Genomic DNA, 63,335 nt, shown 5'->3' with positions numbered 1-63,335 from the left:
TGTGATATGTGTTGTAAATATTTTTTTTCCAGTTTGTCAGCCATCTTTTGAGTTTGTTTATGGTGTTTTTTGCCATGCAAAGTTTTAATTTTTATTTAGTCAAATTTATCAATCTTTTCTCTTACTGCCTCTGGATATCCAGGCATAGTTAGAAATCCTTTCCCTGTGTCAAGGTTAGAGGGACTCTCTCTTATTTTCTTTGGCACTGATACAGTTTGACTTTTACGTTTAGATCTCCGAGCCATTTGGACTTTTAATCTTGTGTGTGGTGTGCGGTATGGATCTAGTTGATCTTTCTCCAAATGGCTATCTGTTGTCCCAGCACCATTTGTAGAAAAGTATACCTTTTAAAAGAAATTGCCAAACTTCTAGGCTGGCTGTACCAGTTCACATTCCCACCAGTAATGTACGTACGAATGGCCCAATTTCTCTGCAACATTGTCAGTATTTGGTGTCATCAAATTTTTTATTTTAGCCATTTTGATAGGTGTGCAGTGATATCTCATTGTGCTTTTAATTTGCATTTTCCTAATTACTAATTATATTGAACATCTTGTCGTGTCCTTATTTGCCACCTGTATATCTTCTTTGGTGAAATGTCTGTCTTTTGCCCATTTTCTAATTGATTATTATTATTATTATTTTACTGTTTAGTTTTGAGTGTTTATATATTCTAGACACAAGCCCTTAGTCAAATATGTGGTATGCCAATGTTTTCTTTTGATCTGTAATTTGTCTTATCATCCGGTTAACAGGGTCTTTTGTAGAGAATAAGTTTTAAATTTTGATGAAGTCCAATTTATTAGTTTTTTTTTTTGCAGTTTCTTTTAAAATTAAGAATGCACTCACTCTATGACCCAAGAATTCCACTCTGGCATTTGTTTCAGAGAAATGAAAACTTAAGGTCATGCAAAAACCTGCACACGTATGCTCATAGCAGCGCAGTGTGTAATATCCCCAAACTAGGAGCAACCCAGATGTCCTTCAAACCCACTGTGGTTCATCCAAACCGTGGAGCAAGCTATGATGAATAAGTGGGAATTACACTGAGTGACAGAAGCCAGTCTCGAAGGTGGCCTACTGTATGAGTTCATTTATGCAGCATTGTTGGAATAATGCAGTTGGAAATGGTGCCCAGATTGGTGGTTGTCAGGGGCTAGGGCTCAGGGCAGGGGGGGTTTGGGGGGCTGTGCGGGGGTAACACGAGGAAGCCCCGGGGATGATGTGTGCAATGTGATTGTGGTGGTGGATGGGCAGGTGCATGCAGCGTGCTAGGAACTGCATAGAACCGTCACACAGACACACGCACAAGTCACGCATCGTAACTGGGGCAGTCTGAATGCCAGTTTCATGGTGTTGACATTGTAGTGTGCTGTTATGTAGGATGCCAACGTTGGGAGGGGTGGGTGAAGGCTGCGTGGGACCTCCCTGTACGTTTCTTTGCAAGTGCTTGTGAATCTATAATTATTTCAAAGTAGAGTGTTAAAAAACCAGATACAAACACACACACACAGTCTGCCTCTGCCCCCGTGATTTGAGCGTGTGACGTATGTGTGTTTTCAGACTTTCTCTTCCACTCCACAAGTCTGTTCCTCTATCCATGGTCCAGTACCCACTCTTTTAATTATAAAGGCTTTATGGTATGTTTTAAGATCCGGTAGAGATAGTCCTGCCTCATATTGTTCTTTTCTTTTCCAGTGTTTTCCTTGCTCTTTTTGTATATATATTTTTCCATATGAACTTCAGTATTGTCTAGTTCCATAAACAACCTTGTTGGCATTTTATTGAGATTCCATTAAATCTATAAATTCACTGACAGGGAACTGACATCTTTATGGTGAGTCATTTTATCCAAGAACAGAGGATGTCTCTCCATTGGCTTGTCTTTCAGGAGCGTTTTAGAGTTTTCTTCATTAGGTTTTGCACATTTTTTGTTAGGTTTAGTCCTCTTTGCTGCTATTGTGATTGGGGTTCTCTGTCCTCCACCTGGTTAGTGCTTTGTGTATATGAAGGCTATTGGTTTCTCTATGTTAATTTTATATCCTGCTACCTTACTGAATTATTTTATTTTCTGAGTTAGTTTTTATTGTTGGTTCCTTAGGAGTGTTCTGGAAATACTGACATATCATTTGCAAATAGAGGTAGTTTTATATCTTTTCTAATTCTTGTGCTTCAGTCTGATTTCTCTTGTCCAGTTGCATTGGCTAATACCTCCAGCACAGCACTGAGGAGCAGCAGAGATACCAGACGTCCTTGCCTTGCTCCTGGTCTTAGAGGAAATTCCTCACTGTTTCCCCGTTGAGTGAGACACAGGCTTTAGGACAAGTACATATACGTGTCTTCACGTGGCGTCTTCCCTCTATGTGTGTTGTGAGACACATATATTTCTTACTGTTGAACCGACTTTGCATTCCTGGAATAAACTCCATTGGTTATGGAATGTTATTTTCCTGATGTGGTGCTGAATTCTATTTGCTAATACTTTCCTTACACTGTTGCATCAATATTTATAAGTGATACTGGCCTGTGGTTTTCTTTTTTTGTGCTGTCTCTTAAGATTGAGGTTTCAGTGTTAGATTTGTATCATTAAAAGAACGCGCGTGTTCTCCTCCATTTTCAGTGATCTGGAACAGTTTATGAAATGTTGGAACTATTTGGTCTTTGAAAATTTGGTAGAACTTCCCTGTGAAACCATCTGGGCCTGGTGCTTTTCTTGTGGGGAAGTTCCCTGACAACCTTCTCAATTTCTGCTCCGGAAATTATTCTACTTGTCTTTTACCACTGGTTAGGGCAAGTTTGGTAATAGGCATTTCTCTAGGAATTTAACTCTTTTATCAAGTGTGTCGGTTTCCTAGGACTTCTGTAACAAAGGACCACAAACTGGGTGGCTTAAAACAACAGGAACTTATTGTCACATTTCTGGAGGCTGGAAGTTTCTGGAAGTCAGCAGGGCATGCCCGTCTGAAACTTTTAGGGGGATCTTCCCTTGCCTCTTCCAGCTCCTGGTGGTTTTCTGGCAATCCTTGGTGCTCCTTGGCTTCTGGCTGCACCACTCCTATCCCTGCCTCCATCGTTACATGGTCTTCCTTCTACGTGTGAGTCTGTGTCCAAAGTTCCCTCTTCTTATAAGGACACCAGTCATATTGGATTAGGGGCTCACCCTACTCCAATGACTTAGAGTTAGTTAGGGTGACCTCACCATAACTAATTACATCAGCAACAACTCTCTTTCAAAGTAAGGTCACATTCCTAGCTAGGCACTGGGGGTTAGGACTTCAACGTGTCTTTTGTTTTTAACAGGGGACACAATTTAACATGTAACATCGAGTTTTTCAAATTTATTTGCATAGATGTCTTTGAACTAGTACCATGGTTTTAAACATTTCTTGTGCTCCAATGGTTATTTTCTTCTTGTCACTTCTTATTTTGTGTATTTGAAGTTTCTTTTTTTTTTTTTTTTATGATCAGGTTAGTTAGCAGTTTGCCTATTTTGTTAATTTAAAAAATTAGAATTTTGATTTATTAATCAGATCAAATGCTTTTCTCCTTTCTACCTCATTAATTTCTACTTTTATCTTTATTATTTCATTCCTTGAGCTTTCTTTTGGTTTATTCTGTGGTTCTTTTTCTAGTTATTTGAGCTGGGAATTTTATTTCTTTTTTCATTCTTTCATGTTTATTGATAAAAGTGTTCAGAGTTATGAATTTTCCTTTGATTATGGCTTTAAATCTATCCCACAGGGCCTGATATGTAGTATTTTCACTATCATTATTTTTAAAATAGAGGAAGTAATTTCAGTTTGTATTTCCATTTCACCCAAGAATCGTTTCATGGATTAAAAAAAATATTTCCTGGTGGAAGGGCCTTTTTGTTTTTTATTTTGTTAGCACTTTCTAGTTTTATTGTATTGTGATCAGCGACTGTTGATGGCAGTATTTCTCCTTTATGGAATGTACTGATTCTCTGTGAGCTGATCCACAATCGATGTTTGTGAATGTGCCATGAGTGCTTGAGAAGGAGCATTTGGTGTTGTCCAGGCTCGGAGGTGTGTGTGTGTGTGTGTGTATGTGTAAGTATTAGCTGTCTCCACAAGCTCTGCCTGTTGGTCGTGTGTGTAGGTCTTCCCTATCCTGACGTGGCAGCGTGGAGGTGTGTCCCTCAGACCGCCCTTCTGGAAGGAATCTGTGGCTCGCCTGTGAGGAGAGCAGTGGGCTGAAGGCCTCCAGCTGCAGCCCCTTGGGACCTGCTGAGTGTTTGAGCCCAGGCCACACTCTCCCTGGGCATCCCCGACAAAGGCATGCCAGGTGGGGTACTGGGGCCTGGCCGGTTTTGCCCCATGGGGGGCCCGTCTGGTGTGCAGGCTTGGCTTCAAAACTCCCCACGGCTTGCTGGAGACCGTATCCGTGTGCGTCTCTCCGTCTGAGGCTCTTCCTGTCCCATCCTGCGTCCTCACCTGTATCTTTAACAGGCGCCACCCCTAATAACCCTTCTGACCTGTCTCCTGTCTGCTCCGTGGGGGACCTGAGCGGACCCACCCTCCTTCCGTTCCCGTTCATGCCATCTGTCTCGTTCTGAGTCTCCTGTTAACGTGGGCTGCTCTGACTCCTTGTGCTCCCTGAGTTTCTGCTTCATGAAGGTAGCTGCTGTGTTCTTTGTTGCATATCTGTTTTATTTTTATTGTGAATTGTGTCTTTTTGTCTTAAAAAGTCCTTCTCTGTCATTTTAGTGCATTTTTCTTGAATTCTACTTATCTTGTGTCAGGATCTCCACCTACGTGCTTGGTGAGCCTCTAACTGCATCAATCCCTTTGAGGTTAGAGTTTGAAGCACTGGCTTTCTGGTGTGCGTCTGCATAGCGTGCGGTTGGCTGATGCTCGTGAGGCAGGTTGAGATCTTTTCTTCTCATAGGTGAGTCCAGCCCACGGACGTCTGTTAATCTGACGCCCACGTTTGGTGTCAGCTGTTGCAGTGTCTCATGATCACGTGCGTGTCGTGACATTTGCTGTGTGATGTTGCTCTTTGCTCTTTTCTTCTTGTGGTTTTTGTAAGGGTTTGTGTTTTTATTCTCCTGGTTACCTCTGCACTTGTACTTTTTAAACGCTCTTACTTTCCTGTTTTCTTATTTAAAACAGAAAGGAAAGTTTGTGAGTTTCCCATGGTAACACCCCCCACCTAAGGCCCTGGGCAGCAGCTGACGGGCTTGTTCTGTTTTTCTCTTTCCCTCTTTCTCCTTCTCCTGTTTTTCAGAGTAGCATCATTCCTGTTCTGTCATGACATGTACGTTAGTAAATTAGTTTCCTGCCCTCCTCCTCGACATTAGCCCTTTTGCTGAAGTTGTCCCAGTCATCTTTTGTGTTGGATGAAGTTAATCTTCTAGAAGATTCCTCAGGAAGGGCTTGTGGTTCAGAATTTCCCAAGTTCTTGGATGTCTGAGACTGTTTTCTGTAGCCTTGACACTTGAAGGACCCCTGGGCTGGATATTGATGCATTTTTGTATCTATACTTGTTTATTTGTTCTGAAAGTAAGCACAAGATTTCGGGATTAGAGGAAGACCGGATTATTTGTTTACAGACGATCTCAGCATCCATCCCCTGTGACCCGTTCTCCACTCGGGCAACGTGATAAGAGCAAGACGGAACCTGTGGTTGCGAAAGGGAGCTTTGTACCACAGGAGAGGGACCTAAATCATGAATCTTGGAGCTTATAGAGGAACTGCTCTACAGACATCCCCACCATGCCGCGTAAACACGTTCTCTCTGAGAAGAGAGGGGAGGCCCCTGGTTTACAGCCCTTTGGGATATAATGGAATGGCTCTGGCTTTTAAACCATTTTGAAATCTAGAGCAGACGGAAGGAGATTACCCTGGGATCCTCTCTCCTGGGTGATTCGCCACCTTAACCTTCAGGCTCGTCTCCTTCCCAGCATCCTCCAACCCAGGGTTACCCACGGGGATGGGCTCTCAGCATGTAGACTCAGTCTTTGACTTCTGGAACATGATCTTGGACTGTGGTTTTGAATGTCACTCCCGTCTGTCGTTCTGTCTTCATCTGCAGGGGCTCCGGCAACGCCCACCTGATTCCTTCTTGGCGGGTTCCCCACGCCTGCCATTCCTCGGCCCTTTTTACCCGCTTCGTGACTCCTCTTTCTCTGGGTTGCCTTCCTGCCTTTCTTTACTCAAGTCTGCTCTCTCCTGGGCATCTTGAATTCAGTCTTCACTCCTGAGATGATTTTGTCTGTTCCTTCCATTTCTTTTCTCATTTTTACCAATTCTTTTCATTTCTTCTGCTTTTGTCCATTTGTGTTCTTAGATTTCATATTTCTGATTAAAGATGGGTTTGCATATCCCAAAATGCTTTTGTGAGTATATTTAATTCAGTTTGGAGTATTGTCTCACTGTTTTTTAACGCTTATTTTTTTTTTCCCCCAGGAAGGAGCTTTTTATCATCAAGATGTGTTGATTTTCACGTTCTGATTTTTGTAGGAACTTTGAATAGACGTAATCTTTTTCTGTTCATTCTGTGGATGTGGGTGGTTCTCTTCTCTCAGTGTGGCAAAGTCTTGTTTCTTTAGTGGACTTATTTTTGGCAGTGGGCCAGGGAGGGGTGTGTGTCCTCTAAATTTTTGGTTTCTGTTTTTCTAACAGGACCTGAAATTTCCATCTTTTACTCTTTTTTGCCTTTGACACCTAATTTCTAAAGGGCATGCCTCCCTGTTTTTTGCTTTCGGCTTCTCCTGAAGCTTTGCCTTTCAAAGATTCCACTGTAGGTCCCCGTGTCTCCGAGGTCAGTGCTCGGATCTGTCTGGACGCTGGCTCAGCCTGTTTGCACTTCGGGTGGGTGGTCCGTTTCTGTCGGCTGGGCGGCGATTGCCCCCCTCGCCCTTCCCCGCCCTGCTCCCCCCGCTCCCGGGATTATTCGTGGGCAGCGCTGACTCACTGTGGAGTGTGAGAAATTGCCTGCCGGGATTTCTCTTTTCTTTCCTCACTTACAGCTGTGTTGAAGTGGGGGCGTTCCCTGTCTGGTTGTGGGGAGGGACCGGTTTTCTTGGTTCCTCTTTGCTGTTCTGCACGATTCTGGCGGCTGGACCGGGTGGTGCAGACCCAGGCAGCATCCATTCTCTTTGGTTGACCAGAAATCCTCTTAGCGGAGTTTTGCTGAACATTTATTTGTTGTGAGTGGTTTTAAGATCCTTTTCATGTGCTGAAGAATCAGTTGATTTTATTTTCCGTAATTATTCATCTTGCTCGAAAATTTTCTTCTCCTGACTTGTGGGCCCCTCCCTTATTGATTTTCAGAAGGTCTTTACATATTAGAAACATTGGGATATGCCTTGCAGAAAGTTTTCCCAAGTTTCTAGACTGTGTGTGGACTTGGCGGATGGCGCTGACGGCGTGAGCTCTGACTGCAGGGCCTGTTGTCAGGCCTTGACTTTCACCTGGGGACAGAGGAGATGGGAGAACAGGACCTTCACGTGTGGAGGGCAGGACTCAGGGACACTCGGCTCTCTTCCTGGGGAGTCGAGGGGCAGAGCAATGGGAGGGAGAGGGGAGGAGCAGAGAGCCCCCCCCCCCACTGCAGGAACACAGAGGGGAGAAAGTATGAATGTGGGGGTGGAGCGGGGGCGGGCGGGGGGGGCTCCCGCTAGCTCTGCGGTTCTTCAGCTCCCAAAGATGAAAGGAGGGATGGTGACAAATATAACATGGATGTGTAATCTGCACAGCTCTGCAGAGTGTGGGGCCGTTTGCATAAATATTGTTTGCAAAAAGCAATTAGAGGTTCATTTACATGCAGGGAAGTAGTAATTTGCACTTTTTTCAAGAACCATTTCTTTGCTTCTGTACACAAATTCCATGCCTCGCAACTGGGCAACTGGTCTTCTCATAGGAGGCAGGACGGTTTTTTTATTTTCGGTTCTTCTCTTGGTTTCCTGAGATCTAACCTTTTTCTTTTAATAAAAGAAGTGCCGAATCAAGGGCAGAAGTTCACCAAACTTGCGTTCCCTGTCACTCACCTCTTTACCTCCACCCTAGAGCTGGGTGCTCTCCAGTTGGAGACTTTCCACATTCCTTCTGTGCCGCAGAGGTCTAAGGATAGCGAGTGAGTCATCTGGCCCCTGGGTGGGAGAGAGGGCATCCCCGGGGGCTAGGACCCCGCTAAATCCAATGAGACATGCTCAGGGCGCAGATCCCCCACAGTGCAGGGCATGTTGGGCTGCTTTCCCACCTCTCAGCCTGTGTACACCCTGCTCCCTGCCTCTCCTTCCCGGAGAACACCTGCTCCTTCCACTTCTCCCTGAAGGCTTCCCTCCATACTGTACAGACTCTTGTCTTGGCCTCTTAATGATCAGCGCGTAGATGCAGATGAAGCCTTCTCACCTGGGCCGCGATTGGCCACACTCGCACCCCCACCCACTTGGGTCAGGGGGTGGTGGAGAAGGGTCTGCCTAGACCAGGACCAATGGCTGCGGGGTCTTGGTTTAAGGAGACATGGCATGTCCTGGTGTCTGGTGACCCTGGGGGGTGTGGAGCACCCCTGCCCAGCCCAGACCAAAGTACCCCAACCAGGCGTGGCCTGCCCTCCCCTGCTCTTCCTGAATACTGAGTGAGGTTAAGTCTCAGCCAAAGCTTTAGCTTTCCCCGTGTAAGAGAAAAAAATTTTCACTGAACGCTGTTAAAAATGGTAAGGAAGACTTTATTCAAGATATTGCGATGGGGGAGAGAGACTGGGCTCAACTCTGAATTCACAGGACGAGTGGCATTTATGGCCAGCCGGCAGGGTGAGGGAATGCATGGAAGTCCCCAGGAGGAACTTGCTGAGGGTCAGGGGTGGAGGAAGAGGAGCTTGTCTGGATGTCAAGGGTGGGGGTTCTTGAGAAACCAGCCCAGCAGGATTCTTTCCTGACACTGGACTCGGCAGGCCTAGGATGAGGCTTTTTCAAAAGGAGGGCTGGTGGAAACCTGACTGAAGTTTGCTCAAGGAGGGGTCCTTGTCACCCCCAAGGATTGTGGCAAACAAATGCAGTAGGTGCCCTCATGGGGAGACGCCACCTCAAAGGTAAGCTCACAGTAAGGCGTCACCCAGTTTCCGAGGGAAGTCCCCAGCGTGAGAGATGAGAAACTCCACGAAGGCAAAGGAGCAGTGGAGAGAACCCGAAGCAGGTGCAATTGGTGTCCCCAGAGAGAATGGGGACAGCTAGGTGACTCAGAGAAACAATGAGAGGCCTAGAAATGTAAAACAAATCATCAAGAACAAACCAAAAATGTCTCCAGAGGTGGGCTGAGTGGTAACGGCCGTGCCGTGGGACAGGCGGCGAGCCTGGAGACGGTGCCAAGGGACTGTCCTGGGATGTGGCACAAAGGGGCAGAGTCGGGAAGCCCGAGGAGAAACAGAGTTGTGGAGGACAGATCTAGAAGTCCCTGTGTCTGTCTACTAGGATTCCAGGAGGCGATGGTAAGGGGAAAACAGAGGCGGCAACAGTAAAGGCAGTTTTTATGGACTTTTCTGGAGGTAAATGCAGGCGTCAGCCTCACTGAAAGAGCCCGCTGGGTGCCAAGCAGGATAAATACAAATAAAACCCCAAAACTCGCTCCTTGACACGTCTAAGTGCAATGTGGGTCTTCGACAATGCAGGGAAAATCCCACAGGCTTCCAGAGGTGGAGGTTGGGAGAGGACACTCAGATTATTGAAAAGGAATACGGATCTGACTGACACCTGTTTTCTCAATGAGAGAAGCGACAAGAAAGCAAAGTGTTCCCAGTTCTAAGGTGAAATCCTCAGACAACTGTTATTTAAGTGTGAATAGAAAGTAAAGACATTTAGCTCCCACCATCCACTGACTCTCTGAAAGAATTACTAGAAGACGTGCTCTAGGAGGAAGAAAAGGGGACCCAGGGGCTGCTGGTGGGGGTTATTGTTATTATTATTGTTCAGGCACTCTGCTAAGTGCTGGACGGGGGTTATCTAGTTTAACCTTCCTGGCAATGCTGTGGGTCAGGCCCTGCTACTCACACTTCACGGGTGAGGATGGAGGAACAAAAATGTGAAAGTCAGAGATGTGTCGACTTTAAAATCATGTAACAACCTGGAACTAAAATTCCGTGTGGGAGCAACGTGGGAGGCTTGAGGGAGATGTGAGGAGTGGAGAAAAGGAAAATTACGTGATGAGCCTTGCTGTGTTCAGAGGGGGTCTAGACCCTGACTGATTCCCGACACTGTCAGAAAAATATAAGCTTAAGTCTGTGTTTTCTAAATCTATAGGCAATCAAGAGAAGATTGGAAATAGAATGTAAATATTTCAAAGCTGGTTGAGGAAAAAATGGAATAAGACAAACCTTTTCTCTAAAATATGATGGGAAAGGGGAAAAACAAACTAGTAAAATAGAAAATATAAAGTAAGATTTTATTTTATCAGAAATCACAATAAATGTCAATGGGCTAAACAAATGTGCTAAAAGATAGACCCTCTTAGACTGAATAGAAACAAGTAGCAAATTCTAACTAAAATATTGCTCACAAAAAGCATACTTAAAGTAACTGGGAAGTTAAAAACTAAAAGGCTGAAAAATATCTATCAAAATGGCAACAAAATGTCAGCAGTCCTAGCAATATGTACATCATACAAAATAAAATTCAAGGTAAAATATTTAAAAGAGACAAGGGGGAGTATTTCAAATTGGCAAAAAAGAACAACTTATAAAGAACACATGAGAGTCATAAATTGAAATATAATGAAAAAATATATAAAGAGAAATTTATAAATCCATAATCGTGGTAGGAAATCTCCCCCGGAAATCAGAGAATCAAATAGACTATAAATAAGTCTATATAAGATTTGAGTAATACAATTAAAGTTTGATCTAATAGACATATAGGAATACATACTCAGCAAATAGAACATATGTTTTCTAACACAGTGAGAACATTAAAAAAACTGATTGTGTACTAAGTGACAAAGGGAATTTCAACAAGTTAAAAATTAATATTGTACAAGCCAAGCTCAGTAATCAGAAATCAACAGCAATAAAATCAGAAATAAACAGCGAAACGAAAGTCCTTCAAAATGTATGCAGCTAGAAACACACTGCTAATTATTTTAGCAGCTGTTAAAGAGAACGTAAAAGTGGAAACTGTAAACTATTTGTAACTGAATGACTATGAGAACATTTCATGTCAAAACCTACAGGGTGCGGCCAAAGTGTTACCAAGAGGAAAATGCATAGACTTAAAATTCATTTATGAACATTGAAAATTGATAGATTAAGATTCTTAATTGAAGAAGCTAGAAAAAGAACAAAATAAGCTCTGAGAAATAATGTGTTAATCATAAGGGCAGCCATGGAGTCAAAAAAAAGGAGAGAGACCCAGAGGCTGGTGTTGGCCGTACACTTCCCAGCAAAGTTGAGGGAGAGGGAGCCCCTCCTCTCCCACTTTGGGCCTCAGATGCTTCTAATCACCTGGGAAGATGGATGCTATTGGGGTCTGCAGGCACCAGCTCCTTTTAGCATGAACTCATTATGCAAATGATCTCACTCGCCATCTGATTCCATGCTCTCCAAGATGCTTTCTTTTTTTTTTTTAATAATTTTATTTATTTATTTTTTTCCCACAAAGCCCCAGTAGATAATTGTATGTCATAGCTGCACATCCTTCTAGTTGCTGTATGTGGGACGCGGCCTCAGCATGGCCGGAGAAGCCGTGCATTGGTGCACGCCCGGGATCCGAACTCGGGCCGCCAGCAGCGGAGCGTGCACACTTAACCGCTAAGCCACGGGGCCGGCCCTCCAAGATGCTTTCTGATGATGCCTTCCCAGGTAGGACAGGTGACCGAGCAAATGCACTTCTCATATGGGTGCCTGGTGTTCTAGCCTGCTGAGAGTCACCTCTCAGGGCAAATCAGTACACTGACATTCTGGTTTACTATGGAATCATCTGAATCTAGTCAGAGTGTGGTTACTTGGTCCACTCATGGGGGACCCATAAATGTATTTCTGAGCCTGCAGTGCTGAAGGCCACATCCCCAAATAGCAAGCTCACAAGACCATGAATATCTTCATGTGAAAGCTCACTAGAGCCAAAGTGTGGTTGCAAGGATCTGGTAATCATTCTTTACCCCAACCTCTCCACCCAGCTATCCATCCACCTGCCTGTTCACACGTCCATCAAACCATTCACCCCTACTGCTCTATGGATGCATTTATTCATCCTTCATCCTCCATGCCACTCTCCCATCCACCTGCCCATTCATCCATCCAACCATCCACCCACCCATCCAACCATCCAACCAATCATCCACTCATCCACCCACCCACCCACCTACCCATCCATCCATCCAACCATCTGTGCGTCCACCCATTCATCCAACAACCCATCCAACCATTTGTCCATCCATCCATCATCCACCAACACACCCCCTCACTCTCTGATCCATTTGTCAAACCATCCTACTTATGCATCAATTCATTTTTTTGTCCATTTATCCCCCATCCACCCAGCCACCCTCCATCCATCCACCCTCTCAGCAGCCCGTCCTTCATTTGGCAGTCCTTCCGGAGTGACACACTCATTTCCCTCCCCACACTTGAGAGGAATTTGCTGTGTAGTCCTCAGGTGGAATACAGTGAATGAGATGATGGATGAACAGCGTGTCCTCAGCAATCTTTTAAAGGAAAGCAGTTTTTTTTTTAATTGATGTTTTAATAGTTTTTAACATTGTGAAATTTTGGGTTGTACATTTTTGTTTGTCCATCACCATATATATGCCTCCCTTCACCCCTCGTGCCCACCCCCCACCCCCATTGCCCCTGGTAACCACAATACTGTTTTCTCTGTCCATCTGTTGGTTTATATTCCACATACGAGTGAGATCGTACAGTGTTTGTCTTTCTCCTTCTGGCTTACTTCACTTAACATAATACGCTCCAGGCCCATCCATGTTGTTGCAAATGGGACGATTTTGTCTTTTTTTATGGCTGAGTTGTATTCCATTGTATATATATATACCACATTTTCTTAATCCAATCATCAGTTGAGGGACACTTAGGTTGCTTCCACTTCTTGGCTATGGTGAATAATGCTGCAATGAACATAGGGGTGTATAAGCCTCTTTGGATTGTTGATTTCAGGTTCGTTGGATAGATTCCCAGTAGTGGGATGGCTGGGTCATAGTGCATCTCTATTTTTAATTCTTTGGGGAATCTCCATACCGTTTTCCATAGAGGCTGCACCAATTTGCATTCCCACCAGCTGTGTATGAGGGTTCCTGTTTCTCCACATCCTCTCCAACACTTGTTATTTTTTGTCTTGGTGATTATAGCCATTCTAACGGGTGTGAGGTGATATCTTAGTGTTGTTTTGATTTGCATTTCCCTGGTGATTAGTGATGTTGAACATCTTTTCATGTGTCTATTGGCCATCTGTATATCTTCTTTGGAGAAGTGTCTGTTCATTTCCTCTGCCCATTTTTTGATCAGGTTGTTTGTTTTTTTGTGGTTCAGTTGTGTGAATTCTTTATCTATTATGGAGATCAACCCCTTGTCAGATGTATGTTTTGCAAATATTCTCTCCCAGCTGGTGGGTTGTCTGTTCATCTTGATTCTGGTTTCGTTTGTCTTGTAGAAGCTCTTTAATCTGATAAAGTCCCACTTGTTTATTTTTTCTTTAGTTTCCCTAGTCTGGGTAGGCATGTCATCCGAAAATATTCCTTTATGACCAATGTCAAATAGTGTGTTGCCTATATTTTCTTCTGTGAGTTTTATAGTTTCAGGTCTCACCTTCAGGACTTTGATCCATTTTGAGTTAATTTTTGTGAATGGCGATAGCACATGGTCCACTTTCATTCTTTTGCATGTGGCTGTCCAGTTTTCCCAACACCATTTATTGAAGAGACTTTCCTTTCTCCATTGTATGTTAGCACCTTTGTCGAAAATTAGCTGTCCGTATATGTGTGGTTTTATTTCTGGGCTTTCAATTCTGTTCCATTGATCTGTGTGTCTGTTTTTGTACCAGTACCATGCTGTTTTGATTACTATTGCTTTGTAGTATGTTTTGAAGTCAGAGATTGTGATGCCTCCTGCTTTGTTCTTTTTTCTTAGGATTGCTTTAGCTATTCGGCGTCTTTTGTTGCCCCATATAAATTTTAGTATTCTTTTTTCTATTTCTGTGAAGAATGTCATTGGGATTCTGATTGGGATTGCATTGAATCTGTAGATTGCTTTAGGTAATATAGACATTTTAACTATGTTTATTCTTCCAATCCACGTCCATGGGATATCTTTCCATTTCTTTATGTCATCATAAATTTCTTTCAATAATGTCTTGTAGCTCTCGTTGTATAGGTCATTCACCTCCTTGGTAAGATTTATTCCTAGGTATTTTATTCTTTTTGATGCAATTGTAAATGGTATTATCTTTTTGAGCTCTCTTTCTGTTAGTTCATTATTAGCATACAGAAATGCAACTGATTTTTGTAGATTGATTTTGTACCCTGCAACTTTGCTGTAGTTGTTGCAGTCTTCTTTTTCATATGACTCTTTCTTACGTCTGTCTTCAAGTGCTGAGAAAATGGCATGACACTTAAAGACATTTGATCTCTGGGTTTGTTTTCAGAGTCTCCACTGACCTCTTCTGTCAGCGCTGGCCTCTCTCAGCCTCATTCTTCCTCCAGCAGTGTCTCTCCTTCCCTTCAGCTGGAGGTCTCACAGGCGCCCTCCACAGGCGTGTTCTCATGTCCTACTGCACTACCCCGCCCCGCTGGCTGCGCTGTGCATCCCCCACGCCAGAGGTGGTGCTGGTGGTGGGGTGTCTGATGGGGGTGATCTTTCCAGAGCCTTCTATTTATATCCCTCCTACTTTGAAAAGCCCTCAGGTGCAACTTGACCCTTTATGTATTTCTTGACTCTCTCCCGTCCCAGCCCCACCCCATCCAGCTCTCCTGGATCCTTTCCGACCCCAGTCGAATCAACCTGTCCTCTGTCCCAGCACACCCTATCACATGCCATCTATTGCAGCCCCAGGCCCGGGGTCCCCGGAGAGCAGGACAGTGCTGGGCTCAGGGCTGTAATGGAGCAGGTGCCAGGAACAGTCCACAGAGGGGGCAGGAGGGACCCTCTGTCTCGTGCCCTCAGAGCAGCTCCGAGTCGTGGTCCTGTGCCCGCACACCCCTGGCCTGGAGTATGTAGTTATTATCCCGATGTGCGGATGGAGCAGCACAGGCTCAGTGAGGGGAGGGTTTCCAGCCGAGGCTCGGCTCTCCGACTTTGCCCCCACCATATTCCTGCCTGTCCAGACGCAGCTCTGGCTCTGTTCTGAGGATGCTGGTGGGAGCTGCTGCCGGCCTTCCGGCCCTGAAAGCAGCCTTTGTGGTGACCGCCAGGGTGACCGCCTTTAACTCCCAGAATTTCTTTTCAAATCCGACAGCACTGGATGGCTGTGGGGCAAAGCAAACCCGGACACAGAGGCGGCTGCCGTCTGTCCCCAAGGTGACAGCAGGTGGCCTGCAGCCTCTCTCTGGGCTCCCACACATGTACAAAACATAGCCAGACTTTTTATGTATAAAAACAGGGTAACACTGTACACATTACTTTGCAATTTGCTTTTTAAATTTAACTCTGTGACAGATACTCCTTCAAGCCAGTCCCCACAGACCCGACTCCTTCTGTCTAATACTGTATACTTTCCCCTCACGAGGAGGGACTAGAATTTATTCAACTTCTCCCTGGTTTATAAACATTCTGGTTGTTTCCGTCTTGGCCTGGTACAAACTGTTGTAATAAACATTCACGTACATATGTCCTTACAGAATGGAGCTTGTCTGTTGAACCACAGCTTCTGAGCAGCGGCAGAGGCAGGTCAAAGGTCAGGCGCAGACCTCGGCTTTTCTTGGCACCACCAGCCTCTTCCCAGGGACGCAGTAGTTCCACCTCCCTGCGAGGCATGCCAGAAGCGGACGTGGGCGCCCTTTTAAAGCTTTGGTATTTAACTTTTGTTTTGATCTGCGTCTTCTCACTATTAGAGAGAGTGGGCATCTTTTTACATTCTTGCTTACATTTCTACTTTTGTGAATTATCTCCTTGTGCTTTATTTTTTCCATTTGCTGAAGTTATTTCTACATTTGGGGAAGTAAACCTTGCCTGTTTGCACAGTTGCCAATGTTTTATCTCAATCTGTTGTTTGCCTTTTGACTTCGATAGTAATATATTTTATTTTGCCATCGAGGATTTAAAATTTTTATATGGTTGACTCTTTCTGTCTTTTCTTCTATTGTTTCTGGACCCCCTGTCTGGCTGAGAAGGGTCACCCTCTCCTAAAATTATGCAAGTAGAGTCTTCAATTTTTTTCCTATTAAAAAATTTTTGTGGGGGCTGGCCCCGTGGCATAGAGGTTAAGCACAGCACGCTCAGCTTCAGCAGCCTGGGTTCAGGGGTTCAGATCCCAGGCATGGATCTACATCACTCGTCAGCTGTGCTGTGGTGGCGACTCACATATCAAGTGGAGGAAGATTGGCACAGATGTTAGCTCAGGGCTGATCTTCCTCAGCAAAAAAAAAAAAAAAAGAAAAGAAAAGAAATTTTTTATGCATTCTGGCCTTTTAAAACATAACGAGTTTGTTTTTGTATCGGTTTGAGGTACGGGGTTAAAGACAGGTTTCTTCGTGATGGCCAGTCACTTCGTTGTGAAGTGAGCCCTCTCTCCCTCTAGAATGGAAAGGCTGCGTTTTCCTACAGTAGGTCCCCATACAGGCTTGAGTTGGTTTCTGGTCCATCTCGCTGTTTATATCCTATATGCCACCTGTTTGTCTACTAGGTTAGCACAGCTTCATGGGGAAGCTTAACATTTAGCAAAAAGTTCCAGCAATCATTGTTTATTAATTCTTTATAACTAAACTTCAAAATATTGTATCTAGTTATTAAAAATAGGAGTTCGGTGGGGAAGACAGCACCTCCGCAGATTTCTCTGGGAACGATTGGCGTTTCAGTGGTGCTTAGACGTTTCTTCCAGGAACTCGCTCTTTCTCACGGAACATCGGTCCTGTTTTGCGTCCTTCAGTGAAGTTGATTTTCTTTGGCCCAGACCATGTGTCTTTGCTGTCGAATCGAGTCTCCTCTAGTTCATGGATTTTGCAGGGCAAGTGGGGTTCCATTTCTGGCTGGCTGTCGGGGTGCTGTGATGAGCCACATGGAGCCCCCGAGATGCCCGCTACCCACCTGCTGGTGGCCATTATCTGTGTCCCCCTTGGTGAATTCAGGGGCAACTGAGGAAGAGAGCTCCCTTCTCTGAGGTTTTGACCTCTCCCGGGGGAGGCAGCCCACATCAAGACGCTGGGCAATTTGGGGGTACAAAGGTGAAGCCCCTGGCCCCAATTTGGGATAATTCTGAAGGGTCATCGCTGTGGGATTGGCTGGTTCTTTGTTGCCTCTGTGTCGCTGAGCAATTTCTCCCTTGGCCCAATCCTGCTACTCTTGGTTGCTCACAGATGTGATTCCAACAGGACCTTCCCCCTGCCCCCAAATCCCCCTGCCCACAAATCTCAAAGCCCAGTGTCTGTTTCCCAGGAGGCTTGACCCAGAGGTGGTCCTAGGAAGCAGACGCTAACATGGGATTTGGGGCTGGACCAACCTCCAGTGGGCCAGTTGGCACTGGCCTCCATTGCTGGTGGCTGGTAGAGAGGTGACAGACTCCATCACATCAGGGACACTTCCACCGTGGTGCCTGGGGTATACCATCAGGGGAAGGAAATGCACTGGTTGGTGCTCCCTCTCAGTAGCTCGACAGGTGGAGGGAACGTAATTGCAGAGCTGTGGGATCAGGTGGCTGGTGCTGGTGCAATTGAGGCCCCAAGAAAGACTTGGAAGCTGAGCACGACTGATCTCCAGTTGAAGGCCAGTTATGCACGCCAGAGGGCCTCCTGGAAGCCTATGATTGGAGGATGGAAACGGCTGGGGACCTGGCCTGGACTTAATTTTGAGGAGACAGGTTCTGGACCTTGGCAAGTCTGCCCTGTAAGCATCCAATTCCACAGTGATGCCCGTTTCAGAAGGGAGGGACTCATTCCCCCAACTGCCATGAGTGCCCCCTCTTCCCTTGCTCTGATGAGGGCACACCCAGTCCCTCCCAGGGCAGCCACTTCCCCTGACTGGTCAACACGTGGCCATGAAGGCTGTCGGCCCATGATGCCAACTGTAGGTGCCACCGAGACCTCGTCTTGGCCCCTCTGCCCCATCCTGCTTTTGTCTTTCTTTCCCGGCTGCTGGTCACAAGGCCTTCCCAATAACCCTCCTGTGTTGGTCTCTATCCCAGAGTCTGCTTCCCAGGGGGCCAAACCTGGGACGATGTCCTCAGACATCGCGGCTCCCCAGGTTCTCTTGAACCCTCCGGGCCTTCGGAAGCGGTCCACTCCCCCATTAAAAGCAGGTGCCTCCCCTGGGGATGAGTGTTGTCCTCGGGATGCTGAAACCACGGCCTGGGCAGCTTCAGCAACAGACATTTATTCTCTCATGGTTCTGGAGGCCTCTCTCTCTGGAAGTGACCCCCCATCCACTGAGATAGTAAACCCAAACCCATGTCAAATCCTGGTAGGAAAGGCAGAGATGAGAACCACCCTTAACTTAAAGGATGAGGGAGGAGTGTTGTCCCCATCCTCCACATCTAATTCACCAGTCTGGCCCCTGATAAACTGGATGGGTTCTGGAGGATGACAGGGGACTTCCACACACAGCCAAGTAGAAATTGAAACTGCAGCCCCCTTTAGATGTGGCCGCTTGGACAGAGCAGAATAACATGTCCCCCAGTACCTGACATTCAGCCATTGATCTGGTGAGTATGTTCTTTTCCATCCCCACTAGAACAGTTTACATCCACGTGGGAGGAACCACAGTGTTCACTTACGGTCTTGTGCTGGGGCCATGTTATCTCTCATGTCTCACCCGTCAATGTAGCTGAAGGGACTGGACATACTTCTTACTATCACAGAAGTCCACTGTCTCAGTGACATCACGTTAATGTGACTTGAAGGAACAAGAAGTGGCAAGTATACTGGAGACCTTGTTGGGATGCATGTGCTCTACAGGACACAGGAGCCCACCACATCAGTGTCTTTTCAGGGGCCCAGTGGTCTACAGTGCGCTGGGACATCCTCCACGCTGTAAAGAACAAATTACTGCACCCTGCACCTGCCACACTCAGAAGGAAGAGGTTCAGCACCTGGAGGGCTCCTTGGGTTCTGTAACTCATATGTTCCACGTCGGGGGTCCTACTCTCTCATTTACTGGTGACGTGGAAGGCTGCCAGCTTGGATTAGGTCCCAGAGCAGGAAAAGACCCTGCAGAAATCCTAAGCTGTGGTACAGGCAGCCCTTGTGGTTGGGCCATACAAATGGGAAGATCTTATGTCAGTGGTATTAGAGGTATGTATGGTGGAAAAAGATGCTATGTGGAGTTTATGATAAGCCCCAATGGGATCATCACAATGTGGATCCTAAGGTTCTGGAGCAAGGCCCTGCCATCTACAGAGGAGAACTGAATACCATTCATGCAACAGCTCCTGGCTTGCTACTGGGCCCTGGTGGAGAGAGAGGGCCTAACACCGGACATCAGCTGACCACACAGCCAGAATTGACCCATAAGAACTGGATTCTATCTGACCCGCTGGGCCACAAGGTCACGCCCACCCAGCGGCAATCAGCCAGAACATGAAAATGGTGTCTCTAGATCAGGAGCAGTCACTGTAAAAGGTCACAGGTGAGCTGCATGCGCAGGATTCTGTTGGTTTCTACCAGGGAAAACTCACAAGAGAAAGGTTTGTGAGACAGACGGAGCCCCACCTCTGATCCTGGCCCCAAAGGCAGAGGTGAGAGGAGATCTTGCCAACAAGTAGAGCTTCAGAGAAGCTGTTCCCTGAGAGGGTGGACTTCCTCTGTGCAGCATGTGGAGCTGGGCTGCCCAAGCCGGGGACTCTAGTGTGCTACTCACGCCCCTGCAGGACAGACGTACATGCTCCTCCAGCTGCCAGAAGTGTTGGCTGCTAACAGATAACAACCAGGACTCTCTAGAAATTGCTGTCTGCCCAAGGAAGCTGCCCACCCAAGATAATCCATCCTTCCCAGGGCCAATCCCTTGACTGGAAAATGTGAGGGTATAAAGACGTGGCCCCCTTGCCTCAGCTCGGGACATCTCCAGGGGACCATCCAACTCTCAGAGTTTCCCAGGGGATTGGCTGAGGCCTCTGTTACGTTGCATCGCTATCCAGTGTCCCCCTCTGTCCAGTCCTACTGCCTCACTTTGTCATGTGTGTGGCTGCATGTAAATTTCAGAGTCTCAGAGTCTGTTTCCCAGGGAACCTGACTTAAGATACTAGTATAGAGAAAGGCTATTGAATTTTGTATGTTTGTCTTACATCCAGTCATCTTACAAAATTGTCTTGCAAATTCTAATATTTTTATAGAATATCTTGAGTATTCTAGGTTTATAATAATTTTATCCTCCAATAAACATAATGTTGTCTCTTTGTTTTGATAGATATATTGTCTGTTTTCTTGACTTATTTCATTAGGTAGAATCGCCAAACAAATGGTCAATAATAGATGTGATAATGAGAATTCCTATCTCGATTTGAACAGGTACAGATTTTTGATGTTGTTTTAAAGTAATCTTTATCATATTTAGGTAGTTTTCTTCTTATTTTACATCGATTAAAAAAAAAAAGAATGGATATTCAATTGTATGAAATACCTTTTCGGTATCCCTTGACAAAAATTTTGGGTTTTTCTCCTTTATTTGTTGATGTCATAAATTGCTGACAGATTTCCTAAAGCAGAGATGTTCTCGCATTTGTAATAAATTCTATTTCTTCATATTTTCTTAATACATTGGGTTGTACTCAATATGCCAATATCTTCTTTGAAATTTTTTACATCAATATTTGTAAATGAAATTTCTTGTTACTTTCTTTCCCTCACTATTCTAAATAAGGTTTTAGCATTAATTTAATGCTGACTTTAAAAAAATGAATTTTGGAATTTTCCATATTTTCTATAGATTGGAATTATTTCAATAGCAAGGGAATTCCCTGACTTTTGAAGGTTAAATAGAGCTCATCTCTAAAAATGCTGGAGTCTTGTGCCTTTTAAAATGGTAGATATTTGGGCTTGCCCCATGGCTTAGCGGTTAAGTGTGCGCCCTCCGCTACTGGCAGCCCAGGTTTGGATCCCGGGCGCGCACTGACGCACCACTTCTCCGGCCACGCTGAGACTGCGTCCCACATACAACACCTAGAAGGATGTGCAACTATGACATACAACTATCTACTGGGGCTTTGGGGGGGAAAAAAAGGAGGAGGATTGGCAATAGATGTTAGCTCAGAGCTGGTCTTCCTCAGCAAAAAGAGTAGGATTAGCATGGATGTTAGCTCAGGGCTGATCTTCCTCACACACACACAAAAAGGTAGATATTTAATAATCTTTCCAATTTATTAGTTTTCCCATTGGGTCACTTGCCTCTCAATTGTCATGGTCTCTTTTGTTTTGGCCAAGCCCTCAAAGTGTAACACCCCCAGATGTGTTCAAATTAGTCAACCCACCTGATAATGGATGGATGGGATTTCCACTCTTGTCCAAGTGGGGTGGGGGCTAAATTTCCTGAGTGGGTTCCCTTTGGTTGAGTTGGGGTACCCAACAGTAGCAGAAACCCTGAGCAGATTCTCCAAGGGAAGGGTTGCTGTCACAGACCCCTGCTGGTCCTCCACATACACTTTAAAGCAACTGCAGATGGGGTGTGCGATTCATGAAGACGAATTACAAATGGTAACAAGCAAAGGAAGAGATGGTTAACCTCCTGATGACGTGGGGAACCCAAGTTTACACATAAATGGAGTATTTTTTCCATGTAAGACTGACAGAATTTTAAAACAACTGATATTCTCAGTTTTGGAGAGGGTGTCTGTGACATAGAGAGAAGGGTAAGTTTGTACAACATTTTTGAGATCAGTATGGCAATTTCTGTCAACAGTTAAGATGTGCATACTCCATGATCCAGCAATTTCTCTTCTAAGAATTTCTCTTATAAGAAATACCTGCACAAGCATATATATACAAGGATGTCCACTCAACAGTATTTGAAATAGCAAAAACTGAAGACATTAACTATCCACCCAAAGAGTAATAGTTGTGCAAACTGTGGAATCATCATTATTATGGAGTGTTATGCAGTTATTAAGAAGAATAAAATAGATCTGTATGTGCAGGAAGGGAATAATGCTCATGACATATTGTTGAATAAAAGAATCAACCTGCAGAACAGTGTGTACAGTATGAAGATTTGTGTAAATTGTGTTTATGGTCTTAGCAAAATGTCTAGTCCAGGAAAGTAGATGCCAGACTGTTAAAAGTGGTCACCCTGGTAATGTAGCAGGGTGGGGGTGGGGGAATGAGAAGGAGACTTTATCTTTTTATTTTATACATTTCTATAATGCTTGACTTTAAAAATGAGCATATATTACTTTGGCAATAAAACAGAAAAATTTTTTAGTGCCTGAAACAAAAACGCTGACGTAATTTAAACCATTCAGCTGTTTCTTTTAGAAGGAGCAATACTAGGGCTTCCTCACTCTGGGAATTGGACTAAACGTGACTTAGTCTTAAAGGGAACTAGAAAAGGCATTAATTCTATTAATTAATGTGTCAGCAGATTCCATCTTAGCAAAGGATGTCTTAATGAGGTGCTTGGGGCATCCATTATTTATCTTACAAATATCACCTCGGGGCCCTACTTGTGTCAGGCAACATAACAGATGTGCCCGCTGAGGGTGCGGGGCTGGAGAAGCACAAATAGCTCACAGACCCACTCTCCCCTCCCAATCTCTCGTGGACGGCCTCTGCGTAGTTCCACTGACCACAACTTCTCCACTCTCTGTCCCCTTCCCCCATATGACCCCCCAAATGAATAATTCCAGCCTGGACTGCAAACCTCACTCCTTCCCTCACTCTGGGCATCTTGGACACGTCCCTCCAGAACCTCATTCTCCTAGCCTTCTTTCCTTAACGCTAATGGGGAACTGGGGACATAACCAGCCTGTGTGAGGCCCACACAGGTAGCTCCTGGTACCTTAATGGCACAGAGTTAATGGTCTCGATAAGTCGACCTAGCAACATCCCCGTTCCCTCTCCCGGTTTCCATTCCGCATCTCCATCGGTGTACCCTTCCTCCAGCGTGGCCCGCACCCACCCAGTCTCCCGCTTTGTGCCCCGTGCCCGCCAGGAGCTGTCCGTGGTGCTGACCGGAGGCGCGGCCCGCGCTCGGCCCATGCGCACGCGTCCCGGGCGGGGCGCGCAGGACCCGCTGGCGCCGCCACTGCGCAGCCTCCCGCGCGGCCCCGGCCCGGCCTGCGTGCGGCGCCCGGAGTCTCCGGCGGCCTCCGCTCCCGGCCCGCGCCCTTCGCCCCGCGCCGCCCGCCTGGCCCCGCGGCCTCCTCTGGCAGCTTCCTCGGCCCGCCCGGCCCCGCTATGGCGCTCAACAATTTCCTCTTCGCCCAGTGCGTCTGCTACTTCCTGGCCTTCCTGTTCAGCTTCGTGGTGGTCGTGCCGCTGTCCGAGAACGGCCACGACTTCCGCGGCCGCTGCCTGCTCTTCACCGAGGGCATGTGGCTGAGCGCCAACCTGACGGTGCAGGAGCGCGAGCGCTTCACCGTGCAGGAGTGGGGCCCGCCGGCCGCCTGCCGCTTCAGCCTGCTCGCCAGCCTCCTCTCGCTGCTGCTCGCCGCCGCGCACGCCTGGCGCACGCTCTTCTTTCTCTGCAAGGGCCACGAGGGGTAAGTGAGGGTCTCGCGGCCGCCCTGCCCTGACGGACGCAGCCTTCACCCCGGGCACCGTGCCCCGTCCGTGCCCGCAGCGCCCCCAAGCTCTCCTGCCCCAGGGAATGAGTCCCTCTATCTACCCGGCAGTTCTGAGGCCTGAAAATATCAAGCCTGGGCCCTCACACGTCCACACAAACTGCCCTTTGTCTACACGCAGAACCCAGGGACCATGACGATCACCCGTCCTCAGTACACGGCCAGTGCTTCCCTCCCCGAGTGCGCTTCCGGGCGTTCCACCCCCGCCCCTGGGGTGCAAATGTTGCACCGTCATCTCCGAGCAGACCTGGGCCTCCCTCACGGGCTCAGCTGGGCCCACACCCGTCAGCACCGCGGACAGCTCCCAACCCGGGCTCGGGCCTTCGCCCTGCTCTGAGCGGACTGGGAACGGACCAGGCCGGCCAGTGCCGACAAGGCGTACTGGGGATCCTGCCCTCATCCACATCGTCCTGGGAAGGGTGATGGCGGAGGAAAGCAGGAGGGAAGCCCCTGGAGGCCCAGGGCTTGCGCTCAGACCTTGCTGGGGGATGCGAGAGAGGGAGCAGCAGATGTGGGAGGGCCCTGCTTTGTCCTTACCAGCCTCCCTTCCTCCTGGCCTCCATTTTCCAGTTCCCCTTTCCTGCCCTGGCACTGTTCTGGGAGCGAGTGGGATGTGGTTCACAGGGTGGGGTCCTCAGCCGGTAGCCCCCCATGAGCCTCCACACTGTGGGGCTCTCCGTGGAACCCCCACGCTCCAGGCGATGGACTGCTCTGCCCCTAGCAGCCCAGGGCTCCGGCGGAGGTCCCAGGAGGCCACTCCCGCCCATCGCCTGCCCTCACATCCAACCAGGAAATCCAGGCCCTCTCCCAAACTCTACCCCAACCCTCACCCCGTCCATCATTTGTTGGCAGTTTTTAATGGCTCTTCACTTCTTTTGGGGAGCTGGGAGCTAAGCCAGGGCTCTGAGGTGTGAGTGGGCAGAAGGAGGGCAGGCAGGGACTCCTGAGAGCCCTCGGCTTGGCTTTGGCGCAGAAAGAGGGGCCAGAGAGAGGAAGAGGGGTGGCTGCAGGGTGACGAGGATAGGGCTGGCCAGGGCTGTGCAGGGGTGAGGACAGCTGGAGGAGGGGTCAAACCTCACCAACCATGTGTATGGGTCTCCAAGGGCTGCTGTGACGAGGGACCACAAGCTTGGGGCTTAAAACAATTTATTCTCCACAGTTCTGGAGGCCAGAGTCCAAAATCAAGGTGTCTGTCGGCAGGGTTAGTTCCCTCTGGAGGAAGAATCCTTTCTGGGCCTCTTCCTAGCTCCTGGTGGCCTCCTACAGCCCTCCACGTTCCTGGGCTAGGGGCTTTCCCACTCCAGTCTGTCTCCACCGCCACACGGGCTCTCCTCTCTGTTTCTTCCCCTCTTCTCATAACGACACTGGTCACTGGATTTAGGCCATCCCTAGAGCCAGGGTGACCTCATCCTGAGGTCTTTAGTTTAATGACACCTGCAAAGACCCTGTTTCCAAATAAGGTCACGTTCATGGGTCTGGGAGTTAAGACTTGGACGTATGTTTATAGGGGACACGATTCAACCCATGACATGAACGTTCTGGATTTTGAGTCTGCGGGAAGCTGTGCATCAACCTGGGGACCTCCAGGTGCTGTGGGGTGGAGCTCTGCCCACTGTGAGCCCAGGGCAGTCCCAGGCTGGTGTTCTGCAGGTCCCCTCCTCCTTCCCTCATCCCACTCGATGGCTGGTGTCCTGTCATCTGCACCCATGTGGCCAAGCCAGGTGTTACCCTGGTGTCCCCAGGGCCAGTAGGGGCAGGAGAAGCGTCTCTGAATACGAGATGGGTTCTGAGGAGGAGGAGGGGATGGTCAGCACGGTGGGGTAGGTGGAGGTCCCTTCAGTCTGGGAAGCTGAGGGCAGTGGGCACAGGCCATGTGGGGTCCACGGTTCAGCCGTCAGCTCATGCCCGTCATTCCAGCTTCTTGGGTGTCCCTACAAGACAATTGGCCTCAAGGTGTTCAGAGTCCAGCCGAGGAGGACACGAAAGCAGCTCTCTAGGTGGGGCCCAGCCTCTGTGGCTCTGAGTGATGTGAGATTTCAGAGCTGGGAGAGACCACCAGAGGCTGGGAGCAGGGGGGAGCTAAGAGCCCCAGAACCTGCAAGAAAAGAATCCAGGTTGTGCAGGGTTTCACCCGTTTCACACAAATTGGGCAGCAAACCTGGGGATTGCCGTAACAGCAGGTTCTGTCCCTCGTCATCTCGTACAAGGCGTCCACCAGCTCTGTGAAACTGCCGTTGCCGTCCGCATTTTAAAGTCTGGAAGCTGAGGCCTGGCGAGTTTCCGTGCTCCTTCATTGTGCTCATCCTCTGAGGCCAGAGGGAGCTCGTGCTCCCGTCCACGTGTCCCGGTTGGAGGAACATTTCCGGTCTCCTGCCCGTTTGCGTCAGTTCTAGGGACTCACCTGTCCTACCGCCAGTGACCTCTGTCCAGGCTTTGGTCATGGGCAGGCAAGTCTGGGGCCAGCCTTCTCTTTTCTAGGGACATCTGTTGCATAATGTCCTTCTTGGCCATCAGGAATTATTGGCCAAGGCCACATGGTTGGGCAGCCTCCTGCCCCTACCTTGCCCACCACACAATCCAGTTGGCAGCCAGTCAGCGGTGATGGTATCTGTTGAAGGGTCAACCCTTCATCTTAGTTCTGGTTGTAGGACAAGGTCAAAGCTCACATGGACATCCGGGCCACGGCTCTCCCTCAGAAGGGACCCTGGGCTGGATGGACACAAGGCAGGCGTGTGCCCTGTTCATCTCTGTCTGCTCAGGGCAGAGCACAGGGCATGGTGCACAGGAGTCTCCGAATTAGTGTTTGTTGAATGCAGGACAGAAAGATGCTTGCATCCTGAGATCTGCTGCTTCACACCACTCACCTGGCCCTGATATCTTTGCAGGTTCAGATCTGGCCAAGGGGTCAGTCCTCCAAGCTAGCTGTATCAGCGAGTCCTGGATCCCCAGGAAGGTTGGGTCTGTCTCGTCCAGCTACAGGCAAGCTGGTCAACCTGGAGAAGCCAACTCCAACTCAGTTGTTGGTCAAGCTGTGTAGATCAGGCGAGGAGGTGCTGGGTCAGCAGTGGGATTGAGGACAGCCAGGAGGCCGGGAGGGGCAGTTAGAGGGAGCTCGTGTGATGGATGAGGGCCCTCAGGGCCATCCACGGCTCCTGGACATCCAGCTCAGTGAGGACACCACTGCCCCCCTCAGACTCGGGTTTTCAGACGGCCCTGCCTGCTAAGGGTTAGTGTACACACTGATTTTCTTAAGACTAGAGTCCAACTTCAGAGACCACCCAGGACCCCACCGAGACACCCTCCCGCCAGCACCGAGGGCAGAGCCCTGCCCTCTGGTCTGTGCGAGGTGAGCTCGTGGTCAGACACCGTCCGTGGTGCCAGCTCCCTCCTCATGCAGGGGTGTCTCTGTGCAAAGTGGGGGCCCTGACAGCTTGTGCCCAGGAGTGTGAAGGGCTGAGGGGCCATGGGGGCAGGTTTTTGGACAGGGGTCATTCTGGTTGCTGACTGGATGAATGAGCAGGTGAGTCAGAGGCACCTGTGGCTTCCTGGGGTCTTGCCATTTCAGGGCAGACGGACTAGCTGAGGCTGCGTCTCGGCCCTGGTGCCTGGGTGGCTTTGCCTGAGCAGGAGCCCTTTGAGCGTCCATGTGGCAGCAGTTGGTGATTGACGGCTGGGGAGTGCTGGGTTAAAACAACCCATCTGCCTGCTCACACGTGTCCCTCAGCCTGCAAATCGCTCCCAGGGCTTCCTGGGATAGCTGTCGCCATGGAGACGGCACATCCACACAGGCACCCTGAGAGGCCCTAGAAGGATGGAGTTAACCCTACGTGTGCCGGGCTCCCATCCCTGACTGCTGCCCTGGCCAGTCCTTGGGGATGGAGTGGGACGGGGTGGCATTGTGAACTCTGGGGGCCCAGAGCCGGTGAGGCTCTGGACACACCTAAATTCTTCGAAAATCTGTAGAGCTTGGGCAGGTTCCAAGGAAACTGACCAGAAATGGACAAGAGGAGTAGGAGGAGGCTTGACCAGAAGTGACCCCAGTGTGGCGCCCTTCTCTATCTCGTGGAATGGGGACTCCATGCTCTGCTTGTGGGAGGAGACCCCAAAATCCTGCTCATTTAATAAGGATGCGGCTGGAGTGTCTGGGGTCTCCAGACAGTGGGAGGCTGTGTTGTAAACTGCCCTCAGAGGCGGGAGGGGCAGCTTTCTGGCAGGGTCGGCTGCATCAGGCTGTGCTGGGGTTCCCTGAGGGCGCTTCCGGCCACGCAGGGAGCGAGAAGCCTGTGCCTCTCTAGAGCTCGGTACAGATGTGGGGCAAGGTTTGACGCTGGGTGGTCAGCCTGGCTGTCTGCCCTCTGGCCATCTCTCCCCCTGGGAGGTCCGCTGGGGGCAGCTGGCATGTCCGGGAATACCGGGCGCCTCTGCTGGACTTACGAGGACGTTAGCAGGTGGAGGGCCCCTAGGGAACCGGCTGTCCCAGTGAGGTGGCCTTTTGTGCCAAGGGTGGGCTGCTTTGCTCTGCCTGAAGAAGTTCGTCCCTGGCCCCCTGGGACCACCGTGTTCTCCTTGGCTGGAGCGGAGTGGCCATCCAACGCAGAGACACGGGGGTGTAGGCTCTGGGTAACCTCCTGGTTCCCTCGGAACACCAGCTCCTGGGAAGGGGGCTCCCATGGGCTGGGCTTTCCCTGACCCCTGAGCCCTGCCCAGCCCCATGCTGCCCCACAGGGGCACAGCGGGCCCCCGAGCCACAGTGTCCAGGCACTGGAGCTGTGGCAGCTTCCCCAGCCCTGCGTCCTGCACCCCCACCTCCTGTGGCGACACATCCTCGGCACAGAGCTCCAGGCGCCCCCAGCGTGGGGCTCGGAGAGCAACGAGCCTGTTCTTGCCTGGGCGATGGGCTGAGGTCCGTCCTGGGGAGGGAATCCGTGCCCATGAGCACCTCTGGCGGCTACTGCTCTCCATCCTTCACCCGCATAAGCTCCCTCAGTTTCCACAATAACCCAGTGAGGGGGGCCCTTACTACCCAATTTATGGAGGGAGAAATCGAGGCCCACAGAGTGACGTGCTGAAGGTCACACAACTGACAGAGGGGTGGGCCAGTTTCGACACCCAGCTTTGCCTGGTGACGACCTCGGTGGTGGGGTGGGCTGTAGTGTACCCCTCTTCATGGCTATAGCCTCCACCCCTTATTCGGAGCGCCCAGGGCCAGATGCATTTGGCAGCTCAGAGCTGTGTCCGTCAGGGTCGCAGCCAGAAACAGATAGCTCACCCAACTGAGGGCACCGAGGAGGGTGGGTGGCAGAGACTACTTGTGGGCCAGGTGTGGGGCCCTGCAATGGCCCTGTCACCACGCTCACTGGAGGGACCGCCTGGAGAGGAGCGTGACCTTTGGTGGAGGGACATGGCCAGCCTGGGGCAGCCCCTAGGAGAGACCTGGGGATGAGCACCCACCTCCTCTCCCACTCCCAACCATCCCCTGACAGGAAGCTATTGGCTTCCTTCCAGCTACTTCCAGCCAGTAGCTGGGGGTGGTGGTGGTGGGCGGTGGTCATTGCTGTTGTCCACCGGGGTCAGCCCCCTGGGCAGAGGATGGAGTGGGGACATGACCTGAAGAGCAGGAGGAAGACAGCAGCCCATGGATGACCTGCTGGACAGGGGTGCAGAGCACCCCACACACGATGAAACACCCACGGGGCACGGGCAGTGCTGAGAGGCGAGCACAGGGAGTTTCTGCGGTGACGTGACCTTGACCCTGGGCTGGGAGAGCACCATGGGGCCCAGTCAGCTCAGGGGAGGTCGTGCTGCCAGGATGGGTCTCCAGAGGATCTGGGGAGACTCTGGGACTGTGCAGTGGGCGTGGGATGTGCTGGCCTGACGGTTCTCACCTCCGTCACCGTGGCCTCGACACCGGGTGCAGAGCCGCCCATGTGTACGTATGAGCGTACGTGTGCAAACATGCTGGCCAGCCGCCTTCCTGCCTTTTTGGTGTGATCGCTGGGGTCACAGCCCAACTTTGAGACCGTTTCTGTTGCCTCGCCCTCTTCTGAGGCTCTGGGGGTTCCAGCCCTGTGGGGTTGTCCTGCCGTCCGCGCAGTGATGTGGCTGGGGAACGGGCCATTGACGACAGCCCTGTGGATCTTTCCCAGAGACGCAGATAGTCCAGCTGTTGTAAAGCAGCGGGGTGATGCGGGCTTTGAGTCGGGCATGGTGACCTCGGTGAATCGTCTGCCTGTCGGCTGAGGTGACTCCTGGGGCCAGGAGTGCCCCCTTCTTATTCCGTGTCCTCAGGGCCCAGCACAGGGTGGGCGGGTGCTCAGAAAGTGCTTGCCGAGTGAACGAATAAATGAAGGAATGAATGAATGAGCGTGCATCCATCTCCACGCCGTAGTTACCGAGTCTGATGGCGGCAGCTTTGATGTTCTCTTGGCTGATTCCGGCTGAGCCCTTGTTTAGTGAACGTTCGCTGGGAAGCCCGTTTGGTTGATCATTTTCCTCAGATCCGTGCTGACAGCACGGACGTTCACATCAAACCTGCGGCGGGTTAGAGGTGGGTGGGGCTGCTGTCCCGGTCTCCGGTCTCCTCCGCCCCCTGAAGCCTCAGTGTCACCCAGGCTCAGCCAACCCGAGGCTTCCATGCAGGACCTTGAATCTCATGGGGCAACGCAGAGAAGGCGGGATGGTGGATGCTTGCAGGCAGGGTGGGAGAGTCTGCCAACCCCGTACCCCCATGTTGTTAGAGAGCAAACACTGACTCCCTCTGAAGGCACCCCGGTGGGGGCCATGCCCGTGTGGACGCTAGGGAGGCCCTACCCCCGTGGGGCCATGTGCCCCGGCCCTGAGCGAGCTCCATCCTCACAGCCCGGCCTCCTGCTTCCCATGACCCGCCCTGCTCACAGCTTGGCTTTTAGGCTTCAATGGAGCAATCAGAGCAGGGTCACTCGGCAAGCCCCTAACACAGGTCTGGGCCTGCTGTGTTGATGACCATGTGGGGAATGGCCTTGGGTGGATCACTGTGTGGTGAATGACCTTGGAAGGGTGTCTTGCCTTTTGGCATGTGTGCTGGTTCCGATGCTTTGGAACCAAGTGGCCTTGGGTGCAAATCTTAGCCCCACCTCCTCTATAAGACGCGGTGACCATGGTTCCCACTCCTGGGTCTTTGGGAGGATGGGATGGGCAGCCCGGGGCTGGCATGTGGGACTGTGGGGTGAGGGACAGCTGTGGGAGGGAAAAGCAGCCCCTGGTGGCCCCACTCAGCCACATCCCCCAATCTGGGGCCCAGACCCCAGCTGGAAACCCGAGGGTCCGGGCCTGCCCCTCCTGGTTCTGCAGGAGGTGTAGAGGGACCCGGGGGTGCTGGCCCCCAGTGATCTCTCCGTCCTTCATGCAGCTCCTTCCTCTACGCCTTCCTGAACCTCCTGGTCAGCGCCTTCGTGGTCTTCCTCGTCTTCATTGCCAGCACCATCGTGAGCGTGGGCTTCACCATGTGGTGCGATGCCGTCACGGAGAAGGGCACCGTGCCCCACAGGTGCACCTGGACCCCGCCCGCCCCCGCTGCTCCCTGGTTGATGTCTCTGTGCATGAATTCTGTCCTGAGCCCACGGCTTTGCTCATCCCACCAGTGCCCCCCCTCCACCTGTGCACAGCCAGCCAGCTCCTTCCCTCACACCCGCCCCCTCCATGTCAATACCCCCTTCCCAGTTCAAGGAGCCCACAGCTTCACACGGGAGCGAGGCCCCCACGCCCTAGGGGTGGATCCGGGGTGGGGGGTGGAGGCCCGTTAGGTCAGAGATCCCAGCTGCCTGGTCATTGTCACATGATTGGGTGAAAGGGCATCGCAGGGTGGGCTGCAGGTCCTGGAAGGCTAGATGTGGCCCCTCAGCCGAAGGTCCTGGAGATCCCACCCTGCGGAGGCAGAGGCCCAGGCCGGACATGGTAATCAGGGACTTTAGTCCAGGAGGGTTTGGGAGGTGGTGATGGTGAGGAACAGGAGCAGAAGCTTCGGGTAGGCAGGGGTCGGGGATGGAGGCCTTCCGGGCCCTGAGCAGGGGTCAGTGTCTGGCTTGGGGGTGGAGCATGGTGACCGCCTGACCCCTGGAGTGGGGCTGCCGGCTGCCTAGCCCTAAGGGACATCATCCAGTGCCCCAGGCAGGACCCTAGAAAGGCAGGGACCTAGGGTCACCTCTCCCAGAAGCTCCAGATTCTTTCTTTAAGCAACATTAGACCTGGAACCCCAATGTATAAAATGGATGAAAGGGCTGAAGTGGGGGGCACTTGCCTGCTTATCCTGCACCTTTCCCCTGGGGTCCCCGGGTGCCTCTGCAGCAGCCTGGGCACACCCCAGGGGGAAGTGTGAGCACCCTGGGTGGGTGGCTCCTTCTGGGTCCTCATCAGGGCAGCCCCCAGTGGTGGGTGGCGTCTCGCCCAAGCTGAGCTGAGCTCTGCTGCCCCCAGGCCACCTGCTTCCTCACCTCCGAGACCGTGGGCAGGCCCTTGGGTGTGGGCACCCACAGTTTCTTCCTCACAAACATGATTTCCTGCCCCCCAACCCCATCCTCCAGACCCCCAGGGCGTACCTGGGCTGCCGGGCTCCCTCTCCAGGCATCTGAGACCAGGGCGGCCCCGCTGCCCACTGACAGTTTGTGGACCGCATCTAGGGCTTTGCTAGTCAGTGGTGGCCTGTGCCGCCCCGCAGTGCCCCCGTGGCACATGAGCAGGGCCGCTGTGCAGCTCAGTCTGGGAACTGAGGAGCTGGAAGCAGCAGCCCGCACCCCTGCTCTAGAGCCCGTGACCTGCAGTGGGGGCCAGGGATAGAGTCTCCAGGAGAGCAGAGGCTGGCCCTGGTGTCCCCCGCCAGGTCCAGGATGGGGCTGAGTCTGCAGGTTCCCTGCTGCACAGTCGAATGTGGAGGTTCCCATCTGCCACACCTGGGGATAGCCCCCTCACCATTTGGGTGATGCCCACTGCTTCCCATACTTAGTGGCCTGGCAGTCACCTTCCACCCCTGCGTCTTGCTGTTTTAGCTGCGAAGAGCTCCAGGACATCGATTTGGAGCTGAACGTGGACAACTCTGCCTTCTATGATCAGTTTGCGATTGCCCAGGTAGGCGGGGCTCCAGACAGGGAGGGAGGGAGGGAGGGAGATAGGCACTGTTGGGGAGGGGGCCATTCACTGCTGAGCAGTCCCTGAGAGCACAGCCCATTCCACCCCCCCATCGGGGAGGAAACCGTAGTTAAGGACGGAGCCAGGCAGAGGAGCAAGTGAGCACAGCTGAGTGAGTCTACGCTGGGGGAGCAGTTGGGAAGGCTTCTTGGAGGAGGGGACGGGAGGGCTGGAACTAGGAGACTGAGCAGGAATTTTGCAGGTGGATGTGGGGAGGGGCAGGGTGCAGCGTGTCCTAGGAGGAGGGAACAGCATGCACGATCTGCAGAAGCGAGGAGGCCCCGGGGAGTGAGTTTGTGGCTCCGAGCCGCGCCTTGCTGGACATGTACCTGGGCGTCATCCTGGTCTGCAGTGCCAGTCAAGGAGTCTGGACTCTGGTCCTGGCTCCGAGTGGGCGCCCTCAGATGAGTGCTGGAGGGCTCAGGGCTGTCCCCCAGCCAGGGGAAGCCAAGGTGTTGTCTGAGGAAGGGCGCGAGGGGATCTGGCCTGCGAATTTGGAGGAGTCCCCCAAAAGAGGGGACCCTCTTCCCCCCGCCCTGCCCTGTATAAGCTTTGTCCCCTGCCCTCCAGCAGACCATGGTGCAACTCTGGAGACCCCATTGCTGGAACACAGGCATGTCGGGACGTGTCGGTGGTCAGTAAGGGCCTTTCCCTCAGCATCTGCGTCGGTGCCGGGGGGGGCAACACCTATGGCCTGATGAGGGGGCGCCCCCTGAGAGGTGGCTGCTTCCAGCACCAGGCGTAGCTCGCCGGCACCCAGGTCCACTCCTGGACCCCGGACTGGCCTCCCAAGGCCCCTGTTGGCCAGCGGCTGGTCTGAGGACTCTTAGTGTGGCGAGGAACCCTCGGGGGGTGGGGGGGTGGGCTGGACATCAGTGCGACTGAAGGTCGTCTGCTGAGATGGGCTAACACTGCCACAGACACCTTCACGCAAATTTGGTGGAAAACACTTCAGACCTAATTTGCGCCAATTAGATCAAGGAAGGTGGGAGCTGCGTCTGACGACAAATACCCTCAAATGGGCCCCCCTTACTGCGGCTCAGGCCTGGCTCGGATTAAATTGTTTCTCCTTCAACTGTTTGGAAACAGCAGAGAAAGGTCATTTTAGTCCAGAGGCTGGAGGAGGCCCTGTTACTGACGAGCTCTCCTTGGAGCTGAGTGGCCCCAGCTGCCCTGGCCACTGCCCTCCCGAGGGGACCCCAGCCTGCGGGGGTGTGGGCAGAGCTGCCGAAAGCGTTTGCTCAGCCTGGGGTTCGGAAGGGCCGCCGGATGCTGGGAAGTGATGACTGATGAGAAGGAAGCACCTCGTTCCTCTCCCAGCCGATCTCGTCCTTTTCCTGGGTTGGGGATGCACCGGGCGGTGGACGCTGGGTCTGGCCAGCCCCCTGACTCTGCCCTCCTCCCTCTGCAGTTTGGCCTCTGGGCCTCGTGGCTGGCCTGGCTGGCCATCACCATCCTGGCCTTCCTGAAAGTGCACCACAACTACCGCCAGGAGGACCTGCTGGACAGCCTCGTCCACGAGAAGGAGCTGCTGCTGGCCGGGCCGGCCCGCCGCGCCTCCTTCCAAGAGGAGAAGAGTGCCGTCATCTAGGCCGGGGAGCCGGGCCCCCAGATGCCCCCCCGCCCCGGGCACACGGCCTGTCCTGGAGGAGCGGCCGGCGGCTCTGCCTGGGCCCCCACCCCGGCCCCACAGCCTTGCATGTCTCCCCTTGGTGCTGTGTGTAGTGAGTGACCGCTCACCCGAGCGCCCCTTCCCACCATGAGTGTGCCACTGAGGGGGGTGAGGGGCCGGGGCCAAGAGACCTGGGGCTGCGAGGGCCTCCTCCAGGCTTCACGCAGCTGCGACACGCCTGTCCTGGTGGGACTGGCCTGGCAAGCCTCGTGGAAGGACTTCCACCCTCCCAGACCCCTCTGGTGGTCCTCGCTCGGCCCCGGGGCCTTGGCCAGATGCCGTCTCCAGTCCAGCCAGCCCAGGTGTGATTCCATGCACGATTCCACGGTAGCAGCGCATGTCCCCGGAGTGACCCCACCAGCCACAATGACCATGCGCCACTCTCGTCACTCGCTCCTGAGTGGTGTGTGGGACAGGAGTCCCGAGACCTGGGAGCAGAGGGTCAAGTGTGGGAAGGAGCTCATGTGCATCCCCCGCCTTCTGGCCAGGGACCCCCCCAGGGCTGAGTCGCCCTCTTCTCCTGCTCCAGGGCCCCCAGGTGGCCAGACCCGGTCTCAGCATTGAAAGTGCAGGGACAATGGTGAGGCCTGGAGTCAGGTGGTGGCTGCGTGGGCATCCTGGGGAGCGGCCGCGGTGCCCAGGGGGGAGCCTGCTCATTGGTCCCCTCTGTTCCCTGTCACAGGACTTGCCTGGGGGATCCCCGTGTGGCCTGGCTCGGAGCCCTTGGGGCCCCAGCATTTGTCTCACTGTGTGTGGGCTGGACCCGTGCTTGGCGCAGAGACGGGGACATGGGCTTCTGGGGGCACCACCTCGCAGGGACGGGGGGATAGGGCCAGGGGCCACCGCAGGTGTCTGAGTGCACGTGGGGGTCTGAGTGTGTGTGTGATATTAGTGTGCATGTCATATAATGTGCATGCATGCATATAAGTGTGTGAATGTGTGTGTGGGTCTGCGTGGGAAGGTGTGTGAGTGTGTGTGAATGTGTGTAAATGTAAGTGTGTGAGTGCAAGTGAGAATGAGAATATGAGTGCACACACGCACAAGTGTGTGAGTGTGAGCGTGCGAGTGTGTGCACGGGAAGGTGCGGGCGGAGATCAGAGCTGCGAGGACATGTGCATTAAGGGCAGTTCCTCTGACCTCATCCACATGGTGGGGGCTCACCCAGAGGGGCTGCCTTCCAGTCTTACGGAGTCCGCTCACCAAGGCCCCCAGAGAGCACCACCCACCCCCAGGGGCAGGTGGAGGAGCTGCGGGGAACCGCGAGCTCAGTGACTAGGAACCAGGGCGGGGGCTGCCTGGCTGTGGACCCCCCTTGAGGGGCTCCCTTGCTTCCGCACCTACACACACTGCTCTGTTCCTGTCCAGGAGTGGGGCACCCAAGATGGAGCAGACCCCACCATCCCCAGAGGCTCAGTAAGCATGTTAGTTTCCTAGGCTGGCCTGGTGCCTCAGTTTCCTCCCGCTGCTGCCCACCCCCTGCCTTGGGAAAGGAAAGCCCCTGCTTCCCACATCTCCATGTGGCTCTCACCGCCAGCGGCTTGTTTGGTCTCCCAAATGGGGGTCCACGGGGCCTCCAGGGGCCACGGATCGGGGCCTGGGTTGAGGTGCCGGGTGGGGCGGGCAGCCTGGGCCCAGGAAATGAGGCCAGCAGGTCCCTTGTAAGAGTGCTGCTCAGCTGGCGCCTGTCTGGGAGAGAGGTCAGGGCCGGGGGGCTGAGGCTTCTGGCATTTCAGAGGTGCTCTGCCTGGCTGAGAGCACCAGGCAGAGCAGCTGGGGCTTCTGGGGAGGTATTCTGACAGAACCTAAGGTCCCTAAGTGGATGTGGTCTGGCCCCGGCCCCGCATGCCAACCCTAATCCTCCAGCCGTGGGACCCTTCCAGCCCCTGAGAGCTCCTCGCCTGTTCCCAGTGGAAGGTGGAGCAGCGCTGCCTCGTCCCCCATTCGGGCAGCAGCCGTCTGGGCCCTGGAAGGAGGAGCAGGGGCAGTACGTGGCTTCTGGATCCTGAGGGTCCACCAAAGGTTTGGATCTGCCCTCGGCAGCTACCGCTTGTGGATAGCCCCCAGCTGGTGGGGGCAGCCCCTTGATCAGACCAGCAGAGACCTGCATCCACTTGCCTCCGGGGTCGCCTGCAGAGCGGGCTGTCGCTGACCACAGGCCTGTCTCAGGCCGGCTACACGCAGCACCCCCAGACATCATGTCCCGGGAGCTCCCTGGAAAGGGACAGTGGGGCCCCGGGAGGAGGTACCAGGCAGGAGCTGCGTGCCCTTGCAGTGGGCAGGGGAGGGCCCCCTGCGGGGCGGGACAGGCAGGAAGGCAGACGTGGCCCTGGGGCCCCTGAGGTGGGTCCACTCCGGCTCGCTCCCACGATGCCTTGCTTCTCCAGCTGCTGTTTGATGACCCACATTCCTGTTCTAATTCTACTTCTGGCTAAACTGAAAGTAAAGATTCTTAAACTCAAATGTATCTATTTCTCAAAGTCAAGATAAAACCCAAAATGCCTGCACCTCTAATGTGGACGACGCGGACGCGGGCGCGATTCTCTCTGCCTGCCCTCCTCCATCTTCAGCTCATCTTGCCTTCATTGTTTTATCCGCTGTTAATTTAAGATTTAAAAAACTGCATTCGGTGTGTTCCTGGAGCCTCAGGAACTAACTGGGAATCCGGAGTTGGCCTTCCCTCGTGGCTGTGCCTTCACATCTGCGCATTTTCTGGTGGGTTCGATTCTCACCGCCTCCCATTGAGGCATCCCCAGGGGTGAGGGTGGATTTCAAATTTCGGATCTCTCAGGGTTATGGTGGCATCTTGAGGAATATTTTCCCCAAAGCAACAGGGGTCTTAGTCTTGTGGATCCTCCAGAGCTGAGCCTGTCTCTGCAGTGAATAGCCCTGGGCTGAGAGTAGTGGGCCGTGACGGTGGGGTGGGAATGGGGGGCTGCCTCATGCCTCACTGCAGGCCCAGGGGGAGGCCACCCCCTTCCTGGCATCCCCTAGATGGGGCCAGGGCTGGAGGGGGCTGAGCCTGAGGCCTGTGCCTGCCCCGTGGGCTCGGGCAGGTGACTTGACCTCTCCAAGCCTCGGTTTCCCCATCTGGAATATGGGGAATAACCTACCCTCTTCAGGGGGTGGGTGAGATGAGATGGCTCTGGGGGGGCTGGACGAGGGTGTGGGGGGGGTTGGTAATCGTGATGCTGGAGGGGCCCCGAGGCCTGGGGCCTGGAGCCCTCACATGGTCCCCACTGGCCCACTGCTCCTGGAAATGGTCCCTTCTCTGCTGGGCCCCCTGCTCTGGGCTTCCCAAATTCTGAAGCGAGAAGGGACTCTGAGGCCCAGAGTGGCGCTCCCTCAGTGCCCCACCTCTGCTTTAGCCACTAAAGTGAATTCCACAGCAGATTAGTCCCCATTTCCCTCCTTTGAGTAAAAGTCCCCAGACTGAAAGAGGTGGCAGGGTGTTTCAATAGAAAGTCCGTGTCTCCCCGCTTAAGTAGTGGGGACAGACCCTTAGAGAATATCCCCCTGCAGGGGCAGCACGGCGTTGGCCACCCTGTGGACACTTGTCTAAAGGTTGTCCCAGGGGACGTGGCATCTCCCCGTCAGTCCCTCCTGGTGTCTGACTGTCAGCCTCCCTGCTTTGTTCAGGCCTCCCCCTCCAGGCAGGGTCTAGAGGGGCCCCTGGAGTTTGTCACCACATGGCTCCCCTCGGCCCTGTTGTGAGGGCACTGCGTCTACACACAGGCCCTGCAGCGGGTGTGTATTGCAGGCTTGGATCCGGGCCCAGATGGCTGTGTTCTGAAGGTGGTGGGGGTCTGGGCAGAGCCACCCTGCCTCTCGGCCCTTTGCCATCTGCTCTCTGCTCCACACTCCCAGGCAGGTCGGCTGGGGGAGCTGGGCAGGACACACCTCCCCGGGGCGTGAGAGGATCCCCAGGCCTTGGGGACCAGTGTGGGGGTCAGACCTGGGCTTAGAAGATGGCACCCCAACACCACCAACAAAGTAGGGGTGCTGGAGTCCCACTCTGCACACAGCCTTAGAAGGGGCCTGCGGGAAGAAGTGCCCCCCAACCCAACAACCAAACCCATCTCTTCTGATGGGGTTTCGAGGTCCGGGCCCAGCAGGCCCTAAGCAGCAAAGGTCCTGTTTTACCTTCTCCGAGGTCCCACAGATACGGGGCAGAGTGTCCCCGTCTTCAAGGGGCTCCACATGGCCACGCCCAGGCCAGGCCAAGGGCACTGAGAGTTCCAGTCGGGATGAGGGAGGGGTCTATAGTGCTAGCCTAGGGGCCGGAGCACATGGGTCTCCATTTTTAGTAGCGGAATCCTTTTTCTAATAAAACCTCACAGTGGACGGCAATGTGTGACACGGGGAGGGCCCCCTGAGTGGAGTGGGCTGCGGCACCCCGTGTCTGATTTCCAGCCCTGGGCCCCCTTTCCCAGTCGGCCCCGCCTGCAGCCCCTCTGTCTCCGGGTTCGCCCTGTGCTGCTCCAGAGCCGTCTCCCTGCACAGCCCTGCCTGCCAGGGGCCGCCGGGGGGTGGAGGTGAGGGTCAGCCTTCAAGCTGCTGGCCGCCCGCCCCGTCAGAGCCGCACGAGGCAGTGCCAGCAGGTGACGGCCGCGTGCCGCAGGCGCAGGACGAGGACGAGGAGCCGGGCGCGGAGGTCCTGGAGGGCCAGCGCGACGGGCTTGGCGCGGCCGCAGTAGAGGCCAAGCACCAGCACCAGCAGGGCGCACACGGACAGCCGCAGGAGCAGGGAGCCGCCGCGGCGCCGGCGCCGGCCGGGCGCTGGGGGTCAGAGGGGCCTGGGTGAGTCCCGCAGGCCTAACCCCCCCAGTGAGAACCCCGTGGGGATCCCTCCCCCCTGCGCGGCTGGCGGGGAGGCTGCGAGGAGAGCAGGGCTCAGCGGATGGCGGCACCGCGGCTCTGCCTGTGGGGCGGGGTCCCTGGGCGGACTCCCACGCTCCCCGCCCCTGCCTGGGGCCTCTGCCGGCGTTGCATGGCCTCCTTGTGACGGGCCCTGCCCCTGGTACCCTCCCTCAGGGAAGGTGTATGGAGAGGCGATCACACCCCAGAGGGGGACTGCTGCCCACCTGCAAGCATCAGGGACCCCCGACTGAGGGAGTGGCCCTGCTGGGTGGGGGGCCCTGTTGGAGCTGATGGGGGGGTACGAGGGTGGCCTGGGGCTGGGGCCCACCCAGGCACTGCGTGTGGGTTGGGGGTGAGGGCCCCTGGGGGAGGTGGGGGAGCTCAGAACTTACCCTCGGTGGTGGCGGTGGGCTCCCTTCTGGCGATGTCTGGAAGGAGAGCTGAGAGTGGGCTGGAGCCGTGAGGGCTCCCCGCTCAGGGAGCACATGGCTTCAGCCTGCCAGGCACCCCCAGAGCCTCTCATCTCACCCCCGCCCACTCAACAGACCCTGAGACGGGCCGTGTCAGATACAGCTCCCACAGGGTCCTGACCAGGGCCAGGCCGTCCACACCTGCCCTGGCTGGTCAGTTGGCCTGGCGCCAACCAGTGGTCTGCCCCAGCTCGCTGCTTCAAGTTCAGACCGCCAGAATGTGGGGGGCCAGGACACTGGGCACTGCTGCAGGAGCCTGGGGTGAGCCTGTGGGAGGCGGCCTGTGGGAGGGGACTGTGAGGTGCTGGGCCTAGGGCAGCGGGGGCTGGCACTTGGGGAGGGCCTGGGAGGACCCACGACTCCCGTCCCACCTGCCCAGCTCACTGGGGGACCCCAGAGCTCCCCTGGGCCATCTGGGCCCTGATTCTCCATCTGCAGATCTCTTCTTCCAGGGCTGTTCGGAAGCTCCTGGCTGGGGGAGGGAGGAGCAGTTGAGGGGCCTGCGGGAGGCACTGGCCATCAAGAGAGGAGTTGGGTGAGGCCTGGACCCCATGGTTACCATGGGCCATCAAGGGAGCTGCTACCACGGTTTAGGGCAGAGAGTTTTATCCACAACTCAGCAAGACTCGGGAAGCACCTCTCGGGGTGCTGTGGCAGGCAGAATCTAAGATACCCCCACAATTCTGCCCCTACTGTGTCCTCGACTTTGTGCAGTCTCCTCCCCCTAGTATGGGGGGCCTGTGACTTGAGTCTACCCTACAGAATATGGCAAAGGGGAAGGACTCTGCAGCTGTAACGAAAATCGCTAAGCAGTCTACTTTGAGTCCATCAAAAGGGAGATCATGTCAGGTGGGCCTGACCTAATCAGGCGAACTCATTAAAAAAGAGGGTCTGGGGGCCGGCCCAGTGGTGCAAGCGGTTAAGTGTGCGTGCTCTGCTGCGGCGGCCCGGGGTTCGCTGGTTCGGATCCTGGGAAAGCACTGATGCACTGCTTGTTAAGCCATGCTGTGGTGGTGTCCCGTATAAAGTAGAGGAAGGTGGGCATGGATGTTAGCCCAGGGCCGGTCTTCCTCAGCAAAAAAAGAAAAAAAAAAAGAGGAGGATTGGCAGATGTTAGCTCAGGGCTGGTCTTCCTCACAAAAAAAATAAAAAAAGAGGGTCTGGAGGTCAGAGAGAGTCTGCCACTGGCCTTGAAGGTGCAGCTGTGTGAGTTCTACAGCTACAAGGAAATGAACTCTGCAAATAACCTTGTGAGCTTGGAATGGGGCCCCGAGCCTCAGATGAGGCCCAGCCCTGGCCGACACCTTGATGGCAGCCTTGTGAGACTCTGAGCAGAGGACCAGTGATGCCATGCCCAGACCCTTGACCCCTGGGATTTCTGAGATAATAATGTGGGTCACTGCAACCTGAGTTTGTGGTGATTTGTTACATGGCATAGCTAGCTGATAGCCATGGGCAGGGCGGGGACAGGGATGAGGTGAACCAGGGAGGGGAGGGCAGGTGGTGGTGAGCAGGCTGGGGGTAGAGCAATACCAGGCCCCAGGGGCTGGGAGAACTTGGGAGGGGGCAGTGCAGGAGGAGAGTATGGGAGGGGCGGAGGGGCAGTGAGAGCTTTAAGAGTGCTGGACAGGAGAACGGGTGGGCATTAGGAAGGATTAGGACCACTCTGGTTATATTTTTCCTGTCAGTTGCTGTCGGTTGACTGTCACTATCTAGACTGACCCCACAGGCCCAGGTTTTGTTAGGGTTACGCCTGTGACAACAGGACAGGTGATCGTGGTCCTTCCAGACCCTCTGTGAGGTCCTAGGACACGATGTCCCCCCTCCCCGGCTCCAGACTGGCTTGCCACGCCCCTCTTACAGTGGATGGTCACCTCCAGGGGCTCGTGGAACCGCACGTGCCTCGAGGTCCTCTGTGGCTCGGCCTCGCCACTGCAGCGTCCCGGCGGGCTTCGTCTCAGGATGGAGGGAGGGCACTTCCTGTCGCCCTCCTGAGGCGGAGCGGGGAGCAGAGGGAAGCAGGCAGAGATGAGCTCTCCCGCTTGGCCCTCAGGAGGCTGGTGACAGGCTGCTCCGGCCAGGATCCCCACCGCCTCCTCTGGGTTTGTGCAGAGGGACGCGCTGTGGGGGACCACACAGGGGTGTGGAGACCCCCTGTGGACCTGCCCTCGGCCCCCAGCCCCAGCCTGGTTAACTGACCCCCGGGGCCGCCCCCACGTGGCGAGGGCTGGAACAAAGCCACCAGGACTTGTCATGATCAGATGGCGGTGTTAGCGGTGCCAGGGACGTGGTCAGGGACCTCGCAGGCCCGTGTCTCCTGCCCAGGCTCTGTCCCCCACTGATCCCGACGGGGTCCGTAATAATTTTCACATCAATAATAATGACGATGACGATGGTAATTGCTGACATCTGCTGAGGGCTGTCTTCATGCCGACCCGCACGTACGGAACCTCAGCGAGTCTTGGCACGCTCTGCCCAGGCTTCTCCTCTGAGCCGGGGCGGAGGCTGGGCCCCGAGCAGGCCCTGTCCGAGGCCAGCGCCCAGCAGCACCACTCTGGAGCCCACCTTGTGCCCAGCTGGTGTCACACACCAGGCCTCTGTCACTCACCGGGGATGAGGTGAGGGATCTGAGCGTGAGGCCAACAGGCTGGGAGGGACAGAGCCTGGACACACGTGCCCACCCAGGGGCCGCCCTCCCACCCACTCTGTGTTTGGAAGGTGGAGCCGGGAATAACCAGACCGCTCTGAGCCTCGGTGTCCCCGTCTGTAAAGTGGTGACAACAGGCTGCTCTGAGTGAGAACACCCTGTGAGCCGGGCTTTTCCTGAGACGGCTCTTGGCTGGCGGCAGCTGGCTGCACAGAGCCCGCCCCTGGCCCTCTCTGTGTGGCCATCCCACTGCTCCTGGGCTTTGGCTGAGCTCATGGCTGTCCCCTCCCCTCAGCTGGCACATCTGTGCCTGTGGCCTGCCCCGGCCTGGCAGCAATCTCAGAGGCTAGGTCAGGATTTGGGGTCTGAAGTTGGGTCCCCACCTGCTCCTTGAAGAAGCCCCCGTTGTCTCCTTTGCCCTCCCTCCCCTGTCCCCTCCCCCCCCCCCATCCTGGTTCTGGACCTGTCCTAGCTGCATCCTGACGGCCTCCGGGTCCTCCTCTCTCCACCCCTCCCCACTCCAACACCCTCCTCCCTGGGCTGCCAGCGTGACCTTGCCACAGAGACACCGGGACTTGCTGCTGCTCTGCTCCAGAGCCCTCCACGGCTCCCACTTCCTCCGCCTCCTCCCGCCGCCTCTCCCAGCCCCTTGGACTTCCTGGTCTGGCGCATCCCCCCACTTGCATGCTGGACCCCTACCCTCAGCCTTGGTCCAACGCCAAGCACCTCTGATCAAGCTGTGCCCCACCTGGAGACCTCTGACCCTCTCTGCCAGACCAAACCTTTAAAGTTCCACTCTGATTTCCCCTCCAGGTTTCCTAGGGCCAAGGACAGCTCAGGGCATGGGCAGGGATCCAGCCTCCCTGTTCTCTCTCCCTGCCCCGCCCCCAGCAGAAGCCCAGCTCGTGGAGCCGGGTGCACCGGGCCCTGGCACCCTGGGACCGGGGCCTGCCTTACCCTCCCCGCCCTGGGCAGCCATGTGCCCGGAGCGGCTGCCTCATCCTTGCTGGTCTGATGCTGCGTCTCCGGCCGGGAGTCGGGACTCAGGGCTTGCGCTGCCGTCCTCATTTACGGGAACATGGTCCTGAGATGAGCACAGACATCGTTAATGCACAAGCAACACTCGCAGGAATAAAATAAAGGGAGAAAGTCTTCCCAGGAAGCCGAGCTGGCCTCCCGGCCTCCCGTCGGCCTCGCCCACAAGAGGACACGGCTTTCCCTGTGGTGCTCCCAGCACAAAGAAACCCTGCGTCCGCTGCTCAAAACCGCTCTTGTCAGCCGCAAAACTGCCCTGCTGCCACAGTCTCTCTGATTATCAGCTGTAATGGCTGTGTAATATTCCACAGGGCTGACGTCCTAATTGACAACCACCCTCTATTATTGGTGGTCAGGATGTTTGCATTTTATTATTCTCACTTGCAATTTTTTGAGGTCATGAATTAGGCTGCAATAAATATCGCTGCTTCCTCCTTTCATGGGGGAGGCTCCAGGACGTGAATGATGGGTTGGGGGGCTAGACATTGTCAGGGCTCAGTGGGGACTGGGATAGGCTTCCCCAGATGGTCACGCCTACCCTGTGGGGCTGGAGTGGGTGGCACCTGCCCCTCGGGCCTCCCCAGACTCTGTCTCTCTCTGTCACTCTCTCTCCCTCTGTCTCTGTCTCTCAGCCTCCCTCCCTCTCTCCCTCCCTCTCCCTGGTTTAAGTTGCTTTCTTCCTAGGTGTGAGGTGGCACTTCCTTCATTCATCTCTGAGCCTTTGCTGAGAGGCTGTGCATCTCCCATCACCGCTCACTAACTGCAGCCCCTCTGGTGGGGATTTCCTTTCATCCTTTGAAGGGGCCTTGTCTTTTGAGACCTCCTCCAGTCCCGCTCTGGGTGACCCCCCTGGGGACCTGTGTAGGGGAAGCCAGGCATTGAGCATCGGTCCTCCGAGGGCCCTCGGAGGTGACGGCCCATCCCCCTCATTGTACATGCGGGGAAATCGAGGCCAGAGATGGTTGGGGCTTCCCTGGCCACATGGCAAGGCTGATGCCGGGCGGCGTGGCCAGGGCCTCTGTGCCCACTCCCCCTGGATAAGCAGAGGGTGGCAAGGGAGCCTCCTCATCCCCAGCCCCAGGCTGTTCCAGGGGTCCCTGGTCTGGGGTCCTTGGTGGACATTCCCGCCTCCTCTGTACGGGGCAAATGTTTGCTGATTATGAGGAGCCCCCCTGGCTTCCGTTCATCCTTCAAGGATCCTGCCCCCCGAGAGCTGGGAACGGAGCTGAGAGTGAGGGGCCTGCAGCGTCCCCATCGCAACTCTCAGGGCCACCCCACATGGAGCAAGCCTGCCTTGCGGAAGGGCAGGGGGCGGGCTGCAGGGGCCCTGCTTTCGCGAGGGTGGCGGTGACCCTGGGGCCGCCATGTGCACTCTTCCGCGTGGAGATAAGAGGCTGGCTGCGCACCGATCCCTCTGCAGGCGTAAATGTCTCAGAGAGGCAGAGCGCCCTGTTAATGACGGCGTGGATGCCGCCTGCACCGGTTCAATTATTTCAGAAGGGAGCAATTTTCTCCTATCGCAGCATCGGGGTTTTTACTGCAAATAGGGCTGTGGAAGGAGCCAGGGAGGAGGAGGAGAGGGAGGCCGGCTCGTCTGAAGCACTCACTCTCAGGGAGAGTGGCCGAGGACAGCAGGCCGTGGTAGAGGTTGTGGCCGCAGGCCTGCCCGGCCCGGAAACGCCGGAGAGGCTGGGGCCTGGGGAGCCACACGGGGACCCGCAGGGCCAGCTCCTCAGCGACACTGTCAGCAGCACCCAGCTGTTGAGCCCCTGCTGGGCACCCGGGCCTGGATCTGCCCCAGGGACTGTGCGACAACGTGCGAGTGTGTGCATACGTGTGAGTGTGCACACAAGTGTGAGCACATGTGTTTGTGTGAGCGAGTCTGCATGTAAGTGTGTGTCTGTGTGTACATGTGTGACTACATGTGCATGGTAGTGTGTGTGCTTATGTGCACATATGTGTGAGGTGTGAGTATGTATGGAGTGTGCACATGCATCTGTATGTGTGCGACAGTGAGTGTACATCTGTGTGTGGTCGTGTGCATGTGTATGTGTGTGTGCATGTGGAGCCTGTGTGAGTGTGTATGTGTGGGGAGTGTGTGACTGCACTTGTGTATGTATGCGTGTGCATGTGCATATGCATACTAGTGTGCGTGCCCTGTGCTTGTGTGCACACACATGCAACTGTGTGTGTGTCTACATGTGCCTGTATGCACATGTGTGTGCATGTCAGTGTGATTGTGCGTGTGTCATGTGTGAGTGTGTGAATGTGCAGTGTGTTTCTGTGTTACCCTGGCAGTGACCGGGCAGCATAGCTCAGTGGTTCCAGTGCCGGCAGCCCCCGGGGTACAGCCAGCTCTATCACACTCCTCGAGTACCCTGTGTGGTCTTGGGCAATCTCTCGACCTCTCTGGGCCTCGGTGTACTCAGTGGTGAGATGGGAATCCTAACAGCAGCTTCCTGCACAGGCTCTCATGAGGGGGAGTGGGGGGAGTGTCAAGGGCTCAGAGGCAAGCCTGGGACAGCACCTGTCCTCGGGGACCTCGGCCACTGCTATTATTACTCAGGGAAAGGGTGTGACTTTGCACGGAGCCTGGGACGGTCTGTCCCGTGTGGACAGTGAGGGCTCCTATGGGATGTCCCCTTTCCCCGGCGTCTCTGGGGAGCACCGGGCCTCCTCAGGCCGTGTCCTTCACCTGGCCTTTCTCTGCTCCCAGGTGGCATCCTCCGTCCCTGCCCCCTGTCCCCACTCTGCCGTCCCCGCCCCGCTGTCCCCAGGGTAGTCTTGCTCAGGCTCCACTTCCCCTTAAGTGTCATCTCCTCCCCGTAGAAGCAGGGCCTTTGCTGACCCCCAGGACTGGCTTGAGTCCTGGGCTCTGTCCTTGGGCTCAGTGACCTCGGTCAAGCAGAGTGACTGCCCTGGGCCTCAGTTTCCCCACCAGGAGGGTGTGGATCTGGCACACTCAGCAGGTGAAGTCGACTCTCGGTGGTACTGCCTCCGGCTCCCCCCGAGGCCTCCCCCACCTCCTGGGGCTGGACGGCTGAGGGCCAAGGGCAGGGCCCTGCGTGGGGGTGGGAGGCCTCGGGCCTCTGGCAGGGACAGCATGTAACAAGAGTGCCCTTCGCTCTGAGGCAGGCGGCTGTGACAGATGGGTGATAAAGGGTGGAAAATAGCTCCAGGCCTGGGGCCTGCGGAGTGTCAGCACGTCCCCCCCACGCTGGGGAGGGCACGCCCTCCGAGGGCAGGGCTTCTCGGACCACTGCCTCTAACCTCTGTTAGAGAGGGGCACAGCGCTTCCCTGGGGAGTGGGGGTTGGGGGATGGACCCGAGCCCACCAGGGCTCAGCGCCAGGGGTTGGGACCTGGTCTGCCGGACGCCGGAGCCCGAGCTCGGAGCACGGGGCTGCCCAGCGTTGTCTGAGCGTGGGCCTGCCCGGCTGGGCCTGCTGGTCAGGAGTGCGCCAAGAGGGCCCGAGGCCCAGGCCCTGCCCCCCTCCTTCCCCAGAGCTCGGGCTCCAGTCCAGGCGGGGCCCTAGGGACACTGAGTGGGGGGCCTTGGGCTCCTGCCCCCCTTTCCAGGACAGAGGTCTGGCTAAGGGCTCCGCATCCACAAGACCCACCCTCCACTCCCGCCCTATGGTCTGTGGGGTTTGGCGGAGTGCCCTCCCTCCCTCCCTCCCCATCTTGGCTTGAAGCCTTTGGGCGATGGTGACGTCACTGACAGGGCCCGGCGAGCGGCCCCACCGAGGCTGAGTCTCTCCAGGCCAGCTCTCCACCCCATCCTGGTGGCTCCCACCGGCCTCCAGGGGTGTGCGAGGCAGGCTGGGCCTGTTCTCGCCTGGTTCAACACCTCGGACAATGCCAAACCCTGGGGTCCAGCCACCTGTTCTGCCAACCACTGCAGTCCCATCGCTCCGTGATGCCACCCACTGGGCTTCCCACCTCCTCCTGGGCCAGGCTGTCCTCTCCTTTGTGCCCTGCCCACCGCCACGTGCCCTACCTGCCCAGTGCCTACCCAGCACCCACTGTCTGCTGATGTGTCTCTGTCCTCACCAGGGGTCCCTCTGAGACCCCCAGTGCAGCGCCCACCCTGCACGGGGAGGAGACCTTCCTCAGCTCTGAGGTCAGTGCCCACGCCTGCTCCCTGTCACCCCTTGCACCCTGTGCTGTGCCCGTTTACCCACAGAGACTCTTGTGCTCAGGGGACGGAGGAGGTTGCTGAGCCTCCCAGCCCTTGGGAGGCGGAGAGTCTCATCCCCGCCCGGCAGTTCCCGGAGCCTGAGTGAGCAGAGCCACGGCCGGTTCCTCCTGCTGTCCTGCTGCCTGAGACGCCTCCTCCAGGGGCACCCAGGCTGGAGAAGGCGGGAGGACCACGCCAGGACCTCTCCCGGGAGAGGCTGGAGCTCACGAGCCCCCCGCCAATACACACACACCCACACGTACACACACACACCATACCCATGCCACTTGTACACACACATCACACACACACACGCACACACACACACTGCCCCGGCCCACCTGGGCTCTTGCAGGTGACGCACCTCGGGTGAGTACACCCACCTGACCGGCCCGCAATCCGCTGGCGATCGGAGCCTCAAGCAGAGTGGGAACCGGAGCTGTCAAGACTAACAGGCCAGCTGAGAAGTTTCCATTACAGCCACGGGGCAGCGGCCTCTGCAGCCCTGAGGGCCCGGCCGCCTTGTTGCCCTCTGGACAGTCTGGCCTCAGAGGAGGCTGTCCCCACAGGGCTTGGCGGCCCCGGGTGGTGTTTGACCACCCCTCTCCCCCAAGCAGCTTGGCTGAATTAAGGGGGCCTGAGGCCGAGAGCTGCAGGCTGCGCCTTCTCCCAGCTGGAAAAGGAGACAGGAGGCCGTGGACAACCCCACACTGGCCTCCCCTCGGGAGGGCGGGAGCAGAGTGACGGCCAGCAGGCGGCGGGGCTCCTGAGAAGGGCTGGCTGCTCCCAGCCCAGCGCACAGCCGGGAACAGGCTGGCAGCTCCCCAGATAACACGCATTTCTGAAGTAAGCAAGAGGAGAACTCCTGGGGAGGCCCTACCGGGCTGACCACTTGCTCACTGGGCTCGCCCAGGCGCCTACGGGCCCTGCTGGGAGGGGGTGTGGGCAGCAGGAGCTGGCTGGGTGGCCCCCATGGATCCGCAGCCCACGCGTCTCTGGGGTGCATTTAGGATTGAGGCGACAACAGGACCAGGTGATAGCCATGTGTCTGCTGGGTGCAGGGGGACACCCCAGAATGGAGGACAGCTGACTTCAGCCTCGAGAACTCCTCGCAGATGGGGCAGGCTGACCCTGCCAGACCCTGGCCAGACTCACTCCTCCTGGGTGGGTCACTCACCCTGAGTTCCAGTCCCCTGTGTAGAATGGGGGTCGTTTGCCAACCGTCGAGAGCACTGTGTGGATGGAGACGACGCACTAACCCTTCTGGAGTGCCTGCATACATTTGCAGGCACCAAGTAAGTGGCGCGTCCTGAGCCGGAGGAGTGCCCCAATGCGCACGGTGGGCCAGGATGGGGATTCCCTCTGATTGTCAGCTCAGAAAAGGGCCAGTTCTCTGGGGATTCCTAAATGCCATGGCCTGGTCTCCAGGGACCCCAGTACCGAATCCATTCCCTGCTCAGCTTGGCTGGGGCTGCATAGACTTGCTCTCCGCAGGGCCCCCGAGGGCCTTTGGGGAAGTCTTGTTGGTATTCATGCCCGACCCTGCTGCCCGGGCCACAGCCTCTGCAAAATACCAAGAACCCTGGCTCCTGGGACTTCCAAAGGCCGGCACGTGGCTCATCTCTGGGCAGTTTGGAGAGACCCGTCCTCCAGCTTCTTGGCTGAATTGGCTGGGTTCCCCACCTAGCCCACAACCAGCCAGACCTCAGGCAGGAGCATGGAGGAAGGGCCGGTGGGGGCCCTCGGGTCAGACCTAGCTGATGGGGAAGGGCTCAGAGCGTCAGGAGACTGCGATGTTGCTGAGTGCACCCACCACCCCTACTATACAGACGAGACTTGAGGTTCAGGGGTGCTGGGTCTTCTGGGGTCACCGATGGCTCTGGTTTGCCTGGGACTCTGCCCATTTTAGCACTGAAAGACTACATCTCAGGTGAATGGGATGGATGACCCTCTACCTCCCGCCCAGGGCCCCAGTGTGCTCTGCCCGGCCTCTGGCCACTGCCTGCCTGCCCGTCGGCACGGGGGAGGTTCTCCGCCTTCATCATCATTGGGAATCTCCTCGCTCTGACAGATTCGTTCCCAAAAGGGAAGTGAGCATCCACCTGTTCCCCTGAGCTGGGATCTCAGCTGGCTCCTCCTGGGTCCGTGAGGGGTAGTGACAGCCAGGCTCTGTGGAATCTCCCGGTGGGCACGGTCCAGCACGGTCCTGGCCTATGCTGGGCCAGCAGCGCCCCTCCTGTCCCCTGGAAAGGTGGGCCCTGGGACACACAGGTGGACGGGGCTGAGCCTGCCCAGCCTCCCAGCACTCTGGTCTGGAGGTGCTGCCCCCCCGCCTGTGGGCCAACCTGTGGCCGGCCTGCCTCCCCATCCCAGGCCCCTCTGCCGGGTTGCAGAGCTTGGCCAGCTGGCAAGGACTGAGCTAAAATTACCTCTCCCCTTTGGCAGAAATAGCAGCAACCCTGTGGCCAGGCCGCTGGCCCCAGGTGGGAGAGGAGGTGGCTGTTTCCCAGGCCACAGCAAACACCAGGCCTGCAGATAAGATGAGGGGTTGATACCCCATCCCTGCCCCTCCCTGCCGACATGTGTCCTCCAAGGCTGGTTCCAGAGCTAAGCAGTCCTTGGAAAACCTGTGGATTGGAGTCAGAGGCAGAGTGGGTGGGGGAGAGGCAGAAGGATGGGCAACGCGGGGGCTGGCCAGCCCCTGACTGACCCAGCCCCAGAGCAGAGCCCCTAGTCCTGCCTGCCGCCCCTGCACCCCCATACATCCTGCCCTGGGTTCCCAGGAGGAAAAGGCAAAGCCCGGATCCCACTCTGCTGATTCGGGGCACACTGGCTGAGCCCCCATATTGCCCCAGTGGGGAGGCAGCATCTAAGTCCCCAAGTCCCCCATTGCCCCAAGGAGGGCAGCAGGGGTGAAGGGCTCAGCATTTCCCAAGTCTATCCTGTGCTGGGGGCTGGGACCACTCAGCTCCCCATGGTGTCTGAGCAGCAGCCACCCTGCCTGGCAGGTGAGGAGCAGTCCTACATTTGTAGATGAGGAAAGTACAGCTCAGAGAGAGGAGACAACTTGCCCGAAGTCACACAGCCAGAAGGTGGTGGGCCTGGCCCAGTCTCGGTGCCGCACCCCAACCAGCCCCCAGCCAGCCCCCAGCTAGCAGTCGATCTGATCTGCTGGCAGCCTAGTGGAACCAGGTCTGAGAGACTAGTCCGGGCAGCTGAGGGCACAGGGGCCAAGCATGGGCAGATCCCTGGCGGGTTTGTATGGTTTCAACCAGTTGAGGGGGCTCCCCGAGGAGGCATGGAGACCCCTGCCCTGTGTCTCTCTGTTAGGAGTGACTCACTCAGGTAAAGCTGCAGGACCCCCATGGTGCCCAGGGTGTGCCGGGGCTGGGAGGGACAGTGTGAGCAGGGGTAGGGGGACTGCCTCTCAGGGCCCCAGGGTCCCCCGAGGGCCGTGCATGGCCACAGCGGCCTGGAACCCACCAGCGGTACACATCCGTGCTGAAGCTGCCGAGGGCTCAGGGCTGGCGCTCCTCTCGCTGCGTCTCCACGCTCAGGAAGGGCGCAAGCTGCCCTTGGAAACACCTCCAGATGGCGGATGCTTCAGGCTCCGTGGGTCCACTCTGCCCTCACAGGGGGAAAGCGGCGGGGACCAGGCAGAGACGAACGGGCACGGCTGTGTTCCGGTAAAGCTCTGCTCACCTTTATTTACAAAAGCTGGGGTGGGCGGGCTGGCTGAGGGACTGTTCTAGGGACACCGAGGATGGCTGGACAGGGGGTCCTGTCAGCAGCTTGGCCTCGTGGGGTCCTGGAACCAGACAAGATCCCCTCCCAGCTGTGCCCTGGCCGGGTGGCCGCCTCCTCCCAGCTACCTGTCCACAACGGGGCTGGGGCCTGTTCCCACCAGCAGGAGACTGGGCTGCACCCCCCAGGCCAGGGCTCCAGAGCAGCTGCTTTGACCCCTCTTGTGACCAGAGGGGAGGAGACGGCCCGCCTGCCAGTGTGATGTTTGCCCCGGGGAATTTATTAGTGCACCCTGAGGCCCAGCAGCCCTAGATGAGCTGGGGAGCTCTGGGCCCAGCTCGGTGGTACTTCCCAGTCTCATCTGATCAAACATGCTGCGCCCTTCGCACGTGCCTCCAGGGATTGAGTCTCGGTCCTGCCTGGTCTCTGCAGGACCACTCAGGGGAGCCCCGGAGGGTCCTGATCCCTGTGCCCCCAGGGAGGCGGGCGGGTTCCTGCGTGTCCAGACAGCATGCTGTGGAAATGGGAGCCTCTGTCGCTGTCCAGCCAGGACAGCGTGTGGTCCCACAGAGTGGGTGAGGCCCCGCACTGGGGAGGGCGTCTGCTTACTCAGTCCACCGTGTGAGACGCGATTCTCACCCAGAAATGCCCTCACAGTCACACCAGATAGTGTCCCACCAAGTCTCTGGGCGCCTGTGGCCTAGCCAAACTGACACATAAATGGATCATCACATGGCTGATTTCCATCCGGGTCAGGGAGGCCCGTGGGGGCTCAGTGATGTGGCTACTCCAGCATGCAGCTCCCTCGGGAGCATCACAATGACCTCCACATTGTCAACCCGCAGACACATTTCTAGTGTTCCCCCCGCTGGCTCCGCAGTGCTGGCCCCAGCTACTGGGCCCTCCTTGGCCAGGGTCTTGCCGGAACACAGAAAGCCCCACAGGGGGCAAGCGGGAAGTGCTGCGGGGCCTCAGAGTGTGGCTGGCACAGCATGGGTGTTGGGGGAGGGCTGGCGAATGTGGAGGTCGAGACCCCAGGAGGGGGGCCTGGGCCTAACGTCCTCTCCCCTGCTGCCTGGAGGGCAGGCAGGGCCCAGAGCCCGAGGCCGCAGCCTGGGGCAGCAGAAGGCCCTCCAGGGGTGAGAGTCAGCCGAGTGGTGAGTGGGTCCTGTGGCCGGATGTGGCCCCTCGCCCACCTGGGACACAACTTCGGGGAAGGACTCAAGCGTGTACGGGCTGGTGGGACAGGGCTGGTGGTGGAAACCGGTCCAAAGGTGCACTCCTGGCCACCTCGTGTGTGGCACAGACCCGTCCTCGCCACGGGGCTGCATCGCCTGCTGACCGAGGCCGGCCGAAACCCCTGGACCCCTCTGGTTGCAGCAGGAGCATGACTTCTGTGTGGTCCTCTCTGCAATAAGTGATCAGCTGCTTCATGCCTGCTGGAGGCTTCTAGAGGGGGTGGTCGAGGGCCCCTAGCTAGGCGGGAAGTGGGCAGGGAGGCTCCTGCAGGGCCCCCTAGACCGCTGCATGGACCTTGGCGTCAGTGAGATAAGGCAGAGGAGGGTTTTGAGCAGAGGAGGGACGTGACCTGCCCGGGTTTAATAGGGCCCTTAGCTGCCTCGTGGAAGGACCGAGAGGGTGGGAGAGGTGGGGGCAGAGGGACGAGTTAGGGGCTATCGCCAGGATGCAGGGGGTAGGCAGGGCAGGGGACATGGAAGCTGGTTCCCTCAAGGCAGAGTGACGGGAGTACTCAGGGGTCGGGTGTGGTCGTGTGAGGGTCAAGGCTGCGGTGCTGAGAAGGTCACTGGTCTGGGGAAGACGGTGCAGGGGTCTCCTGGGGCCGCTGTCACAGATTCCTATGCACTTAGTGGCTTCACAATGCAGATTTGCTCTCTGACAGAGCTGGAGGTCAGAGTGTGAACTGTCTCACGGGCTAAGGCCAGGGTGAGGGTAGGGCTGGTTCCCTCTGGTGGCTCCAGGGGAGAATGTTTCTTGGCTTTTCCAGCTTCTGGAGCCCCCGGATTCCTGGGCTTGAGGCCTATCCTCCATCTTCAAAGCCACACTGTCTGGTCAGGTCTGTCTCACACCCCCTCACTCTGCTCCCTTCCACCTTCTCTGTCATGAGTGAGGGCCTGGGGTAACATCGCCTCCGCACCCCTTAATCCAGGATCAGCTCCCCATTTTAAATCAACTGAGTAGAAACCTTAACTCCTCTTTGCCACACGACCTGACATAGTCACAGATTTGGGGGGTTGGCACGTGGACATCTTTGGGGGACATTATTCTGCCCACCACAAATAGCAGGGGTGCAGGTTTTGGGGGTGCCCTGGGAGATTAAGAGACGAAAACTGGTTAATTTGAGATGTGTGGGAGACCTCTGAGGGTGGGAGCTGGATGTATGTGTCTGGTTCAAGGTGGCCCCAGGCGGGAGAGAAGAATTTGGGGTCACCTTCTGTGGTAGATTGAGAAATTGTCCCCCAGAAGATTTCCACATCGAATTCCCGGAAGCTATCAATGTCAACTTATTTGAGAAAAGGATCTTTGCAGGTGTGATTAAGGTACAGATCCTGAGATGGAGGTGATCCTGGGTTATCCGGCTGGGCCCTAAATGCCTCTACCTGTTTCCTTACAAGAGGGAGATTTGACAGAAGAGGAAAAGGTGATGCGACCACAGACGCAGAGATCAGAGTGGTGCGGCCACAAGCCACGGCACACAGGCAGCCCCCTGAAGCTGGAAGAGGCAGGAAGGACCCCCTGGAGCCCCTGGAGGGAGTGCAATCTGGCCGGCGCCTTGATTTCGGGCTTTGCAGAACCATGAGAGGATACATTTCTGTTGTTTTCTGTTGCTTGAGTTACCCGGTTTGTGGGACTAGTTACGGCAGCTCCAAGGAATAAACTGGCCGCCTAGAGACGACGTTGCAGCTGTGGGGCTGCAGGAGCGACCCTGAGGTGCCCAGGGACAGAGGCGGGGATTGAGGTCCCAGGACGAGCCCTGGACCTTCAGGTGTGAGGAGGTCGGGCTGGCGGGGAGGAGCCGGGCAGGTGGGAGGAGCCCGGGGCCTGTGGGGTCCTGGGGCCCCGGGCAGGGCAGGGAGAGGGGAGAGGGCTCCCAGTGCCACTGCCAGGCCAAGAGGGACGAGGAGGGGAAAGTCACACTGGGCTTGGCCGTGCGGAGGCCACAGGTGGGCTTTGGCTGGGGCCCCTTGGTGGGTGGGTGAGAGTGAAGACTGAGGGTGGGGGGTCCAGGAGGGCAGGAGGAAGGGGAAGGGGAGGGAGAGTACAGGCTTCAGGTTGGAGAGGCTGATGCACGATCTGGTAAGACCCAGAGGAGAGCCTGGGCTGGGGTCCCCAGGCGCGAGCGGCCAATCATGGGAGTGAGCAGGGTGGTGGGGAATTTCTACCAGGCAGAGCTGTCCTAGGGAGGAACAGCTGGCAGTGAGGTAGTGAGTCCTCCATCACTGGAGGCAAGCAAATGATGGTTCCTGCCTTCCGGGACTCTCAAGGGCTCCACACAACTCTGGGATAATGCGTGGGCTGGAGGCGTGCAGAGGGAGGGCGTGCTCGCCACGTTGAGTGTGTTGGTGCCTGGCCTCTGTGTCCTGTGTCTGGGCGCGGGATGAGGTCCTGCCCCAGGTCGCAGCCCGGACATGCAGGGTCAACGCCCCTTACTATGGAGCCCACAGCTCGTTCTTCTCAGACTGACTTGTAGCCCTTTGGCAGTTAGGGCCGTGTCTGACCACTCCACCACCCAGCCAGAGCCCTAATTCAGAAGACGGGGTGCCTGGGCAGTGTCCCCCTGCCCCGGAGCCTGGCAGGGCCCTGGTCATGAACCATAGGACGTCGGGTCCCAGTCGTCCCCAACAGCTGCGATAATGGGAATCTCTGGGCCGCATTGTGCACTAACAGAAGCGACCCCTTTTCCCTTCTCCTAAATTATTCATGACCTCCAAGAGGCCGTAAACGTCCTCAGCCCTCTCCAGGAGCCATAATTACAATGATAAATTTTATTTATAAAGCCAGTCCCTCCTGCGAGCCTGCTGTCTGGGGGCCCATACATAAGCCATAACCAAGACGGGGGCCGTGGAAAGCTGCCTGCCACAGCTGGTTTTCCAGCAGGGTCTCGCGCCGGTTGGAGAGGGGGACGCGGGGTGGGGGGGCTCTGCCTGCTCCCCCAACCTGCTGAGGGGGCCTGTTGGGGCTGTAGTGGGGCGATCATGTGACCCCTCGCTGTGGGCGCCCGGCTCAGAGCCACCCCAAGGCTGACTAGGCCCCCATTGTGTGCAAGCCACTCACGTCCTTGGTCTGGGGGCCCTGAGGACCCACGACAGGAACCTAGCTCTGGCTGGCCCCAGGGCTGAGTGTCCATACCCATCACACACGCCCCTGTGTTCTCACACCATTACTGTGCATCTGCACACACATAGCACACACGTGCTTGGTCCATAAAAGTGTGGTGTTTTCGCTAAGTGTGCTCGCTGGGCCAGGATGTGTGCTAACTCTTGCATGGCTTAGCTCCTCTCAGACCCCTCAGCGAGCCCAGAGAGTGGGCCCCAGTCCCCACCGGCCACCGAGCACACGGACTTGTGGGGCAAGTGTCTGCACGAAGCCCTGAGGTGGTGGCTCGCAGAGTCGGGGCTTGAACCAGGGCCCCTGGAGCCGCCCTTGCACCCTATGCCTCATGGCTGCCTGGATTGATGGCACAGATGTTAGAAAGAGCTCAGCACTGGAGCCCGAGCGCTGGGATCCCCCAGCTCCCCTTTCCTGACTGCAGGACCCTGGCCAGTCACTGCCCACCTGAAAGCCGCTGACCCCTCGCCCATGGGAATCCTCACCTTGTGGGGCTGTCACAGGCTCCAGAGGGTCTGAGTGCCACACTCCAAATACAGGTGGGGCAGGCAGGGAGGGCGGTGGGGTTCTGGTCCACATTGGTGCCGGCCTGGCAGTAGCTGAGCAGCCCAGAACCTGGATGCCCCCAGGTCCACATGGCGCGGGTGTGCTTGTCACTGGGCGCCGCCCTCCCTGGGTGCCGCCTGGAGCCCTCAGGCCCGGGGTGGGGAAGGAGGTCCTCCTGACCCACCTACCACATGAGGGAGGAGCCTCCCCAGCTGGCTGGCCTGGAAAGGCAGGAAGAATCAGTCTCTAGGACTCTAGAGAAACCACGTGCTGGGAAGAAAGGTCCAGATCTTTGTGGAGCTGTTGGATAAAGAGCCAGAGCTGGCACTGATATCACGGGACCCAGACACGGTCATGGGCTTACGGAGTCCGGGGACAAATGGAATCCGGGCTTACGCCCACCTCATGGTGGGCCCAGTGCTCTGCAGATCAGTCTGGTGTCAATGCCCAGCCCCGGTCACACTTGGACTGCGTGTCCTCAGCAGCTGACAGAGTCCTCGTTGGTTCCCTGACCTGTGGGGTAAGAGCCGTTATGATTAGAAGAAGCCAAACCCAACCAACGAACCAAAGAAAGAGGTGGAAGCTTCTGACACCACTCCCCCAGGCCAAGAGAGTAATTCCACACATCATGAGTCGTTTACAGAAACTAGAACCGTCCCCAAAGACTCAAAGGGTACAGGGTTGGTGGTCCCCATCACGTCCACACTCGGGTCACCCAGTGGCCCCTGCAAAACCCAAACAGAGCACCGTGGAAAATGGTGGATTACCCCAAACCCAACCAAGTGTCAGCCAAAATGGAAACTGCTCCACCAGAAGTGGTCCCTTGACTGGAATGGGTCACCGCATCCTCTGTGCCGGGTGTGCCTCTGATTTAGGTGACTTGTCCTCGATCCCCACCACCGAAGGGAGCCAGACCAGTTGGCCTTTACCTGAGAGGGACAGTAGTGTATGCACAGTCTTGCTTCTGGGCCACGCCGGCCACTTCGGTCCACTGGACACTCCCGGTCTGCGAAAGATTGTGCTGATCCACCATCGTCAACGCATCGGGCTGACCAGACCCGGAGAGCAAGACATTCCAAGTGTTCTGGACTCCAGAGGGTGGAAAGGTCAATTCAACCCAGCTTTGTGGGCCTAACCCATCAGTGGGCTGCGGCACACTGGGCTATCCCCACGAAAATAAGGACCACGTTCACGCCCTCTGTGCTCCTCCCACTGAGAGTGGGGCCTGGTGCTTGGAAAGGCTCTGCATTTTGGAAGCAGAACACACCAGACTTGGGACTACTGCTTGGACCTGGTGATCGATGACTTTGAGGTCTCCCATGACGTCCCCTGTGGGCTCTGTGAAAGGGCAGCTGTGGTGCCAGCTGTCTTGCATTTGGGCCACATGGCTTGGTGGAGCCAGTGGTGCCAGAGGTCCCCGAGGCAGATGCAGACCCTACGGAGACTCCGAGCGCCGGCCCTGGAGGACCTGGGGCCTGCCACACCTCCCCGGCAGAGAGGTCTCACTGTCTGGTGCTCAACGGCACTAGGAGATGCCACCCAGCAGACATGGGCCTGCCCGTGGTGGGCTAGGAACTGTCAGATGGGCCTCACAGGCCAGAGGGCATCAGCAGTCACAGGAATAGGTGGCCCCGAACCGTGAGTCTCTGTCACCCCAGCACCAAGCCCTTGACACACACTCAGGGCCTCGCAGTTGGGGGTTCTCTGTGATTAGCTGATGGTGGAGGAACACTCCAGCACTGTCCCCAGGAGCTGACTGAGTATGTCAATGCAACGTGAAAATGGCTGATGTGCTGGAATGGGTGGCCCTAAGGGACTGGGATGGGGACCTTCCGGTGGGCAGAGCTGTGAGCACTGTCCTGGTGAACCCTCTGTGTGGGGTGAGGGGGCCAGAGTCTCCTGGAGGATGGAAATGGCTGGGAGGTTGTCAAGCCCTGGGAGGGGCAGGTGGGGAGCCTGAGGACATGGGGCTGGGAGGAGGTGTGGGGATGGATCCGCGGGACGGGCACCTAGCCTGTAGAGAGCACGGAGGAGACTGGGGCTCCCTGAGGGGCTGGCGAAGGTCACAGGAGACAAGGAGAGAGGGGCTCCCCTTCGGTTGTGCCAGTTGCCCCACCCCACCCCTGCCCCAGGCTCACCCCTGACAAGTCTGAGTGGAGGGGCTGGGGGAACCTCTCAGTGCTGGGCTCTGGGGGTGCTGGGCTCTAGAGGCTCTGTGCTCTGGGGAGCTGCCCCCTGCCCCTGCTTCCTGGGTCCTACACCTGCCCCAGTGCCCCGCCCAGACCTCACTCAGAGCCTGCAGGGGCCAGCTGGGCGGGCAGGCACAGGCTGAGCACCTGGGGAAAGGTCCCCGGTGATGGCCTCCCTCCCAGGGCAGCAGACAGGGGCCTGTTGACCGTGTCCCCTGGCCTGGGATCACAGGCTTAGACGAGAGGGGCCCAGGCACTGATCCGCTGATGCCTTCCGGAGCCCGGAAGGAGCAGCCCTGCTGCCAATCCTGCTTTTCTGCGGAGTCCTATTTCCATTTCTTACTAATGACAAAATTGATGGGATGTGCCAGAGGCTCCGCCGTTTGCATTTCTATGACAGCTTCCTGGGGCTTCTGGGGTTTCTGCATTTATAAGGTGAAACCAGCCCGCAAAGTGTCAGTGAAAAAGTAATTAAAACAGTAGTCCGTGAAAAATCACTGTCAGGGGCTGGAGGGCCCCATGGGCCCCGGGGTGCAATAGCAACGGGCGCATGGGAAGGGCCTGAGGGCCTCTCTACCCAGTACGGGGCTGGGGGCGAGGGCAGGGATGGCAGGCTCCAACACAGCTGGCCAGGCCTTCCTGCTGCTGGCTGGGGGGCCGCTGCAGCTTCAGCCAGGGAGGGGTCTGAAGCAGGGGCCACAGATCTTCCTTGGGGGCTCCAGGTGGGTATTGGGGGGGACACAAGTGGATGTTAGAGGAACGGCCCCGGGAGGGGGTCACTCAGGTAGATCCAGAAGCAGATGGAGGATTTAACACCAGGAGAAAATCTCCAACTCCAGTCCAGGTATGAGTCTGGATGGAGAGTGAGGTCTCTGTGAGGTTAGAACCAGGGCATGGGGTGGAATTGGGGCTGTCTCAACACAAAGGTAATTCTGTGTACTGCAAAAGTGCCCTGAGTAAGAGTTTCTCTCTCTCACCCCCAACAGGGCCCCAGGAAGCCCTCAGCCAGGAGACCCTCACAAAGACACACCTGTGCTGAGAGGCTGCTGCTGGCAGCAGAGCCCTCAGAGAGCCGTGACGGGGGACACGGCCTCACGTGGACAGCAGGCATCCTGGCTCCTTCGGTGGACTGGGGCAGACACCCACGCCATGGCCCACTCGCTGAAGACCACCACGTCCCCACCTCTGGGCGTTGGAGGCTGGACGCGGCCACATACCAGGCATCCCAGCCCTGTATCCACGTCATCAGGGTTACTGAGTGCTACCCAACGCCTGCACCAAGAGACCACACACTCATGGGCCGCATGGGCATCGCGTCCAGAAGACCCAACATGCAAACCAATTGGGCTGGCGATGTGCGCTCACGCAGAACAAGCGTGCCACCCTCGGGTCCACAGGCGCAACCAACAGGGTGGCCACAAGGGCCTGTTTAGGCTGAGAACTGCCCGAGCCACCTTCGACTGCTCAGGCTGCAGTGCTGGCGACTCAGTTGAGGGCGCTGGAAGTTTCCAGCCTCACGGTGAGCCTGCAGGCGTGCTCCACAGCAGTGCTCGTCTCCTGCACACACGTGCACACTCCTGGCACACGTGTGTTCGTGCCACAGCACTTAGGGTGACCCCTGAGGTTACATCTCCCTCTCCCACCCTCCTCCCTGCATTGTTCTTTCGGCCTGGCTCCTGCCCAGCCCCGGCCCTCCCCTGACGGGCAAGGTCACCTCGCGGGGGGAGGAGGTGTGTGAGTGCATGCTGGTGTCTGGTGGGATTGCGAGTGGGTGTGGGTGCAAGTGTGTGTACAGTGGGTGGAGCAGGGGGGCGTGTCTGAACTGCAGTGGCCTTGCCCAGTCCCACACAGGGCAGACAGGACAGGGCAGACAGGCTCTGATTTCCAATGTGCAAAGAAGTTTGTTTCTGGGACCCCTGGACGGGGGCCGTGTGCAGTTGTTCAGGTTGCGCATACAATAAGGAACCAGCTTAGATTTACTGGAGGAGGTGGCAGAGGCACCGTGGGGGCCAGTGTTGGCCCTGCCCACCCTTCTGGGCAGAGAGGATGCAAGAGAGATTCGGAGGTCAGAGTGCACCTGTGGGCTCTCACAGAGGGATTGTGCTCGGCCACGCTCACCCCTCCAGCTTTACCCTGCCCTGTGCCCTCTGCACCCCCTCTCATGTGTCCCATTGGCTCCTCACATGGCCTTGTGCCTGCTGCTCCTGTGGCCCCTGCCCTCGGCTTCCCTCCGTCCACGCGTGTCTGAGGAGACCCAGCACGAGGTTGAGGACCAGGCAGGACTGAGCAGAGGTGGGCTCTGTGTCTACGGGGGGCAGATGCATGTGGTGGCCTCGGGGCCTCTTCCTTTAAGACTCGGCTCTGGTTCTGCAGCCCCGTGGCATCCTGTCCGTGCCCCAGCCGTCACCCTCCTCTCCCTGCGCCGGGCCCTGCAGTCAGCACGTCTGCCTCCCCAATGGCCCTGCGCCGTGACAGCCCGTAGTTCCCCTTCTGTTCTCGCACCTTGTCCCACGTCCCGCACAACGCCCCTGTGGGTCTGGAAAACCGTGGCTGAAAGTGCCCTGGTCAGCTGGGCTGTCCCCTGCTGGTCATTCTTGTGACTGCTGGCTCACGCTCGAGGATCACGTTCACACACTCACAGGTGCATGCACACACACACTGGCCCATGCACACACACGCACACTGGCAAACACACATGCACACAAGCACTCACACAGACACACGGGTGAGTGCTCCGGTGTGGCTGGAACAAAGACCCCTGAGAAGGAGGTGCTCAGCCCTGGAGGGAAGGACAGCCTGGGCGGGAGGGCAGGAGGCAGGGGTTCCACCCGAGTCCGAGCTCTGTTTCTGGCCGGTGGCCTTCCTGCTCCATATCTGGGGGTGGAGGGCTCACCACGCGTTGTTTGCAGGTGTGCGGAGGACGCCCACCCTAGACAGCCTGAAGGCTGACAGGGGCTAATTAACTGTGGACTTTATATTAAACGGAGCGGTGGAATATTCTATGAAATCGGCGCTGAGCAAGGCCGAGGGCTTGGGACTCACAGAGCAGCTATAACCACTCTGGGCTGCACGTGGGCAGAGGAGGAGGCCAGCTGGAAAAGGCAAGGAGGGAGCTGCTTGCACGTATGATAAAATAACGGAGTCATTAAGGTGAAATACCTTTTCAGAGCATTAAAATTAGAGATGAATGGATTCAGCGGTAAAACAGTCCTATTTTCCTTTTTGGGGCGTATTTGGAGCTGTCAGGCAGCCTTCTGGGTGTAAGACTCTTGGAGAAGGGCCAGCCCCGTTGCGCGGTGGTTAAGTGCGCGAGCTCTGCTCTGGCGGTCCGGGGTCCGAGAGTTTGAATCCCGGGCGTGCACCAAGGCACCGCTTGTCACGCCATGCTATGGTGGCATCCCATATAAAGTAGAGGAAGATGGGAATGGATGTCAGCCCAGGGCCAATCTTCCTCAGCTAAAAGAGGAGGATTGCCAACGGATGTTAGCTCAGGCCTGATCTTCCTCACCAAAAAAAAAAAAAAAAAAAACACTATTGGAGAAGCCACAGTGTTTCCAGATGCGTTTGGTGCTCCTGTCCTGGCTCTGGCCTCATGGGGCAGGGCTGGCTGTGGGGGCGGGAGGTGGTGGTCCCCTGAGACCTGCAGGTGCCTTCCCACTGAAAGTCCAGGGGAGGCTGAGGGCTGGAGGGTCCGAGGGAGGCATCATTGGGCCACGTGGACTCCCCTTTGTTGCACAGACCCGTTGCTCGTCCACTCAGCACATTTGTACCCCGTGCTGACCCCGTGCCTGGTGCTCTGCAGGCCCGGGACAAATGGCAAGTAGGGCCCAGGTGGGGTCCCTGTAGCTGAGGTGGGGGCTGGCAGACGATAGTCAAGGGACCCTCCCCATCAAAGTGGGGCCCAGGGGGCAGTGGGAGGACAGAGCAGGGGCTGTGGCCTGGTCAGGGGGTCCTGGGAGGCTCCTGAAGACGGGAGTTGGGGGTGGCCGGTGCTAGGACGGAGTGGGAGAGTGGGCAAGCCCTCGGGACGGGGCAAAGGCCTGTGGTGGAGGGGCCCAGTACAGGAGCAGCTGGGAAGGGCTGGAGTGGAGAAGTGTGGGGGTGGGGGGGTACAAGCAGGAGAGGCCACAGGACCGACTCTTGGCTCCCGCTGCAGGGCGGGGGCTGGGGACCTCCCGCGTGGACGACAGTGCTCATGCCCACTAAAGAGGCCTGCCTCAGTGCCTCCCACAGCAGTGGCCTGCCTTGCAGCTTCCAAGAAACAGTGTACCCATTTCACCAGCGGGGAGCCCCAGACTGAAGGCGGAGGAGGCTCTCCCACCGCCACCGCAGCCTGGGCCATGTGGTGGGGATCTTGTGAAAACAGGACTCTGGTTCTGGAGGTCTGGGCCGGCCCAGAGTCTGCATTTCTAGAACATTTGTGGTGATGCTGGTGCTGCTGGACCTCGGAGCGGGCTGGAGTTCCCTGGCCGTGACCACCTGGCCGAGGTGCTGACCCCTAGGGCTGCTGGCAAGGCCTGGGTGACCTCAGCGCCCCGTCCCCCAGACCTGCTGGCCACGGGCAGCCCTGGCCATGACCCCAGGGTGCTGGGTCATCAGGTCCTGTCCGTAC

At 56.0% G+C, this 63,335-nt stretch overlaps 2 protein-coding genes across 3 annotated transcripts; one reads left to right on the top strand and one right to left on the bottom strand.

Annotated features, from left to right (window-relative positions):
- Positions 1–23,393: 23,393 nt before the first annotated feature.
- TMEM179 (transmembrane protein 179) lies at positions 23,394–37,169 on the top strand. Of its 2 annotated transcripts, XM_058567847.1 has the most exons (4): positions 23,394–23,797; positions 31,266–31,403; positions 32,899–32,977; positions 34,449–37,169. In XM_058567847.1, exons 1-4 carry the CDS (start codon positions 23,493–23,495, stop codon positions 34,626–34,628), a joined length of 702 nt encoding a protein of 233 aa, XP_058423830.1. In that variant the 5' UTR covers positions 23,394–23,492; the 3' UTR covers positions 34,629–37,169. The 2 variants fall into 2 exon arrangements, 1 of the variants encoding a protein (XP_058423830.1); XR_009223774.1 differs by lacking the exon at positions 34,449–37,169 and having other exon boundaries at positions 31,266–31,810; positions 32,899–32,956.
- Positions 37,170–39,279: 2,110 nt separating this feature from the next.
- On the bottom strand, positions 39,280–43,751 carry C24H14orf180 (chromosome 24 C14orf180 homolog). Its single transcript, XM_058567969.1, has 4 exons — positions 43,641–43,751; positions 41,898–42,027; positions 39,959–39,994; positions 39,280–39,485 (listed from the first exon to the last, which is right to left on the bottom strand). The coding sequence occupies exons 1-4, from the start codon at positions 43,749–43,751 to the stop codon at positions 39,280–39,282; spliced, it is 483 nt and encodes a 160-aa protein (XP_058423952.1).
- Positions 43,752–63,335: the final 19,584 nt, after the last annotated feature.

Source organism: Diceros bicornis, chromosome 24 (genome assembly GCF_020826845.1).
Source record: "Diceros bicornis minor isolate mBicDic1 chromosome 24, mDicBic1.mat.cur, whole genome shotgun sequence".
NCBI classification, from domain to species: Eukaryota; Metazoa; Chordata; class Mammalia; order Perissodactyla; family Rhinocerotidae; genus Diceros; species Diceros bicornis.
This window is presented reverse-complemented; position numbering and strand designations above follow the sequence as displayed.

Bases quoted from the DNA above. Each gene is read 5' to 3' on its own strand.
- TMEM179 (XM_058567847.1), top strand. From the start codon at position 23,493: ATGGCGCTCAACAATTTCCTCTTCGCCCAGTGCGTCTGCTACTTCCTG. The intron at 23,798-31,265 runs GTAAGTGAGGGT...TCCTTCATGCAG, and splicing joins CTCTGCAAGGGCCACGAGGG to CTCCTTCCTCTACGCCTTCC. The intron at 32,978-34,448 runs GTAGGCGGGGCT...CTCCCTCTGCAG, and splicing joins ATCAGTTTGCGATTGCCCAG to TTTGGCCTCTGGGCCTCGTG.
- C24H14orf180 (XM_058567969.1), bottom strand. From the start codon at position 43,751: ATGAGGACGGCAGCGCAAGCCCTGAGTCCCGACTCCCGGCCGGAGACG. The intron at 39,995-41,897 runs GTAAGAGGGGCG...CTCTCCTTCCAG, and splicing joins CCTGGAGGTGACCATCCACT to ACATCGCCAGAAGGGAGCCC. The intron at 39,486-39,958 runs GTAAGTTCTGAG...TCTGACCCCCAG, and splicing joins GCCCACCGCCACCACCGAGG to CGCCCGGCCGGCGCCGGCGC.